Below are 72,089 nucleotides of genomic sequence, written 5' to 3'. Positions count from 1 at the left end.
TATTTAACCAGGAAAGAAATTAATTAACTCAAAAAAAAAAAATCTTTGTCGTTTTTGTAGGAAATAGCAGTTCCACTGTGAAAAAAACAAACAAAAAAAATAATAAAAACACAAGTGTTTCTCCTGCTCCTTGAGATTCTGTTTATGTGTGTGGACCAACCTGTAACACAGTCACAGTAAAGCACAGGCCCTGGAGTACGATCACAGTGAAAAGAAAGTGAGATGAGACACAAGTGTGGGCTCCACATACACAACAACACCCTTCCCTTCCCATTCCATCCTCCTCCTCCTCCTCCTCCTCCCCCCATTTTCCTAACATATAAAAGTTAACATGGCAGAACACCAACTGCACCTCCTCTCACTCTCTGAACTGACTCAGTGCAGATTGCATAAGGGGACATTAAGTTTAAGGGCCTTCTAATTCCTGCTGGGATGACAGTGGCCCTCAGGGTGGTGGGGGGGGGGGGGGGGGGACACCCAGAGAGCTGGTGACCCAAGCACTGCCATCATAGTGGACATAATGAGGGTTAAAGAGATGGTCATAGATGAGGAAAAGCTCATCAAACAGACAGAGGAGTGAGAGAGAGAGAGAGAGAGAGAGAGAGAGAGAGAGAGAGAGAGAGAGAGAGAGAGAGAGAGAGAGAGAGGTTGATTAATCAACCAACCCCAAACACCTCTCCTTTTCTTCTTCTTTTTCTTCCTCCCTGATGTGTATTTATAAGCTCATTATACCATCCTGTTATAACGGCCCAATAAAGGCTAACAGACCTCGACAGCACAGGCAGTTTGAAGAGTCCACTAAGAGCCACACAATCTCACAGTAGTAATAATAACAGTAGTAAGACGTCTGCTGTGTCAGCTGCAGCTTTACGGACGCAGGTCTATATGTAATATATACACGCACAGAGACCGAGTGGTTAAAATGTGACATTTTCATGTCAAATAAAGAGGGTGTGTATCTGAATCTTTGAAAATATAAATTCCAAAAGTCATTCTTATTGGCTTATATGTGAACAATAATGCAGGCAAGACTAAATATTCATTAAAAATGAATATATAACGATAAAAAAGAAGCATAGGGTGAAAGACTGACACTAATATTTGTGAATTACTTTCCCTTTACTAAACCCAGCAAGTTTTCACTTGAATGAAGCAGGCAAGAGGAAGTGTTGTGAATCATTATTTCATTTTACAAGATGATGTTGCCTTAAATTCATTTTCTCTCACTCTATCCTCTTCAGGAGGCTCACGGGGCAGCTGGAGCCACAGGTGACCACAGGTCACTGTAGTCCTTCACAGGACAACCATTCACTCTCACATTCACACCTACATTCATTAACCTCTGCATGTTTTTGGACTGTGTAAGTTTTTTTGTTTCAACGTATTATTCAAACGTGCATTCATTTAAATCCAGGACTTGGCTGCGAGAAAAGAATAATTTAAAAAAAGATGGCGGGGATTGTAGAAAAAGTGCTTGGCTGTGATTCTTACCAGCTTGTGTGCAGTCTAGGTGAGATCCTGCGCTGTGAGGGCGCAATGGGGCAGATTTGACGTAGCACCTGCACCAGCAGAGGTCATCGACTGTTAACATATCAAGAGGTCAAAGTTGAAAGGTTAATAGCTCCTCTGCTCGTGTGGGCGCTAGGCCAGTGGAGATGGTGTGGGGGGGTGATGATGAGGAGGAGGAGGAGGAGGGTTTGCACTGAACACCAATGTAAACTACTATTTTTTGAATGTAAAAACCTGGCTGAGTCTATTGTACTGAAGGGGATCAGCAGCAATGCAACATAACAACAGGTTGACTCTGCATTAATCGACGTACCATTGAGTCTCGTGTGTCTGTTTGCTCGCACGCGGAGAAATGTCTGCAACAAACAGAGAAAGAACATCAACAACTTCCACATTTATCATCCAATGATTTAATTTTATTAATACAACAGCGAGGGAAACAGCTCGATGTGTCACAGTAAGTGTTAATTATTTCTTATTTACTGCTATGACGCCATAATTATCTGAGCTACGGAATAAAGAGAATGACTTTTTCCCCATAATCTGCTGATCACTCCATTGTGGAAATGCTATGTTGCTAATTTTTTTTGCAGTTGTAAGGAAATAGAAACTCTCAACTCCGGTGGAAATACAGTTATATTTAAAACCACGTATACTAACTTGAAATCTGTAACTCCTAATAATTTGATGAAGCTTTCCCATCATTTTTAAACTTACCTGGTATCGGTCAGAATGAGTGTGCTCGGCCGGTCGAGGAGGTGAAGTGGGAGAACTTCCTTCACGCTTTATGTGCAGAGAAAGAGCAACAGACTGGAGACCAAAAAAAAAAAAGAAGGTGTCAAAGGCAATTGATAAGAGGACGTTACACCTAACTGAAACTCATAACTGATGACATCACGTGTGTTTACCTTTGGGGTTTTTATAAGGAGGTCATGCTGCGCTGGAGTGTCACCGCTGGGGAGAGAGAGGCAAATAACACAGAGGACGACGCGTTAAACAAGCGTGGAGATGAGAAGGTAACACGCGTGGCGTGCACTCACGCACACGGATCAACGACACCATCTTGTTAAGCGATAGCGGCAAACACAACGTGATCTTTAAAAATGTCATCTCATAAATAACCTCTGCTTTTATCTCTGTCTAAATGTGTGTCGGGGATTGTGCGTAACCTCATTTCACTCTTTCTCACTATGCACAGGTACTGTAACACACACACACACACACACACACACACACACACACACACACACACACACACACACACACACACACACACACACACACACACACACACACACACACACACACACACACACACACACACACACACACACACACACACAGTGTCCCCGTGGGCCAAGTTCAATTTGAAACCATTACTGTCCACGGAGCGGTCGTTAAGTAGATTTGGAGTGTAATGTCTTTATTGGAGGAATCATTCTTCTGGTCTAAGCAGCAGGTAATGTGTGTGTGTGTGTGTGTGTGTGTGTGTGTGTGCACCCATCTCATCCTTGCATGTTTTACTGTGTGTTTTTACTTATATTTGCTTCCTCTTCAGGACCTTATTCTGGCATAAACCCTGACCCTTTCAGAACCAGCATGGAGACCAAAACCCGGTCCTTATTTCTGGTGAGTTAGTTAAGTTGAGGGTTGTGATTTGGTTTGGTATTAACTGGTTGTGGTTAAGGTTAGGAATAATTCTTTGTTTAGGCTGTCCAAATGAATAGAAGGCAATGCAGTGTCCTCAGAAGAATAGCTGTGTCGGTCTGTGCATGTGTGTGTGTGTGTGTGTCTGTGCATGTGTGTGTGTGCAGGGCTTAAAGCAGCCATTAGTGGGACATTATCTGCTCAGTGTATGATTTGTTGTCTTGAAGCCTGAGGCTGTAATATGAAATATGTAGGGAACAATGAAGCAGCTTGTAAACACTGCTCACAGGTGACAGAGAAGATGAGAGATACCTCTTGGGGCAGATTTAAGGGGGGAGGGGGAAAAATGTCAACATTAATTGTGCGAAAGATAAAGAGAATAGAAAGTGTGCGATAGATCACTGGCAGATAGATGGTAGAAGTTAGAGAAAAATAGATGTATGTGGATTAGGGCTTCAATTAATCAACTATTAATTGATTACTAAATTAATTATCAACTATTTTGATAATTGATTATTCCATTTTGGATGGTCTGATTTTTCAGCTTCTTAAATGTGAATATTTTCTGGGTTAATGCTCCTTCTGCCAAATAAATCATTGCAACTGAATACGTTTGGTTCGTGGACATTTGAGAACACTGATCAACATTTTCTGACATTTTACGGATGACGAAAATGAAAAATGACACATATCTCACAGTGTTAATGGAATGGAATAAAATTATGAGCATTACCTGATTTGTAGATGGGCAACTTTGGTAAGTTCCTGCTCCATGTGATCTTGCAGCTCACCCGGTCGCAGTATGGTGTGGCAGACCGGACACATGGGGGCCTGAGCGTCGTAGAGAGCCTTCACCCTGCCTGGATGGAGGAAGAATGACAATGAAGAAGTAGGTGTTAAGGGAAACTGTGTCGTGAGTTTCATGTAGAACAAAAACACAGAAATAAACAGGATGTCTTTTACAGTGAACTGTAAAACTGACTGTACTGTACTACTAAAATGAATCTATGAGTGTGTTTCTGAGTATTTAGGACACTGTACATCAACAACTGAAGCAGAATACTTGAGTAAAATTATAGAGCTGAAACAATGAATCGATTATTAATCGATTACTAAATGAATCGTCAACTATTCTGATAATCGATTAACCGGTTTGAAGCTTTTTCCATTATTAAAACAAGATTTCTGATTGTTTTAGCTTCTTAAATGTGAATATTTTCTTTGTTTCTTTGCTCCATATTACAAAGAAATCATTAAAACTGGATACTTTTGGTTTGTGGACAAAACGAGACATTTCCAGGTTTGACAAACACTGATCAACGTATTTTAACAAACAATTAATCGACAGATTAATCGATTACGAAAATAATCGTTAGTTGCAGCTCTATAAAACTACTTTTTGCTACTGTCCTCACGTGCTGTTGCGTGTGTGTGTGTAGTACTAGTAACTCATGTAGTAAAATAAGGTTACACACACACACACACACACACACACACACACAGACAGTGCTATGCTCCCCTCGTGTCAGTGTGTTGACATCATAGGCTGTCAACAGGAACATTACCCAGGAGGGCCACTCGGCCCATTGGGCCCCACTGATGGATTACTGCCATAAGCAGCCAGCTGGGAGCCCAAGGAGCTCTACTATATCAAGATTTTACCTAGTAGATGAGGTGATTTACTCCTGAAAGCCATCAATCACATGGAGAGAGGTGTGGAGCAAGATGCACCTAATTTCCCATCAACGCACAGTCAAGGGAAAACAGATGACAGTGCTTGCAATCACAATTCAACACAGATTGGTGTACAGTATTTCTGACCACTCGGTGTGGAGCACAGTGCACTGAACTACCTTGAGGACCTTATTACTCAAGAGCTAAGACTTTCGTCCCAGCTTCTCTCCAAATGTCCAGTGACACGATGAGCTCGTCTGTCGGCAAATGCCGTCCCCTGACATCAGTTGAGCTATGAGCAACCATAATGAGGAACCAAATAGGACAAAATGGCTTCTAAATAAAACATGGAGAGGAAAATAGAAAGTGGAGTCAGGTGTCCTTGGGAGAGTGACAGCTCTACCCCCCACACTCTCTCGCCTTTTTTGCATCCCCTTGTGGAAGCCTAAATGACTTTTCCCGACACGCATCGAGCGTTCCTGGGCTTTCGGTGCTTTGCCGCCTGGAACATGCAGGCATCAGTAAACAATGAAATCTCTGGGCTGAAATTGAATTTATAACCACATTACCTGCATAGATAACGTCTCTGAATGGCGCCGCGATAAGAGCAATGGGATTTGATTTTCAGGTGTTTTATTGGTCCACTTTTTGGATAAGTCCCCCCCCTGCTTTTCGGACTACAGCCTCGTCGCCAACTCTCACCTCCGCTTCGCGCACACATCAGATTTTAATGGTGTGGTAGCGTGCGTATGTGTGGATGTATGGATGAGTGTGTTGTGCGTGCCTGCATTCTTCTGCTGAGGGCTGTCTCGGTGCTTGTGCTGCTCGCTTATAAGTGACAGTTGCTGGTTCATGACCACCTTTTTACACGTCTCCATCCCCCCCTCCTGCCATCCACCCTCACCCACATAAACCCTGTCAGTATCAGTCAGCCTCAGCCCTTTTTCACCCTGGGGGGTCTCAGACACACAAGAGGGGGCTGTAAAATCTGCCTCTGGGGCTTGTTAACTGTTAGCTCACTACGGCAACTGGCTTGGATGGATTGGCCCTCTCACACCAGGCTGTGCTGAGTCTGACTGCTCCATCGCTCAATGGATTCACTGTGTCTCTGTCTCTGATTGTTTCCTTTTTCTGTCTTTATGTCTTGCCAGTCGAGGACATCCTTTCCTGACTGCCTAGCCTTTGGCCGGCTGCCATTCGCCCTTTCCCCACTCGGCATGATGACTTTATTTGACTATGTTCAAGAGTGTAATGGATAACTTTTAAATATAAACAAACGACTATTACATTCAAACCATTTTCAAGTGACTTCATAAATGCTTCTCGCACCCATTTACACATTTACACTGCTGCTCTACACACAGGAACGCTCCCTCTGTCATATTTTCAGATGACCGGTGCAACATACACTAAAATGTTAAATCGTTTCTGTACAAGAAGAGCAAACAGAGACAGAATAATAACATCATCCACAACAAGAAGGCTATATGTATATGTATTCCTATTTTGTGTTCACTTCAAACTAGCTTTATGTCCAACTTTGGACTGGCATGGACGGTAAACACACTTTAATACAAGTACAGATACACCACCTTTTGGTAGTTTGGGGTCACTTAGAAATGTTCTTATTTTTGAAGGAAAAGCACTTTTTTTGAATATATGAATATATATGAATATAACTAAATGAATCAGAAATACACTCTATACATTGTTAATGTGGTAAATGACTATTTAACTGCAAACATCTGTTTTTTAATGGAATATGTACATAGGTGTATAGAGGCCCATTTCCAGTGTTCTAATTGTACATTGTGTTTGCTAATCATGTTAGAAGGCTATTGGATGATTAGAAAACCCTTGAAACCCTTGTGCAATTATGTGCTAGCACAGCTGAAAATAGTTTTGATGGTTATTTGACGAAAGCAAAGTTTGAAGCAAAATTATTGTCCTTTATTACGCCATTTTTATATTATAGTTTGAATAGAAATCATTATTTCTAATCTTGTCAATATCTTGACTATATTTTCTATTCATTTTGCAACTCTTTTGATGAATAAAAGTGTGAATTTTAATGGTAAATACCCAAAAATTGTATAGGTGATCCACTTTTGAACGGTAGTGTAGATAGATATAGATATTGAACATGAAGCCTCCTTGTGGATTTGAAGAGAACACTCCCCTGTGGAAAGTGACCCATCAAAACAACTGTGAAAAGCCTCTGCCCCATCCCCATCCCCGCTATCATGAGCATCATGAGACTGTGAAGTTTATCTTTTGAAACAAAACATATTGCTATCCTCTCGCATGACTGACGGTGAAATTTAATTTCTGTTGTTCTGCATCAAGACGTGGATTGTGACTGTCCTCCTGGGTTAGGTTCAGTACATACCACGGAAAAACAGAGAGATCAGAATCACGCTGACAAATCCTCAAAGCACTGAGTCCCCCAGAGGGCCTGGGTAATGGCCGATGCCAGCGCCCATATGACGGCTGCCAGTTCTGCTGATGCAGGCGCAGCAGAGACGCCTAACGTGACCTTTAGTGAATGCCACATCACATCAGGCCTGGATGTCACCCACTGACATTATGCTGGGGCATGAAAAGGCTGTTCTGCAGGGGAGACATTGTAACGAATGTCCCCCCAGTGACAAACCTGTGGACGTGGTTATAATTCTGATTGACATAAAGGGGAGCGGACTGCTTTGAATAGCAAGGGACATACGTACAAGCAAGTATCCAGTATAGGATGTGAAGTTGAGGTTGGAGCAGCGGGGTCTGGGTTTTTTTTTTATGTCTTTGTTGGCGATAAAGTGCTGAGACAACTCACTCCAACTGGCATCATTATCCCAATCATCAAACAATTCTCTAAGCACAACAGAAATCCACCTATTAAGCCATAATAGGCACACTCTATATAACCAGTAGGCGTACAGAGATTGGCGCGAGGAGTAAAAGTAACGCTTGGCAGCGAACTCAGCAGTGGTGGGTTGTCTAGGCAGGTCTTTGGCACAATTACAGAGAAGATGGAGGGCTATAAAAGCCATTGGCTCCCGCCACACCTGTACCCCACCCTACTTCCCGGCCTGCTTCCTATTTAAAAGCATCATATGCAGGATATTAGTCAGGGTTTTTTGCCGTCTGTGAGGTACAGCTAACCTCTGAAGCAAAGGGGGGAGAGGGGGGGAAAGTATGCAGGCCGCCGTTTGTTTTTTATTGGGGAAATAATGGCCTATTGAGACGTTGGGTATTTAATGAGCAACATAATAGGGCCTGTAGTAACACATCTGCTATGCGCGGAGTCATTTCCTCAGCTTTCAAAGGCTGCTGCTTCAGCCTTTTAAACAGCAAGTCCAGTTGCTTTTGAGTTAGTTCTTCTAGATATCTGCTTTTTATTAATTGCAGAATTGCTACACCGGTAACAAATGAAAGACAAATGTGCTGCGGGGCGCCGCGGTCAATCCTAACTACATTCGAACAGCCAATGTTGGTCCAACTCCTCTCCTCGCCTGACCTCAGATCTCTCACTGTCCAATGTAATTTCAGCATCCTTCAAAAATATCCCTCCCTACTCTGCAATCAATTGTGTTTAATGTATTAAAGACACTCACCACAACCACCACAACCTTTGGCCCTTGGACAAATCAATGCCTCGTTAGACCACTAATGATCATTCATTGACTAATAAGATCTGTATCAACCTCTTGTAGAACATTGATTGGCCTTTGGCCTCTGTGCATTACGTGGACAGCGGCAGACAGCAGCTGTGAGTCCTGGGGAGTCCGATGATGAAAACGCTCCTGGTGGGAATGGACAGGAATCCTAAACCCAAATAGACTCATTCTGAAGCACCTCAGGCCAAAGCCTGCTTCTTCTGCTCCACAGATCAATGGGCATAACCTCTCTGACCACAAGTCAATCAGTGCACAAACCCCCAATTTCTCTCCTTCTCCTGCTTGCTCTTTCTGTCTCTCATCTTCTCCATTAGTCACTACAATTGTTCCATCAGGTGCGGGCGTGGCTCGGCATGTATGTGTCCAATCATCTTGTTGATGGAGAGCGGACTGTGTGTAGCTGTGCGACAGTGTCCCTGTGACCATATCTCCCTTCTCGAGGCCTGGGGGCAAAGATCGAAACCCTGCCTCCACTCTTCTCCTACCAATCAATCTGACCCTCATTGAGATGCATGGCTCAATGATCTTTGATAGTGACTTACAGATTAGAGAGAGGGAGTGGAAGTTGTGGGCAAAGTTAGGACTGTCCTTGGGTATTTGCACTGATATGAGGCTACTTACTCGTCACCTCACAGGAAAAACATCTTCGATTCACCCCATTATAGATACGTTAGACAGGATCCTACTCTTTCAGCATTTGTTGTTCTGGGTTTGTGCGACAAACGAACTGATTATCAGCTCTGAACTGACCACAGGAAAACAAGAAGTGAGATAAGGAAAATATTATTTGTCCCTATAAGAGTCCAGAAGATAGATAGATAGATAGATAGATAGATAGATAGATAGATAGATAGATAGATAGATAGATAGATAGATAGATAGATAGATAGATAGATAGATAGATAGATAGATAGATCAAATCATGAAACATAAATCCACGGACATACTGATACATATGATAATAAACGACTGTGATACCACGAACAAACCAATGAAACTTTCAACTTTCGACATCAGGGAGCTTATTGCTCAGAGCGGCAAAATGCCAAATCCAGTCTGTGACATTGGTTTGCTGACTGGTGTCTGTCAAACTCAGAGCAGTGAGTCTGGAAGAAGAAGAAGAAGAAGAAGAAGAAGAAGAAGAAGAAGAAGAAGAAGAAGAAGAAGAAGAAGAAGTCTCTGACAGACAGCGGACAGTGATACACAATTGTTCACCAGTGTTCTGTCGCTCAGTCTGAACTCACAGGACAGGACGGATGAAACGTTCAAAGATCAACACTGTCACAATGCATCGCGCTGTCAGACCGTGAACCTGTCTCAGGTAATCAAGTCCAATATTTAAAAAAAAAAAAAAAAAAAAAAAATTCAACATAACTCAATTTTTACCAAATGGCACAGGATGTGTGGGTTTAATCTTAACACTTGGACTTGTCAACAAACTGTACAAGTGAAAACCTGCTGTGTGAGTTACATATGTTTTTTGTGTGAGTTAAAGCAAACGTGTATATAATAGGCTGCAAATTCAAATGGATGTCATAATCATCTGTGGGTGTGTGTGTGTCTGAAAGGGAAAGAGAGAGAGAGTGAAAGAGACATCAAGAGACTAATAGATCACAATGGCTCATTAGAGGGTAATTAGATTGGCTCCAAAAATACACATCACTATTACCTGGACCACTGGTTAATACACTTTAATACTCAGTGTCTCTCAGTCGCTCTGTGACTCTCTCTCTCTCTCTCATTATTTCATTGTCTCCTGACTCTCCTCTCATCACTTCTATCTCCATTTTCTTTCCCCCCCTCACTCTTCCTCTCAATTAGTGCTTAATAAGGGGAAAATGAGCAGATCGCTCTGTTGCTTGCATTACTTTTCTAAATTGTTTAATCACGTCAGGACTCAAAAAACAACTACAAAAAGTCCCGAGGCCGTTTCTTCCCACGGCATGATGTGTCCATACAGGAAAATTCTGTGTACTGAATTTCTCCAAATTCTAAGACAGTGGTTTCTCACTCCTGGTCCTGAGGAGCCACTGTCCTGCATGATTTAGATGTTTCCCTGCTCCAACACACCTGATTCAAATAAATGGTTGTTATCAGTCTTCAGCAGAGCTTAGTGACGAGCCGACCATGTGAATCAGGTGTGTTTGAGCAGGGAAACACTAAAACATGCAGGACAGTGGTTCCCCAGGACCAGGAGTGAGAAACAGCTAAAGGTATGAGCTGCCAAATTATCTCAGAAAGTATTGTTCTGTTTATCAGTACTTTCTCTAATCCAGAGTTGTGAAAAGGCATTTTTCAGTTTCATTTGAAGCTTCTTAATTTATTTTGGCTGTATCCATTATGGCACAGGGGCAGCTATATATATAGCAATTAACTTGTATTTACATGTGTGTATGGATTTGGGGGGAAAAATGGCTCGTGGGCTATTGCAACAAGAAATGTATCCTGAAAACTTGGTTTAAGGCAGGGATTCTCACACCTAGTTTTAGGTGTTTCCCTGCTCCATCACACCTGATTCAAATAAATGGCTGTTATCAGGCTTCAGCAGAGCTTAGTGACGAGCCGACCATGTGCATCAGGTGTGTTTGAGCAGGGAAACACTTAAAAACATGCAAGACCAGGAGTGAAAAACCCTGTTCGAAGTGAAACGAAAAGCACAAAGAGAACACGCCTGAAGCGACTGCGGTGCCAACACTGACACGTTAAAGAGAGAAAAAATTAAAAACCCTGACACTCAGTGGCAGCAAAGTGAGCGAACACACCCACAGTCAGATAATAGTTTTTTCAGTGAGCTAAAACATCGACTTTACTTTGTTCTTTCTGCTGCTTTCAGATGCACGAGGCACAGTGTGTGAAAATCCAGACGAGGTTCCCAGATGGTGGAGAGAGGTTTAAGGTAAGTTTATTGGTGTAGTTACAGTTACAGTATGGAGCAACAAAGGCGCTGAACATAAGTGCTTTGATTATGACTCAACATGAGTAGCAAAACACATATACGCGCATGCATACTCTTCACCACATTCGTTCTTATGTGTATAACAATGTTCGGGTTTGTGTTGCCCTGACTACGTCATTGAAAACCTGATTTACACGAGGAGGAGGCTGACATGTCTTTCACATCACGGTGGCCTCGAGTAATAGCTATAAAAACAAGCAGTGCTTCGACCTGATCGGTGAGACAATACTGAAGTAGACATGGTATCACTCCTTACATCTGTCCCGCAGGAGCTGGTGTTTCCTTTCAGTTTGTGATTTAGTCAAATCAAATCAATGACATTTGTATAGTGTAAAATCACAACATACATTATGTCGACTGCCTTTACATAGTAAGGCAAAAACCTTATAGAGCACACATGGGCAACATAGCCCTGGGGCCCTATGTTGTATAACTAGTTTTATCTGGCCCGTGACTTCCTTGCAGGTTACCTCAAGTTGCAAATACAGAACAAACATGTCACTTTACTTTTACTTCACTTTAATAAAAAAATAATAAATATTTAAATAAATAAAAAAGCCACATATATTTATTTTGTGAGGTCACACGGCACAGCTAAAAAAATAAAAAAGTTTTTTTAAAACCATCTTTACTTTTAAACTGTAAACGCTGTGCATGTTTGTATAACGTTGGGTTTAATGATTTAACACTTTATTTGTGCCCCCCCCTTTGCCTGCTTCATTTATGTCAGTGAGTAAGAACTTGGAGAGTTTAACAGGAAAAACTAATTTGCCTCGGCTGCATGTGCCATTGTTGTCAGGGGTAAAGCAGCATGTTTGGACTTTTAAAAATATAGAAATCTATTTGTGATGGAGAAATGGCTACAGATGAATTTACTTCTCTGTTCTGAGATTATATGTATGTACTGCACTTCACTCCAACAATCCTTTCTCTCGATGTGTTAAGCAGTTGCAGTAGCAGGTACACAATTGACTACATTAGCTGTATCCAAACAGTCAAGGCTTCATCTGTCTCCTTCAGGAGTGAAGCCGACAGGGCCAGAGTCGGCCCGCTCGCTTGGAGGAGACAGAAGTCGCAGGCGCTGTGAGAAATGAGACGGTCGAGCACACACAACTCACCAATTTCCCCTTTTTCTTCTCTTAATAAATTCCTGCAGGCTGAACACCCGAAAGGTTAAATGCCGGCCTCCACAGTTTAAAGTCCTGACTCACACAGTTCTTCCTGCCCCTCGAAGCCTGACTACTGGTTTAATTCCTATATGCTGTATAGCTTATGGCAATAATAGTCGTTTTAGTTCTTGATTTTTTTTTAGTCAGTTCTAGTTCTGTGATTGTTTATTAGTATTATTTATTTAACGTAATACTGGCGGAAATGCAGATGCCTCAATGCAGACGTCAGCGTGTGATGTATCTGAGGTTTGAGACACACATGGACATATACGATCACCTAGTCTCCCAATTCCATAAGTAAATGTTACTCACCTGGAATATGAGTTACAAACAGACATCCAGAGTTCTATATAGCATTTAATTAAAATGTCTACATAAATAACTGTTGATGCTGTTGTGCATTCACAAACATTATATGGAAAGGAGCAACAAACATCATTGCTTACTAATAATATATATATATATTATTTATAAAAGTTCAAGCAGAATGAACAAAGCGAGTTCTTATTAACAAATAAAATTGCATGATATAAGCACTGCATGGTTTGCCCAGAGAAATTAAGAAAAGCACAATCAAAATGTGTGTTTTTCTTTTTTTGATTAGTTAATACACACACACTCACATCTTAATCCAAAACTTCAGAAATTAAGTAAGAAATTAGGGTTAGTCTGAGCAGGTCTTCAAGAGAACTACACGGTCTTGTGTTCACATCATACAAATGTCCTACACTCTTAGAAATAAGGGTTCCAAAAGGGTCCTTCTACAAGGGCTGAGGTTCTACCTGGAACCATTTGCTTCTGAAAAACCCTTTCCCAAAGAAATGGTTTTTCAAGGGTTCTTGGTAACACTAATGTGGTTCCAGTAAGAACCATTTTGATCCAGAGAACCCTTTAAAACCCCTTTCCTGAATAAAGAATTTTAAAAGGGTTCTTGATGGAACCTTTATAAAAAGGTTCTACCTGGAGCCAAAAAGGGTTCTCCTATGAGGACAAGCCGAAGAACCATATATGGTTCTACTTAGCACTTTTATTTCTAAGAGTAAGTAACACAGGTGTTCAAACACACCTACAAACTGCTTTCCTCATCACACACCTGTCCCACATATAATTAGTGCAGTCATTAGTGAGCAGCCACACACACACACACACACACACACACACACACACACACACACACACACACACACACACACACACACACACAGAACTGTCAGTACAGACTTCAAACTAAATCACCGCCAGTCACCACTTGTTGACATTTTCAGACGCTAAACTCCACAGCCTCCCTGCTTTCAGCATCATCAGCTGGTATTATTGTTATTATCACAGATTAAATCTTCCACCAGCTTTCCTCCAGATAACATCTGATACTGTCATAAACACAACACTAACTGCTGCTGGTACCACCTGGTGCTGTGTGATGATGCACCTGTGTTTGGGTTAGTCACACTTCCTAAAGGATGTTATTGTGTCTGCCCTGGAAGAGGAAACAATTACAGCAGATGATGATGGCTCTATCTTCAAATAGTGGAAAGATAGAGATGGCTGAACAGCTTTATATTCACTCACCCGCAAAAGGGATAAAGGAGCTTGAAAGGTTATTCCATTCTTTGAAGAGTAAAGAAAGCTTATTTTTAATATCTATTAAATGACGTCAATGATAAAAGAAATATAAATATTTTTGAGCAGATTAAGAGTAATGGGTGATACAAGAACAACAAAAAAAACGTTGTTTGTAAACTTTATTATAAGGGATCCAGTGTACAAGATAAATAACTAAACCAGCATGAAAAACATTATAATTTCACAATATAAACAATTACACTGCGGCCGTTGCATTTGGATTCAATTAGACTGTGCATGTGAACAAATTAATTTACTCTTTTTTGCATTACTGTTTAAAATGAAGGAAATGTCAGCGTTAAATACGGCTTTTACAGTTGTTGTTGTTTTTGTCCCTGCTGCCTGGTGCGTCTGGTATCCCGGCACCACACACACACACACACACACACACACACACACACACACACTCACACACACGTCTCGACAAATCCTGACGCCTTGTCGAGAAAAAGACACATTGAGCTTTAAAGTAACACTGAGTGGAGTGATGACCTTCCACAGCACACAGTGAACGTTCTTTTGTGGAAAGTTTAATTGTCTATGAGTGTGTGGAGTAAAAACGAAGGGTGTGAATTTGTCGGTCGTTTTATTGGTTTGTGTGTGAGAAAGAAGGACATTTGTAGAAATGTGTGTGTTTGTGTGTGTGTGTGTGTGCACATGATGTATACTGTATATCATTTGCACACATCGCTGTGTAGCCCCGGTGAGCGCAGCACAGTGTGATCCACGCCAATACGCCCCCCCCCCCCGCGATCCCACCCCTCCACCCCTCCACCACCATCCCTCCTTGTCAGCAAACACAGGAGAACAAAGAATCCAGTGGCAGCGCCAGCGGGTATAGATCTTCTCCTCTGTGTTCACACTCAGTGGGGTCACACAGGAGCCGCTCACAGTTCAATCTCCTCTACTTGACTGACCAGGAGCTTTGAGCTGCTGCTAATGAGAGTGGACGCTCTCCAGTCTGCGGGACAGCGAGCCAGAGCCCACCCAGAGCAACGGCGTCTAAACGTCCGAAGGGAGCAGCTTTTTCCAACTGGCATTTAAGTCCAAACTAATTTAAGTCCCACATATCATTGTCCACTTATTGCCATGGTTTGCACTATTACTGTTACTGAGTGTTTATGAATTCTGTTGTGTGCGACTATATGTTCACTGTGTATTTTCTATTTTCTCTGACTGTCTCTGTCTATGATTGTTTACACTGGGAGAACCTGGACTCGTATGGAATGACATTTCAGTCTGAAGTGTAAAAGATAGGTTGGTAACACTTTAGATTAGGAAACATATATAAACCATTAACTAGGTGCTTACTAACATGCATATAAGTAGCATACTAGCCCTTATCAGTAAATATTAAGCACTTATTAACACCTTATGTAGGAAAATTCATGTCTTATAGAGGTAGAATAAGGTTATGTAGAATAAGGTTTTAATACAAGCTTAATGATTATTAATAAAGGGCTAGTATGCTACTTATATATGTTACACTGTAAGAAACGATTCTGTGGTGATGTAGATTTGAATTAATGTATCAGGTAAAATATATTCAATATAATTGTGTTTTTGGTTTTGAAGCAAATATTTAATTACATTTCAAATAAAAATATTTGGAATAAAATCCACCCATTGTAGTTAAATAAAATATAAGCATTGTGTTTGCTTAATCCCAAAAAAACTGAATATTGAGTGAATTCAAATTAATGTAATCAGGCAAATTTTAATTGAGAAGCACTTCCTGTCAAAGTGTGCATTTTTTGAATGCAGCAGGCTATCATTTAGCCACAAGACATTTGAGGAGCATAGACAGTGAATGTTCATCTACTTCGACATTGCTCAAAGGTAAGAACTTATTTTATTATCACCTGGCTTGTAAGAAGAACGCATGAAGGCTATATTACAATATAAAATGAGCTATCACAGAAAAAGAGACTCAGCAGCAACATAAAGTTGGCTTCTGTTGCCAAGGCTTTATGTTAATGTACATCAGTAGGCCTAGTGTGATTTTGTTGCGCTATAATATGAACACTGCATTATACATTTAGGAAGAATTCATGTATTGAAGTCAAACTTATTTTGAAGGATGCGGCTTAGCATTCCGCTATCATGGTTGCTATCTTGCTTCCTACGTCACTTGCGTGTTGATATATCCTCAGTATGTTTTTATAAAATGACGTAAATAAGTACATTGGGTTTAATGTTAAGGTTAGACACATTAACATAAAGAGATATATTGGGAGTTATCGCTGAAAGAGCATCTTATATTTCGGACGGCACTTGACGCACTTCCGTTAGCTTTACTTCCTGTGTGGGGCTCGTTTTCCCGGGCAGCTAACGTAAGTACTCTCTGTTGTTTCGCTGTTGTGTTGCAACTTGCAAATGTGAAGGCAACTTACCTAAACACACGTGAAGTAAGTTTATCAACAGTGTTACGTTTTAGAGCCGCAATTATATTTATTTTCATGCTTAAATCTGTTAATTTTAGTGTGGTAATGTCCGGTCCACAGCACTAAACGTTAGCAGGGGGGAGGAGGGGAGGCCTAACACGGCACAGATTTTTTCAATTTTCAATTTTTCAATTTCAGTCCATGAACGTTTTAGACTGGAAAATATATTATATTAATCATAGATTAAAATCACGTTATGTTGACATTGGTGTTTATATTTGTGTTGGGGAAATTTCATTTCAATAAAATGCTTTCAGTTTTCACATGGGTATGATTATCATCTGCAGAAATTTGAAGCTGAAAAGCACTTCTCATATCTAAAACTTTGTGTTTTCCTTAGGTGCAGCCAAATGAGATGGCAGTGTAAAGTCTTTGGATTCAGAGCGACAACAAGGGGTGATCTTCTGCAGCATTACAGACTACAGCACAGCAACTTCTGGCTTGAAAATGAGACTGTTGTTGCAGTTTACATGTTGTGCTATGTTCAGCTTCTACAGAGCTAGCGATTTGCACATTTGAAAGTGCTGCTATGTTTGTAAGTTAGCACTGATTTGGACACTTATCCCACTAATGTCAATGCCATTTCTATTGTGGTTAGTTCTAAATGTGTTTAACTCCATACAAATAGTTTTGGTACATGCACTTCTGGAGAATTTTTCTTTAAGATCATTATTAATCCAATTTAGTAGCTTTGTGAGGTGCGCAAGCATGGAAATACATCATCACTGTGTAAAATGTAATTTATTTTTGTTTTTACAAAAAAGTTTGGAGTCAGTATTCTGTCCTATTCAAATTTCTGGTTTGAAATAGGACAGAATAGGACAGCTGTTAATTGTTAATAAACATGTTATTTGAGTATTTGTTTAGTTCTGTATTTTCTGGGAAATATTTTTTTTATATTTAATTGATTGGATTGAATACATTCAAATTAATGCACAGATAAATGTAGTTGATTATTAATCAATTATATATCATTAATATGTAGAATTAAATAAATTTTTATTAGTACAATTTACACATTATCTTTTTCAAATCAACTCAACATGTTTGTTTAGATTTTAATTAATTCTGTACTGTTTTCTATTCAGATCTACTCATATTAAATGGGTAACTATTAAGGGTCTAATTTAATTAAAATTTACTCAATACCAAACATTGTGAAATTTAATTAATAATATTGCTTGTAATCTGTTGCCTCATTTTTATTGAGTAGATATGGTGTATCTTTTCTTACAGTGTAGTATATGGTGAATATGTGTTCCTTCATCTAAAGTGTTACCAAAAGGTTACACTATTTGTTACAACTGTACACTATTTGTTAAATCACTCTATAGACTGAAGGCTACTAAACAAATGCACTATTGAGCTTCATGATTATACTAAATGATTTGACAATTTATAGGGTTTGAGTAAAATCCATTCAACCGAATGTATAACTTTATTTTTATTTTTAAGGGGAGTTAAATTAATTATATAAAGTAACGTGTTTTCTGTGTTGTTTTATTGGAAGATTATTATTATAGCAGCATTTTGGTTATATAAAAGAAGAAAAAAAAATCTTCCAATTAAACTTTCTTTGGTTTCACGGGACAACTTGCTCTGAGCTCTAACCATGGCAGCCATCTGTCAGTGTCACACGAGTAAAATCTTTGACTTTTCTTATATGAACCTCAGATGCAGTAATGCAGTCACTCGATGTGCTACAATGGCATCATTTGCATCGGAACAATCCACAGCATGTATCCCATAATCATTCAGTGATTGATTTGTAATTGCACTAACAGGGTCACAGCCGAGACAATGGGATGTGTGAAGGAGGCTCTCTGCTCTTACTCAGCCTCATGGACTCATACAGTGAGCCTGCCGAGCTCTGCCTGTGTGGTCTATGGGGACAATTAGCACAATCTCCATACTAATAGTAGCCTGTAATGGACACTGCTGAGCCTGGCAGCCACTGTGTGTGCGTGTGTGTGTGTGTGTGTGTTTGTGTGTGTGTGTGTGTGTGTGTTTGAATATAAATGTCTTTGAGGAAATGTTTGCATATGCGCATATCTTTGAGTGTGCCTTCGAATGTGTGTGTGTGTGCACCGACTTCCTGTTTATGCACTTATGTGTCCACCACTGTGAGTGTGCGAGTGCTATAGTATAGCCTGCATTTTACTGAGGTTACCCCACTCCCATTCCCCAACCTCCAAACACTTTGCTCGCGGCTCTAACCCTGATCCACAGCCACTCATTAGCACCATAATAAAGAGTTGAGACGACACGTAAAAGGTTATATACTACAGGACTGCTGTTTTCCTACCAATTATCAGGCCTGTGATTTATTGCTCAGACCCAGTACTATTCTCTGAGGAGAATTGGGGGAGTGTTTACACCCCTACACAGCGAGGTGAGAGGTCAGTCCTGACAAACTTTGACCTTTAAGGCAGGGGTGGACTGGCGCTGATGGGAGTTTGGCGAACAGCCGACGCGGGACTGAAAGGGACTAAATCAATCAAAGGGTCTTTAGAATGCATGTGTAAGTAATCTGTCACATGCACATGGTCCGAGAACCTAACAAATATTAACTTTCTTTCTAAGGATGTGTCTCTGCTTGGAGTGAATTTTTACCCTCCACATTTTTAAGTGTCTGAATTATGGGATAAACACGTGTGACTTGCTGTAACATATCCCCACAGCGACAGAGACAATGCAGTCTCCTAAAGGTGTTTACGACTTTTATTCCAAATTTTTAAAAAAAAAGAAGAAAACACGTTATCGATAATGGTGACAATTCCTGTCTACAAAGCTGCTGAATGATGACACGACATCATGCATTTGGGAACTGACGCGATCAGCGAGCTCTTCCACGGTTGCAACAGGCACAAGTGAAGCGCTGTAATGAGGTCTGTGAGTGACACCGGGCAAACTTGTGTATACAAAACACACATGCACATGTCGTATATTATATGCATTTGTTTTTGTTTTTTTTATCCGCACTTGCAGGATCGGTGTGGTCTCGCTGTGTCTCTTTCCCCTGCTCCTCTGTGGCATGTGTTTAACCCTAACATTTGGCCTTTGTGCCCTCTCTATCTGCCTGACTGATTTGTTAGACTCTGGGGATGAGAACGGAGGATGTGAGTTTGTGCACACGCATGCATGTGAGCATGCACATGTGTGTGTGTGTGTGTGTGTGTGTGTGTGTGTGTGTGTGTGTGTGTGTGTGTGTGTGTGTGTGTGTGTGTGTGTGTGTGTGCGCATGTGTACCACTTCTTACACATGTGCAATTCTACACAAAATGCCCCCTCTGCCTTTTACCTTGGGCTGAGCACACACACACACACACACACAATAACCAGGTCTTTGATGTGAGATCAGAGGCAGCTGTGATGCAGGTCGATCAGGTGCACACAGAGAAGTGAAGAGAAGTAGAAAAGGGGAAAAACTGAGAGCAGGAAAGAAGGAAAGATGGCCTCTGTGAAAGCAAAGTTGTTGTTTTAACAACCTTAAGCCCTGCACTCATACTCTCTCTCTCTCTTCTTTCTCTGCACAGAAGCTGTTTCGTGTGGGCTGATCATACTAGGAGATGGTGGCAGATACAAGAAGTGTTATGACTCATGCTTCAGCTGAACAATCTGTTGACCGTCTAACAGGTGCTGTTGGTCACTGCACACACACACGCACGCACACACACACACTGATCTCCCACTACTACTGTAAAAGCCTGTGCCAGACTTATAGAAATCCTGTCTGTCTCTGACAAGCCGTGTGGTCCATACGCTGCGAGTTTTGACTGTGTCTGCGTGGAAGCTGTAACACGCCAATATATATGTATATATATATATATATATATATGTATATATATATATATGTATATATATATATATATATATACATATATATATATGTATACACACAAAATGCACTCCCAATGCACAAACACAGAGACCACACAGACAATCACACTACATGGGGAAAAAGCTTCCACATTCTCTCCGCAGCCCTCGTAAGATGAAGGGGAAGGAGCTAAAAAGCAGAGAAGTTTCCCCTCCTGCCAGGATGAAAGCTTCTTTTACTTGGGAGAACATTAGGAGAACAAACTACCATCACAACAGGAGGGGGAACTGTCAACCGCGGCATGTTCTCACATCAAACACACGGCCGCCATTAATATTGTAATGCTTCCTCCTCGAATGTTTGAAATCAAGGCAGCCGGTGTGGTCAGTTTGGAGAGAGCGCGGGCTGCAGATGCTGACTTTTTCTGCATGATATGGCTTTGTGGAAACACCACTGAACAACACTGCAGCTGCAGTTTGTGTTGCAGTGAGGCAAAAAAAAAAAAATCAACCGGATCAAAGAGTTGTACAAACCAGATTTCAGCACTCTTAACTTTCCTTTTCTGTCTGTATATAGGCAACCAAAACCATTCAGCCATTATTTTATTTAACTCTATTTTCGTTGTACAATCTGCACCCTCTTATTACCCAATTATTTCAGATGACTTTCTACAGTATTATATAGTATTAAATATATATTAATGTTCAACATATTAAAGCACAAAATCACAGCAACAAAGACATGTTATGCGTGACGGTTGATGTGTAGAGGGCACACGCAAGTGTGCCCTGATAAGTTGTATTCATCCTGGGAATAATAGTGGACAGCAGATACTATATGTGTATGCATGAGCATCGAGTGGTTGCTATTGATCTCCTGTGGTCTGCCAGTGGGATGTAAACACTGTGTCTTTCAACAGGAAGCCCCACTCAATACGAGCAGCCGTCAGCGTGCTGCTTCACAGAAAACACGCATCGCAGATGTCCACACGGTTCTCAAATCAACACACACACACACACACAGCGAGTGTGTATGTGTGTGTGTGGTAGACGACGCCTGTGTGCACGATATAGCTCACAAACTTATACAGTATGCACAAATAAATGTAGGTCTTTATAATCATTTTGACTTTTTTCTGTTCTGTGTTTTCATTTGGAAAAAAAGATTAAATTAAAACTGGCCGAGCAAACAACATTGGTGTACACCACACTAACTATTGGTAATTTTTAATATACTATACCTACTATACCTATAACTATAACTACTTTACAATAAAAGTTTAATGTGAAGTAGAAGATCTAACTCAAGTAGTATATAACTCAAATATATTTATTAAATCTAAATCTTTGAGGTTGACACTTTAATTCCTGAAAACTGAGAATTAATTGACAATATATATATAAAAAAGAATACTAATAAAAACAAAAAATAATAATATCTATGTAAACCCTAACCCATGCACACAAAGCTTGTAAGCCATGTCAGGAACAACCCATCAAACTTCACCGCACAGATAATCCGTGAGACAGATCTAAGATTAATCTATGTAATATTGATTCTGTCCGTGCGCTGCACTAGTCCGCTAACAACCCATGAATAACCGACCGTGGGGAACACTTACACACAGAGCACATCTGGCAGGGAGGCAGGAAGTGTGTGTGTGTGTGTGTGTGTGTGTGTGTGTGTGTGTGTGTGTGTGTGTTATGCTCAAATGTTTGTCCTCTGTTAACTTCATGCAGGATTTCTGTTCACTGAGTGAGAGACGTCCTCAACAACCTGAGGCATGGATTGTGTCGAGGTGGGGAGTTTGTTTAACACCTGATCAGATACAATACTTGCCGATACAATACTTGCTGAGTGGACTGTGTATTTCAGCTTTCACAGGACAAATAAATAGTAATCACATTAATTGTGCATGTGCAGTATATACTGCAGCTGAAATCTGACTGAATTTGAATTTTAAGATTACATCTCAAGATGAAAAATAAGCAAGAACCTATTCTTTTTTTTAACAGTTCTACGCCCATGTGTCACAACAAAGGCCACACTTGTGACAACACGTGTGCGCGTGTAATTTAATTGTGAGCGGCAAACACTAATGAAATGTTGACCCCCATCTTCAAACCCAGATGTGTGCTCTGAAACAGTTGTCTTTGCTTTGCCTCGCCTCTTTTTAAGGCACTAAGAAAAGAAGTTATAAATATTGTAGGAGAAATGTCTGAACTGTCAGACGGACACGGGCTGAATCTGTTTTATTCGGCCCTCATTGTTCTTTTTGTCCACTGTGCAGTGTATATACAGTCTTCACTTCTCTGACAGCCACATTCAGGAATCCCACATGTTACAAGTATCACAACTCTCCACACATCTGACTCCAGTTATCACAGCTCTCCCTCAGCTTTGCCACCACAGTAAAGATACAGAAACACACACACCCACACCATATACTGTCAGTGTCTGGCCATGTTGTGCGTTTTTTTTTTTTTGCCACTCCACTCCTCCAGTTCCCAAACTTGTGTGTTTTTCTGGTAAAGAGCCATTTTAGTTCCAGCTCAGGCCTGCGGCGGAAAGCATCTCCCCAAGGTAAATAAGCATGACTCGCTCCAGTGAAGACTTCTGCCCTTTGAAAGTGAGCATGGGCTGTTTGAACAGCTGTCAGAGCACACCGTGCATCTCAGACCTTCCCTGATAAAACAGAAGCAAGTCTTGGAGGGAAAGTCAACAGAGGGAAAAACACTGAATGGACAGAAGGTGACATCCACTGGAGGTGGACGGTGCACTATACCTGGTCTACTTGGTCATCTTTGCACAGAACTACAGAATGTGCGGTAAAATAAATGACCTGGGCAGCTACAGTGCAATTTCCAAGAAATATACCTCACATCAATACACTGGTGGGAAGACTGCGACACTCATGGGACTTAAAAGTTAAAAAGTATGAAAGTATGATTTTATGGTCTAGGTTATAGTTCATTGAGAATTTGCATTGCCATCGCCTCTGCAGTGGAGACGCTCTCACAACCCAAAGAAGATTTCAAGCTTAACATTTCAGACTTTTGGTCCTGAAGTGACTGTCTGTTACCCAGTCAAGAGGAACAAGTGTATGTCAGACTTAGAAAAGTGCTGGGAGCTCAATTGCATTAAAGCTCTTAGTTTGCCTGAGCTCCAATCTAATTGGATAAAGCTGCAAAAGCAGCTTCCAATGTTCTCAAATTCATTTTTTCTCATTTTTTTTGGGGGGGGGGGGGATGTTCTATTCCACCCCGTCTTTTGTCCTTGTCAACATTCCCCAAATGAGATTCCCAAAATCAGGAGGTGAGGGGTGCACGCATGCACGAGTGCACAGAGCAAACATTGTCAGACAGACACACCTCTCACACCAGCATGCTGGCTGCCATCGCTTCCTTTTCCGTCCTTATTAAAATTCCATATTGAGATTCCTTCCTGCCACTCCGCCTCCCTGGCCCTGTCACTCAGCCACCAACCAGCGACAAAATCAGCAAGTTTCAACAAAGACACACACATATGCATAGAGACACACACGCGGCACACAATCCAAACTTTTCTTAAGACAACTCGTCCCTGCTTCCATCCTTTATGTGTGGGATGAAAGTTTCCTTTAGGTGATATGTGTGAGAGCATGTATCAGCGTCTCCCCCCCCCCGCCTTTGCCCCTCTCTCCGTCTCTGCCCCCCCTCCCGTTCACATTGTCATTATTTTCGATGGTATCCCCCTCTGATCTGCCGAGCCTTTGGGTGCTCTCTCTCTATCTTTGTCTGGTCCCTTTCATCTGTCAGGCGCTCCCCTTGGCGACCGCCACTGAGGAGGTTTGATTTCCCATCATGCCTAGCATTGCATCCCTGACTCCGGCTCCCTCTCTCCCTCCCCTCTCTCCCTCTGAGGCGAGTGTTGTGCCCTCGCATTGTTGGGCAATTATCCCCAGGAGTAATGAGGAGCGTCTCTTCCTCCACAGTGCACTGACTGACACCTCTCCCACTCATTTGTCAACAAATCAGACGGCTGGTGTGGGCGGCCATATTGAGCTGAGGGTTGTCGTTGGGATGCTCAGGCTGAGGCGCATCGTCACGTCTCCCCCTCTCTCTCTCTCTCTCTCTCTCTCTCCCTCTCTCTTTTTCTCTATCCTCCTCCATCCCTTCCTCTCTATCTCTGCCACCTCGTTATCTCTGACAGGGTGTCATTCGTTCCAACTCTTACTCCTCCTGTGTCAAGCCTCCATATTCTGCAATGTATTTGTGTTGCTCAACTGCCAAGAAAAAGTCTGACTTCCAAAAGGCCTAATGGTCATATGTGGCTAATGATCACTAAGCTGAATAAGTGACACTGTTCAATTTATCTTTGTCAAAGTCAGTCACAGCCAGTCACTGTAAACACTTAGTCCAGCAAGGCGATAAAGAGCAGAGAGCAAAAGGGAAAATATTGTCAGATACATCTTTACTCATATGGGCTCTTTCAATTTGTCACTTTTAGCCAATGTAGCTCTGTGTGTGTGTGTGTGGGGGGGGGGGGGTGTAAATCTCATCTGCAAGGTCTTACATGCTCAGTTAAATTCACAGCATCTTTTAAAGATGTGAGATAAGTGACTTGTTGTGAGCGTTGTAAGATTTACAGGGTTCATAGTAAACATGTTTTCTGTGAGTTAAGTCATTACTCACTGTGCTCCTTGCGCTCCTCTGGGCTAGACGATGCCTCTCCGTCAGAGAGCAGGCCTGACATGGAGAACAGCTTCCTCCCTGAGTCCTCCACAGCTTTGAGGGAGCCCCCCAACGAGCCAAAGTCAAACTCCTTCCCCTCGACCTCTGGGAAGCAGCTTTTCAGCCTCTTGGCCGGGGTGAACGCTGACTGATAACCGGCCGACTCTCTCTCCTCTTGTGGGGATGAGAAAGGTCGGAAGGCTCCCACCCCGCTGTGGTTGAGCATACCGAGGGTGGAGCAGTCCAGGTTTGGGGGAGTGAACTGGGGGTGCAGGTGGAGCAGGGAGGCTGGGAAGTCTCGGGAGGGAAAGGTGCCTGACATGGGTCCTTGGCGCTGATACATGGAGGTGAATGTGTAGGAGGCAGAGGGGAAGGAGAGGTGGAGGTCCTTCTCCAAGGAAGCAGGGACGCCGAAGGGCCTAGGTGCCTGGCAGGGGACGGAGGCATCTCGGCTGGCCTCGGCAGTGGATGCAAGGACCATCAGGGCAGGGGAGGCCAGTGGAGTTGGCAGGTAGGAGGGGCTGTCCATCTTGAAGGGGCGGTGGAGGTCCATTCACCTCCCTGTGAGTGGTCCTGAGGAGAGACAGAGAGAGAGAGGAGAGAGGTGAGGTGGAGCACAAACCACTGCTGAACCACAACACACAGAAAAACAAAAGGCATTTTATTTAGATGACAAACAAAAGGCAATTCTTTTTTTTGATTGATTATAATATTTTTTCATAATAATTTCATCTGCTTTAGGAAGAATTTTTTCTAAGGATTTTATTTTTTAATTTTAATAAAAAAAATCTCTTTGCTGTATGAAACCTTTTTTGTATGAGGCATTTTTTATTACAATTACAGTTTTGGGCTGGAGGGTGGAGGACGCTAGAGTTTCTGTAAATAATTACAATGGAATCTATTGTCATTAACAAACACATGGGGCTGAAGTATGAGCAGTTAGATTTAGAAAAAACACAATACACTACAATTTCTCCTATTTCATTCAAATATAGTATACATAAATATTTTTTTCATTTGATGTTAAATTGGCAATGACATTGGTTATGCAGCAAACGCAAAATGTAACAAACACAAAGTTCACCACAAAAACAGCCAATACAAAATAACCGTGAATTGTACATCATGTTGATTTTGCCCACTAAAATAAAAGTTTTTAAATAGAATAAACATCTGTGGTTAAAAGTTTCTCATTATGTCTTTTTTAAAATGTAAAAAACAGCTCCAAGTGTAACATGGTTTCTTTAAAATAACAAGTTACATGTTAAACCAGCTATACCAATCAAAAAAACACAATGTCACAATTGTGATATTTAATTGATATAGTAGTGGCTCCATTTGCTATGTCACACCACAAACACAATTAAAGCAGTTAATACATTACACATTACAGTCACATTGTAATCCTTTAATTTGACCTTAATTAGAATAAATTAATCCACAAAGTCCGAAAAACAATACTCACATTTCAAGAAAAAAACTTTTAAAAGTTTCATGAGACTGATAAAGATGACAATAAAAGTTTACGCATCAACTTTTTCCCTCAATAAATAATTAAAATGTTTTTTTTTTTGGTTTTTTTTTAATAATGTACCCATACTTTGACACTGAGACCTTTAACACACGTCAAAAGGCGCACGAGGGTTAAAAGATTTGACTTTTTCATACTGAAAAGTACTAGAAATTAAATTTTCTCTCACTTTTACGCGCGTCAGCAGGTTCCAAGTTTCTCACTCCAAAACAAAAACCACCACGAATTATCTCTCTCTCATCCACGCGCACACAAACAAACACAGACAAACAAGACAAACAGACAAACAGGCAAATCACCAATTAAATCAATTAAAAGAGGCGCCGTCAGAAACGCCGGTACTTACCGCGATGAAGTAACTCTGAGCGAGATTTAATTCGCCGTCAAGCAAAAAAAAAAAACTCTCTTCCAACTTAATTTCAAGACGCGGCACTTTCTCTTTCGTAGAAGCGCGCAGGACATAGAGGAAAGAGAGAGAGAACAGAGAGACGAGCAGCTGCTGAGAGCGTCCGCTTTTCTCTTCTTCACAACTCCAGATGTTGCGCGTGTTGGAGGTTTGAGTCACAGCTGAGGTTTTGCTGAATGTTGAAGTGAAGGACTGGCAGTGTTCGTGGGTATCAGTGAGTGGACCCGCTCTCCCTCTGTTGGTCTCTCCTATCCTTCTTGCGCTCCTGTGACACCCCCTCTCCTCTCCTCTCCTCCCCTCTCCTCCCTCCCTCCTTCTTTCCCACAACTGCTCTCCACCCCTGAGACTCTGTCTGCGATGGACTCATTCAATCCCTTGCCCTCGGTAAAGAGTGAAATTGAGTCAAAAGAAAAACACAGTGTTTAGTTTTTGCTGGAGGAAAAAACACAAGGAAAAACCTTGTGGCTTGTAGGAGTGGATCATTAGAGCGTCCCCATAATACAGAATTTAAAAGAAAATCTGTATGCCTGATTAAAAACTAAAGCTTGTATATTTCCAATTTGGTTCACAGCGATCATATTTATAATAATTTCCCCTGTAACAACACATTTGCAGTGAAGTAACCCTAAAAGAGCCATGATTCTATTTCTAATTTTGGATCAGTAATATACACTCTGAATTAGTTGTAACAATATTTCTCTCTTTTAGCATTACTTGAACACTATTTCATTAGTTTATAAATAAAACAGTTTTTTTAGAGCATATTTATATCTTTTGATGTTACTTTATGACTAAAATAGTTCAATTTAACACTATTCCTTCCCACAGTGTATTTGGTCCTAATCAGAACTGGTGCTAAAATGACTTTTTCAGAGTTATCACTGTAAATGTTGCTGTATATGGATCTTTGCTCCAGTTCATGTCTGGGACAGTACATGTCAGACTTGTGACAGGACTCTACATTAAGACGTTTCACCATGACTCAAAAAAAAAAAAAAAAAAAGAAGTCTAAATTCATGTTAACCCACTCAAGTCATCACTTTCTGTGAGTGGGAGTCACTGCTTTGTTGCTGTGAATGGCAGGTGATGGAGTTGTCCTCTCCTCCGTGGCTCCAGAGTGTCCGTCCATGCTTGTGTGACTGACACGTGGAAACATTCCCTTTTGATGAGACACAATGCAAACCAGTGGTGTTATTTGTCACAGATAATCTGCTTTCAACTCCAACACATTACACGCAGTGTAATATCAACATTATTCATATCTGATTTCCAGCACATTGTCAGAAAGCACAGCTCAGAGCGCCACAAATCAGCCCAAATCACTCTTAATTTGTTTTTATCGGTATTGGGATTGCTTAAAGAGTTTTTGAAATAATGTAATTGAAATAATTCCTTATTCCCCGGAGCCAATCCAGAGGCTTTACACTGCTAATCTAATGTGACACGCAATTTCCGTCTCTCAGACGATTGCTTCCCCTCAGGTCCCTGTCTTTAATGAACAGCCATTTGGCTGTGAGCCTGTGTGTGAGCCTGTGTGTGTGCATGTGTGTGTGTGTGCGCGCAATCTGGGAGCGAGAGAGTCCCGAGATAGGAAATGAGTGAAATGGGAATACTAGAGCAAAGAAGAAGTAGACAAGGATGGGGCTTGTGGGGAGACATCGCCTGAAATCAGTGGGCACTAACTCTCAGCCTGAGAACAGGTGGAATAATTGGGATATTAAACAATAAATATCCACGTCTTATCTGTCACCTGTCACCTGTCCCTCACATTCCCAGAAATGGAGCCTTCTACATGGGCCGCTTCCTCTCACACCTGAAGACAAGTGCTTGGTGAAGAGGAAGAGGGACAAACAGCAGATAAAGACCTTTAAATGGACACACAAACCAGAGTCCCAACTCACTTTCTCACTGTTCTGCCCTTCAGCCAATATGGAGGTGTGTTATACGCATCTTTTTTATGACAAGGCAAGGTCATTACTGCGCTGGAGCACCATGTCGCTCACATGTTGTTTTGTGACACACACACAGACACACACACTCGGAGGTTTGCACAGCTATTGACTTCGGCCACAGTAATGACTTCTATTCATTTGGACAACCTAAAGCATTATCCCTAACCTTAACTATAACCAGTTAGTGCCAAACCCTAACCTTAACAAATCTTACACCCTAAACTTAACCAGTTAACCATCCATGAGGACTACGGGTCCTGACAAGGTCAGTGTTTATGCCAAAAAAAAAGGTCCTAAGGAGGTAGTGAATACAATCACACACACACACACACACACACACACACACACGCACATCAATAATTAAAAGTAATCTTTAGGTTGACAGCTCTTTTGGGAAACCGCTTCACCATTATTTTACCAAAAATATCCTAATTTGCCACCTTATCAGTGAACACAACACTACATCATTTCTACCCTGTTCCTCCAATTTGCCATGCAGTGTGCTTGTGGCTGTGGGTGCTGTATAGTGGATGATGGGTGTGTGTGTGTGTGTGTGTGTGTGTGTGTGTGTGTGTGTGTGTGTGTGTGTGTGTGTGTGTGTGTGTGTGTGTGTGTGTGTGTGTGTGTGTGTGTGTCCTGCAGCCCAGTGAAGTGTTAATGATGTCCCCGCTGCCTCAGCCAGGTTATGGCACAGGGGCCGTGAGCCGCCCAGGGTAAACTGCATGGCTCCCAGAATAAATTGCCACCCGGAGCCACGTATGCTGGTCAGCCAGCCAATTACAGGCGTACTCACTCAGCTGAGGATGATGGGATGTGATGTTAATTGTATGTGTTCATTTTCTGACAGGAGGTGAGTCAGTAAGCTGTCTTTTTGACTGCCGTACTCAAACATTCACTCGCAGAGCGTAGCATGTTGCGGTTTATGCTTTCCTTTGGTTCCGCTTATGTGCCGTATTTAGATTTTTGCATTAAACACGGTACAGCTTAGTTTCTGTAATGTGCAATTCAGACAAATGAAATCAACGTGATAAGAGTTCTCCACTTCCTTTATTACGATGCCAGAGGTCACATGTGGAGTCTTTTAGTAAACAGTCATGCTTTATTTTGCAATCTCCCCGATTCCCAGTTCTTATTGTGGGTGCTTGGAGTAAACTAAGTTACTGCTGTAATCATTTCCACAGACCAATTAGTGATAATTAGCTTTTGATGCGAGACTCACAATCTCCAGTTATGATAGACTGCAAAATGAATATAATCTTCCTTTATTTGAAAAGCAAGAGAGAGAAAAAAATATTCAATTGAAAGCAACTGCTAGTAAAACTAAAGAGAGAGAGTTTACAGGACGAGGGCAAAGCCCAGCAGGATCTCCACGGCGGCAGATGAAGAGTCCTCAGTTCTCTGGAGTTAGTCGTAGTTGTGCGGTGGAGTGCTCCACTCGCCCCAGTATATCAACATAGAGACTGTGTGGTAGCAGTGCTATGGAGAGAGAGGTTAGCTACTATATTAACATAGGGAGAGACAGTGCCAGTGAAGAGCAGTCTGCCAAAGACTGAGCAGTGGAAGTGAGACAGAGAGAGAGGCCATCGACCAGACAGCAACAAGATGGAGTGGAGAGGAACGTGTGCAAGATGAGCTGTCGAACATGTTACAATCTGTGTGTGTGTGTGTGTGTGTGTGTGTGTGTGTGTGTGTGTGTGTGTGTGTGTGTGTGTGTGTGTGTGCGTGTGTGCGTGTTTGCGTGTGTCACAGCTCCCCAAAGCATCCAGTGAGCGTGAATGTGAGGAGGAATACAGAGAGGTGCATTATGGTCTCCATCATTGATTGCTTCCTCCCAAGGGGGGCTGGTGACTGACCCCCACCACAGACACACACACGCGCACGTATCAGCATTCTCCATGTTTTCACTTTCACTGCGCAGTTTGTATAAACTCAACTGTGTGAAATTTACATTTCCTGAGTTTACTGTTTGTAAGAACACTATGGGTGTAAGATGTTTTACAAGAGCCAACTATTCAATTGGGTGAGAATATATTATTTTCCATAACTTTAGGAAAAAGTCATTTTTCACTTTCTGACTCCTCTCTATTATGGCCTTCAACTGTGAACTCAACTTTTCATCCAGAAGATGGAAAAATGTCTGTAGTTTCAACAGCAGGACACTTATCATAGTGGGCAAACCTTTATGTGCGAGCTGATCACTTCATACGACATTGTGTCAGAGCATGTGTGTGCACGACCTCAGACTGTACAGATGTAAACAGAAACAGAGTTTACACAAACTATGTTATTAAGGTAACACCACCCACACAAATGAGTGAGAAGTGGCAAAGATAGTGGGTCCTCAAAGGTACAAAAAGCAAGTGACAAATGACATGCTGCAGTGTAAATATAGTAGCTACTATTTCCTATTGGTCTTAACGCTTTTATTATTTTAATGTCCTGTTGGTTTTAAGTTGGTCTTAGTGTTTTCTTGTGTTGTTTTTATGTCTAACTGTACAGCACTTTGGTCAACTTTGTTGTTTTTAAATGTGCTTTATAAATACATTTGGATTCGATTGGAAAAATGCAAACAACATTTTTTTACACAAAATAACTGTACTTAATAGTAGGAGAAGAGCAGTATGTGAAAGTGAAATTCAAGGGATTGGGCAATATGCAATATTGTGGTTTTTTTTACAGTGTTTTTACAATTATCAGTGTTACACTCTGTTGTAACCTTTTTACCTTTTTAACTATTGCACTGATAATTTCATTGTTCAATGTACAATGTAGATTCTATGTCATGTCTTACAATTCACTGTTGTCTTTTCATGAGACAATTGTTAGAATGATGAGAGTTACCTTCCTTATCCTATGACCCTACCGTATCTTTGAAAGACAGGTAGAGATGTAAAGATGGGCAGGAAAACCGTACACCAATTTTTTTTTTTATACTTCTGCTTACCTCCATCCTAAATCTTTAGTCTTATGTAGTCATGAGTCGAACAATAAAAGAGCAGTGACAGCCTGTGTCCTCAGCCCGACGCAAACACTTCAGCATGCACACATACACACCTAAACAAAACACTGCCCAGCACCAAACATCACACCCTTTTCCCCTCTCCTCGCTCCCTCACCCATCCGGGGCCCACGTTCTTGCTCCTCTCTCACTGCCATGAGGCTGACACTAATGTGACACTCTGGAAAATAATTACCAACAAACGCACTGCTGACTGCAAACAGCTCGCTCCCCTCAGTGGACTGTCACTAGTCATTAGTCTGAATCCTGGGAGAGGACAGGGCCACAGAGCGGGGGGCGGGGGGTGAGGAGAGGGCTATACCATGTGTAGAAGGAGGAAATTAAAGTAAGGCGGAAGGGAGACCTGACAGGTGCAACACAAATAATCTGCTTAGCAGTTGTAAAACATGTAAAACAGTGTTGTGAGCTTGCATGCGTAGGTGTGTTGACTTCTCTTGGGCCAGTCTTCATCGTTGGCCCCCTCTGGTGGTTTACATGATATTGACTGTGGTACAGAGGTAACACCTGGCCCTTTGTCCAGGAACCAATATGCTGATAGTGCTACTGTGTTAGCACAATATTGGTTTCCCTAGTATGGGAAGTGCCCCTCTGATTCCCTCTTATAAGCAACTCAGTTGAGGGATTTAAAGTAGACGAGGAGGTGGAGTGTGTGGCTGGAGAGGACACAGAGCTCTGTGGTCCAGGTAATCAAAGACATAAAAAAAGAAAGGGTGCTTAGCCTGAAAACTGTTCAAAGTGGCAGCAATTCCAACACAATTATCCAAATGCCACAGGGTACATCAATTCTTTGGACACCAGCCCCCCCTCCTGAAGACTATTATTTCACTTGCCTTGGGGTGCAGCCGCGCCGGTGAGAGATTAACATTTTTTAGAGCTCCCACAATAGCCAATATTAAAATGTCTGAATACATCTGCGTGGCTATTTTGATTGGTAACTTAACCCCTGACTCCTCAGCAAAAAAAGGCCTGTTCTCTGAGCTACTGTCAGCGGGCAGGAGTCTAATTCATGTATGATTCAGGATAATGAGCCGTTAATAGGTCCTGTGTGCGTGTGTGTGTTTGAGAGAGTGTGTGAATATATGTATGTATGAGGAGCAAATTACAGTGTAATAGCGAGAAGAAAAGGAGGGCACTTGTGGAGAGGGGGGGGGGTTCTTATTGTTCAATAAAAGGAGGCTGCAAGGTTTAATCTGCGAGCGAGAAACTCTTTCCTTTGTTTAAATACACAGCTCTCATTTCATTGATGACCAGCTTCCACATACAGTGACTCTCGGCCAATGTGATTGAAACAAGTGTTCGTGCTTCTCACTCTCAAGTCGAGAGAGCGTGAGACAGGGAGTTAGAGAGAGAGAGAGAGAGAGAGGGTGAAAAGTGTTTCTGTCTGTGTGTCATCCTGCCAATGGCTTTATCCAGCCTTATCCTGAACCATGAAACCATAGTGCATGACACCCTTCTATGCTCTGCACAGATATGGCTATTCACTGTTAGCACAGAGATTTGACAAGCCAGGCTGCTCTAACTCAACAGCCTGGGTCAAATGGATGACTGTCACCATCTTTTTTTTTTTATCTTTCTCTCTTCCTCTCTCCCTCTCTCTCTGTGCACCCTCCTTTTACTCTACACTTGCTGCCAATGCTTGTTCAAATTGACTAATTCACCCAGCTACAAAAGAATAAATGAAAGAGAGAGCTCTGGGGGATAATATTTGCAGAGGGAAAGATCTGGTTGGCTGGGAAATGGACAGGTGAACACATCCATCTGCAATTAACAAGGCTCTGCAATTCACAAACATTTGGATGATCTTCAGAAGCATAAACGTGTTAAATGTAAACATATTCAACAATTATACAATACAAACTCATGGAATTGCAGCAGAGTGAGCAGCTAGTATTGAAAATTCCAAACTTTACCAAACATAAAAAGCCTCGGTGCCCCTCTCAAAAACATCTGGACCAGAGGAGAAAAAATAACAGGGTCTGCAGTGGAGATACATTTACATATAGACAACCTACTTCCACACACTCATGCCATGTTTTGAAATGGGATTGCAGTAACCACTGCCACGCTAAAGGTCACTGTTGTACATATTTTACATATGTCACCTTTAAACATAAGGACCCATAATCGTTTGCTCTAATTTCTGAAAGTAGTACAGGGCTTTTTAAAGCTATAAGTACCCCATGATATATAACATGTGACTGAAACTATTCATTTTTCCGTGGTGGTGGTTTGTTCATCATTCAAATCCATGCCGAGCAAATTATGTTCTCCGTTTCCCTTGTCTTCCCCGCCTCTGCTGTGGTGTGTCACCTCTGTGTATGTCTATCCACCTCTAAGCCCCATGAGGCCCTTGCAGGCAGCCTGTGGTTTTGTGTGTGTCAAAATCCTAATCACACACACACACACACACACACACACACACACACACACACACACACACACACACACACACACACACACACACACAAAGAGAGAGAGAGACAGAAACACACACTTGTGCACACACAGTCTATCGGTGTTCAGTCAGGTAAAGGTCTCTCAGTCGTGCTCTGTGAGTGGCCTCTACTCAAACAGATCAATAGACACTGGCACGTCCCTCCACCAACCAAGAGAAAACAATTAAAAGCCATCGATCCTATGCCAGGCTCCTCCATGAATATGCATGTGTCCTTGACCTTCCCTTGGAGAGGAGAAGAGAGCGACAGACACACTGATAGACAAGTGCAAAGAGCTCCTTTTTCCCTCTCAGTAGTCACATTAACTGGTTTCTGATTTCCCTTTGTGTGGCCTTGTGTTGCTCTTCTATGCTCCACAAATCCACTTGCATCAAATCTCGCACTTGCCTCTCAAGCTCAAACCGGGGCACATCGTCGCATTAAGGCCTGTGAAACCAGTTGCTCTTTTATAAGCCTGTTTGAGGCACACGTTGCTCTTTTCCCGAGCTGCGTCGCATACAGAGATCAAGTGGTCCCACAACAACTGTCCCCTCTAGCTATCCCGCTGCAGCTGCCTCTTTCCCCTCTTTTCTAATTACAGATGTGTGACATGCACATGGGCACGTCTCCGTGTTAGCACATCACTGTGCCTGTCCTGACACATCCTGTGGTCACAACAGTCGGGGGCTGCAGGGGACAGCCCTGTCCTGTCCCCCGTCACCGGGGATTAGCATTAGCATGCTAAAAGGACGCCCAGGGGAGCTGTGCTAAGGGTCAGGGTGACAACTGTCAACAGCCTGCTTTAATTAGCTGAGCCTGGTAATCAAGGAGCTAGTGTGTCGAGGGGCTGACTCTTTATTCAAAATTATGTTTATCAAGAACATATTGTGCAAAACTGTTTGCACAATCAATGTAATCAGTTGAATTGGTGGCAACATGATACAAGCGTGACAGGTGTCCCACATGACTGTTCTACATCCTCTGATCAGTCATTCATCATCGAACCCCATTCCCCTTGACCTTGTCCTTTTTTGTGATTGTTTTAATATTGTACATCACCATGTGTGAGTGCTGGCGTGTCACACTTGCCAGCTCCTAACCTGACAGTATCAAGACGGTGTTGTCACAGGCCCGGAGACGAGGTGAGAAGCAGAGTGTGTGAGAGGTAGAGTGTATCGTCAGTCAGACAGTGCATTATCCAGCTGTTCTGTGGCTGTCTACCTTTTTCTGTGGTGGGGTAATGGGAGTGTCACACACTAGTAGACAGTTGGAGTCTCACTGTTCAGCTGAGAGGCCACATCCATATACACTGCCTGCTAACTGACTGCCAACGCTGCCGAGGCTGTCCTGTCTGTCCCACAATGACTGTCAGCAGCTGGCTGGCGTGACTGTCAGCGGCTGGTCACAAAGCATTTACCTGCTGACAGAATTGCAATTAGTCGAGGGAATGTTGTTACTGGGAGAAAGAAAAAGAGAGACAGAGGGGAACCAGAGAGGAAGGAGGCAGGATGGACAGGTATAGGAAGAAACTGAAGGAAAGGGTGGATGGGTAGAGAGTGAGAGGTGGGTAGATAAAGAGGATGGTTTTGGGAAGACGTGGGGGTGGGAAGACATGTGGAGACAGCAGTGATGGAGAGTGAGAGGTGAGTAGATAGAGGGAGGTAAAAGAGGAATGTGAGCATAGACAAGTTTGATCTCCGAATACTGTGTGTATGTTTGTGTCATAACAGGGGAACTTCATAAATAAATCAAATCAAATTAATTGTATTTGTGTAGCACAAAGTCACAAAACATAGCTTTCTTTCAAGGGCTTTACAATCTATACTTGATACGATATCCTCTTGGTTCCAGTAGGAAAGAAAGAAAGAAAGAAAGTGTTTTTTTCAGCACCATGGACAGTTCTATATGTCTTTTCCCAAAATGGAACACATCCTCTTTTTCCTGACACGAACGATGCACACGGCAACAAAACACACTGCAAGCTTGAACTAAACCTTTGTCATTCTGGTTTCTCTCAACCTCTGGATCTCATCACCATCCACTAATGACCTCTCTCCCTTTCTCTGCGAGCTAGTAACGCTCCCCTCCCACTGTTCATTCCCCTTCTCTCTCCATTGTACGCACTCTTGGCGTGTGTGCTCTCTGCTTGATAAGAGAGTGGCAGGGGCTCCTCCCTGACCCCTAAGGGAGAGACGGAGCATGACCGAAACCGTAGTCCCAAACCAAACACCAAGTGGAAATTGGTCTATGGGATAGGATCAATAGTGAATTAGCCAGTGCACTGGTTCTATGGAAGCTTGCTCAGCTCTGATCTGATGATCCATACTAAAAGGCCATGAGTGGATACTTGAGACAAGTGCAGAGGCAAAGAGGACTTAGTGGTTGTAATGGGGGCATCCACTATCCAGTGGTGACCTACTCAAATTGAAGTATCTCCTACAGAAACTTTGTGCGTTGAGGACCATGAATATCATCAGTTTTTGAAGTGACTTGAATGCTTACATCATGACATTGTCTGTCTGTGGTGAAACAGAGAAATCTTTTTGGTGCAGCATTTTGTCTGTGGGGGTAGTCTTTGATAGGTTTTCTGACATGGTTGTGTCCACAGGTGTGTTGTGTCACCTGGCACCGGTGACATGCTTCCTGTGGTGCAGCCACGAGAGATTTTCTAAACCAACCCCAATGCCTGCCCTGGTCCCTAAGGTGTGACTGTGTGCGTTTGACCGTGTGTGAAGGTGCATGTGTGTCTGTCTGGTGATTAATGAGCGGCAAGTCCTGATGGATTGTCCTGATCACAGAAGGGACACCACGTTGAGGAGACACACACACACACACACAAACACACACACACACACACACAATAAGTGGGTAGAGGTAGCAGTTCAACACCCACACACATTCACATACATGCCATGTCAGGCTTTGTGCCAACATCTATCAGACTCATCATTGATTTGCATCCTGCACCATTTCTTTTTAAGGCTCTATTTAATAAATTTAACAGATGATGTCCTGTGAATACATAATCATATGTTGTATATCATGTGTTGAGAAGAGTGGATTATTGTCTTTTGGGGGTGATGATATGTGATGTTGTGTATGATATGAAGTTAGTGTGTGTGATGTGTGACACCCAGTGATGCTTTTACACAAATTCAATTCCCAATGCATGAAGTCAATTAAATTGAATTGAATACATATACAGATACATTATATACAGTGTATATGTTCTCACATTGTCAACTCACTCCTTCACACAGTTAATCTCCATCAGTCCATTGAATGAGGAAAAAGAGCCTAACATGTCTCACACACACACCTGCACCTGGCCAAGCTGACAGAGCAGAGATGTTTTCAGAGTGATCATGTGACCTAAATGGGCAGGCACCATCACCACCACCTCCTTTCTCTTGTGATGTGGGGCATAAAATGAAAGGATTATTTTTGTTTAAGAGCAACTGAGACACAGAAAACAATAGAACACCCAGCACCAAGCAGGTAGTTGCAAGAATGTGACGCCCAGGCTGTCTCTCTGCCTGGTAAAGTGGGTGTTATTGGGCCCGACTCCCCTTTTGTGATGCTTACCGTCTGACTGAGTTCCAAAGGTGATTTACATTGTGAGAGTAGGGCTTAGTGGGGTCTAGTGAATCACATTTGGTAGATCCCATTTTGCAACACAAACACATGCAAAAGTGTGGACACACGCACGCACGCACGCACACACACATACATATTCTCCCCCCAAGCAAGTCTGATAAGGTTGTCTTATCAGAGAAGAAAGGGGAGGGGGGAAGAAGCAGGGTTGCTGTGTGATAATGGCTTTCACCAAATCCCTCCTCTGTCACAGATTAAAATGCCTGCTTGGAGAGCATTAGCAATCTTTCTTTTCATCTGTCTCCTCTTTTTTCTCTCTCTCTCCCCACTGTCAGATAGTGCCATCGGATTTCTGGGCCAATCTATTGTCACAGGCCTGCCACGCATACAAGGAGAAGTCAACCTCAATCTGATAGGCCATTGTCTTATTCTCCCCATCGCTGATTCCTGCTCATGGTATTGATCGCAATGCTGTCCCCCCTCACATCTCATCACATTGCTCTGTGTGTGTGTGTGGGGGGGGAGAGAGTGTGTTTTTATATGTGTGTTTGTGCCTGTGTCAGTCAGTCAGATGGAAGATGTGGTCAGTGTCCCATTTGAAGAATCTTCCCCCCCATTGGGAGAAAGTGCGCAAATTAGAACTCTTTTCTGTAATTGCACAGATCTATAGGTGGCGCGGGATCACCACGCTGGAACACTGTGGAATTGAACCCACTGGACTCCCACTTAATCAGGTCACTCCAGGTACAAGAGATCACAGAAGTGGAGAGAAGAAGAAGCCACTTGAAGCTGACAGCATGCACCTCAGACACCGACACGGAAACCACCACCCCCACCTCCACCACCTTCACCTCCTCCTTCTCCTCCTCGTCACTCTCGCGCCTCCTCCACCATGCCTCACAGGCCCGTCTGTCACCCCTCTATAATTATGAGGAGTGAGAGTAATGTGTTTCAGTATGAATAGGATTGTCGGCCTGATTGTGATGTATAGGCTTTCATTACCATGTCCAGGCCTGTGCCCTTCGCCATGTAGGAAATCCTATTTAGGCCCTAATTTGGGAGCCTCCCCGACCGTCCCGCCTGATAGCAATCACACACAGTAATTGTGTGCTGGGGCAACTGACAAGAGTGGAAGCTCAGACATGGAGAGAGGGAAAGAAGGAAGGATAGGAGGAGGAGGGAGGAAGAGGTCCTGACAATGATATATCTGCATAGTTTGGTTTTTATTACTAAAGCCATCCTCTGCAGAATATGTACGTTTTTTTGTGTACGTCTGATTATTTTAAGGTTTTTTTTTTTGTTTTTTGTTTTTTGAATGACAATAATTTAGCCACACAGTTAAAGTAAAACTGGAGAATTTCTTTTGCAGGATTTGATGTAATTTTATAATAAGCAATTGAGCTTCCCTCGTTCCCCTCTCTCATTCGACTTCAGCAATGCTACATAGCTAATTGGGAGGCGAGATCATGCTAACTCAATAATTTTGATTTATGAGATAATCTCCACTGGATATCACACGTTCTCGCTGATTTGACAAGAACATGTAACCAGCCCTCGAGCAATAAATATTTGTACATTTTCCATGTCTTCGTTGTTAACTTTTTTAATATTTCATTAGTTACTTTCTAGCTGGAGAGATTCTGTGCACCAACATTTATGTAGATCTGTCTCCACTTATAGATAATGAATGTCTAATTGACTCATTTAAATACTGTTTGCCTGCAGGAGAGCCTTTGCATTAAATGTTTGATTGCCCTCATATTAACTGTCATTAATCCCCTCTGCTCTTAATAAGGACTTTATGAGGCTTTCTTAAAACTTCTCAGCTACCTCACTATTCCCTTTGCATAATTAAGTAGCATATTCAAAAATATGGAAATGAAGGAGCTGTGAAAGATTTGACTAATGGTCCTTGTGCCACACAATTCTAATTATAAGCAAACCTTTGCATTTTCTGTTCTGCATCGGGTCATAGTTCATTATCCCGGGTCAGTGTGGGTCGATACAGTTAACTCTTTTGTCTAATGTCTAACTCCAGACCACTTTTCACAACCACACACAGGATTTCATCAATGTAAAGAAGCTCCACAAAAGAAAAACGCTGCTGTGTTTGCTGACATGAGAAGTACGGCACATTCGAGCAGTGTGGTGTCTTTTAAAGGAAGATGTACAACACAGAGGGAACTTTTGACAGCCATTACAGACTGTCACTGCGCCAGAGTGGGTGAGAGAAGTTTGTACTTGTCTGTGTTTATAGCTTAACTGATCCTCTTATTCCTGCTACTCCTCCAGTGTCTCTGCTCTGCCCTAATCTCTCTGGGGGTCTTACTGGCCCAGGATGACAAATGGGAAGGGGAGGCCAGCCAAGCGTGGGCTCTGTGGAGAGGCTCAGGTCGGGGGGCCTCGCTAAGCCCCCTCAGCTCTGCCCTGGATCATCTGTGACATGGCCTGCACTAACCCCCAGGAGCCGCGACGCCACAAACACCACACACAAACTCAGGTATGTACACAGTTACACAAAACCACAAATATATAGCTCCATAGCATCCACACAAAAGAGGAAATACGCCTCTGATCAGATTGATTCATCTCATGGACGCTCTATAGCTACCTCACATTTGAGTGCACCATACACCTACAACACTTCTCAGCCGCTTCAACAATCCAGGGCAGGTATGTGAGTGTCAGCTCAGACCTATTGTCAACAGATAAAAAACCTAGCCAGCTCTATTTTAGTATACACAGTCCGGCTCAATAAGAGCATGTACTAAATGGCTGCAATGTAATGAGTGGCTGTGTGGCTGCTCAGAGCTGTGACACTGACAGCGCATGAGAATGTAAGGCGTTGAAGCTTCCTTCTCTTCCCCCTTCTCTCACTCGCTCCGTGCTCCTCTGCGCCCCACTGCCTCTCAGCCACGGGATCAGCTGCAGGCGCTAATGAAACGTCAGTCAGGTAATTGAGGCTCTGGTGGTGGCAGGCCAGCCAGGCAAGCAGTCAGCGTGTGTGGGTGATGACACCAGGACGCTAGCAGCTACAGGATCCCTGCAACCCCCTATGGAGCATCACAGGAACTGCTCCAGGACCCAGTGGGTTGGAAAAGATTGCATTTATACTGACAATTCCCCATGTCGCCCTTTTTGTGTTAGGAAAATGTTTGAGTGATGAGTTTGCAAGGTGTGTCCTGTGAGTTGAGTAGTCAACTCAAGCAAAGATTATTAACTAGCTGGTGAACGCTGGTGTTGGTGAGGACAATCTGCCAGCAGCCAGAGTGATGGAGTCAGAGGTTAAAATCCTTTGTTATTACACCCCAGAGTGATGTTACCATCCTTGCCATCCACTGACCTGCTCAGCACCCCTAGTGAGTTATGGGTAATGTTTAATTCCCTCGCCGTGACAGCTGTGGATCCGCATGGTAAATTGGATTTTTTTCACTCTTTTTGTTAGAATTGCGCTTGGGCAGGTAAAGAGAGAGAGAGAGAGAGAGAGAGAGAGAGAGAGAGAGAGAGAGAGAGAGAGAGAGAGAGAGAGAGAGACGTTCACAGTTTGGCGAGGCAGCTCTACCACATATCCGAGGCTTCTCTATCTCCCACTGACCAATCAAATCAAAGTGGTTTGTTTCTGAGAGGTTGATGGTGTGAGGCTGACCTGTCCAGCCTGGTCTTGTCAACATGCAATTACTGTACTGACCTAAGCAGGCCACCGTCTAACAGGGTCACTGCTAATCTCAGTGTGTCCCTCTGTTCATCGTGCAAACACAAGAGAGAACATTGTCAGGTAAAGACTGAGTTCTGTACAAAGACATACATGCATGTGCTGTATTTTTACCTTCATGCAGTTTAATTTCTGTATCCTTGACCTTCATTATATACTTTGTGTGGTATTGTTCCTATTAAACTTTAGTTTGGTCCAAAAATGGTCTGCATGGATCAAATTATTCAATTAAATGGTCCGTGTCTCGTCCAAACTCAGCGTGTATCAGAAAAGTACTACTCCTCAAATTACTTTTTCTCCTGGATCACTACCAGCCGTGTTCCTTCCCTTCAAGGTAGGACACCTTGAAAGACAACAACACCTGACCGAGGAGATGTTCCAGAGAGCAGCACAGTGCTGGGGAATAGGAAGTCTAGATTTAGTCCCACACTCTCTGCTCTACTCCACTCCACTCTCCTCTACCTCCCCGGGGCTTTAATGTGGAGAGTGGACAGTGGGGTTAATGCCTAGCTGTAAGCACTGCTTAGCACCAGTGATTGGGTCTCTCTTGTAGCAAGCTTTCCCCCACTAGCAAAAGAATCCAGTGGAAATGACTTCCACTGTCCAGCCCTGTGGGCATTCCTGATTTCCCTACCTTCGGTTTCAACTCCCCTGCTCTTTGTTGCAGCTCGCTGTCCCAGAGGACACAGGTGAATTTGATGTGGAACAATGATTAAAAGTTTTCTCCCTCAAGGTGACCTTAATGCTGGGAGAGGTGAAAGTCAAAGTGAGAAACATGGAGATGAGAGAGGGTCGTGGAGGCGGATCTCTTCTTTAGACCTTTGTTATGGTCCATGTAGAAAGCACTCAATCCAGAGCCTGGGAAGGACCCAGTCTTTGCACTGCTTTTGCAACATGGCCGCCTCTTTTCCTTACAGTAATCAGTGACTGTGTGTGACATGATGGGTATAAAGCGCTGTGCCACAGAACGGAGGCATTGACAATCTAATCATTGTCACATCAGCGATTACCTCAAGGTGTGATGTATTTGAAGAAGACTCTATCACATCTGCTATTACCTGCCTCTTTCTGCCTTGTGTCCCTCAGTACACACACACATCCCTTCCCTTAACTGTGTGTTCAATCACCAACACCAGCTTCGGCTGTTGGCGCAGCCAGGCGACCCCTCGACAGTGACGTATGCCAGCGATTAGCCGGGATACAGTTCAATTATGATAAACAGCCAGTGCACCTCTTAGGTTGTGATTAAAGCCTCAGCCTGGCCTTGATAAAGAGATCCCATCTCAATGCCATCACAACCACATTATAAGACACTCTGCCGTGGTGTTCTGCTTCATGCTTTTCACATCAGTGTTGCAGAACGTACACTGTGGCCCGGATGAAGCTCCTGGCAGATGGATGTAGATGGTGGCTCCTGGGGGTCTTTTTCATTCACACATGGCTAGTGATGCATCACCGCCAACCCATTTTCAATTTAGACGACTATTTATTAATAACCTCCACCTTCTTGAAACCTATCTTACAAGATACCTGCCATATAACTTAAGACTGGCTTAGATACAGAGAGAGATAGAGAGAGAGAGAGAAACTCCAGTTTTGATAAATGGATGAGCGGTGATGAAAAGAAGATATCGGAGGAGCATGAAAGGAGAGAGGGGGACGAGAGCACAGCATTAATCCTACACCAGGCTGGTAAAGAGGGAGCGAGAATGAGAGACAGAGAGCATGGGGAGAGAGAGAGAGAGAGAGAGGGGAGGAGGAAGCGAAAGAAAGATAGCCTCTCGGCTGTGTTCTGTCAAGGGAGAAATTACACATTTACGGAGGTTTTTTCAAGCAACGACGGGTTCCATAGATCAAACCACTGGATTTATGAGCCAATTTTCAACATGAAATATAGACACAGAGAATCCATTTTACCCATGTTTACTTGCCTTCTCTCACTCTTTTTCCTTCTCTCAATCAAACAGCGTATAGTGGGCGAATGAGCTCACTCCTATAACCTTAGCAGTGCTCATTTGGGCTGATAATAATGATGTTTTGATTGTGGAGATGCTGCTTTCAGTGGCTGCTATTGTGCGGTTCACCTGATAGGAAGTTAGGAAGTTAGGAACCTGCTGAAGTTGGAGAGGATCAAGACTAAAATAAAGATGAGGGAGATTAGTTGAGTCGAGCTCTCCTGTCTTCATATAGGACCTCTGCGTCTCAGCCAGCTCAGGAAATCTTCAATGCACAGAATTTTTTTTCAGACCGACTCTCTGAGTTCTGCACATTGACTTCATTAGATCTCATGGCTTGTTTTTTTTTTAGCTCTGATGTGCACTGTCAACCTGATATAACCCTGTCTTCTTTTATAAATCATGTGAAGTCAACTGAGTTCAACAAACATGTAAACATTACCAAAAAAAGTGTTAAGTGTAATTTAGCAAATCATCTGAGTACACATTCAAAATTATGGAACAAACTTGCAAAAATTATATAATTCTGTTTTGATGTGTCCTTATTCATCATGTTGTAACGATCAATTATTTTATTTATATATATAAAAGAATATAACTTATAAAAAGACTGAAATATATTAGTAAGCAGATTGTGGAACCTGAAATCTTTTAATATCAATATACACCTTTATCTATTCAGATATATAAATATTATAAACATTGTGTCCTGATAACATAACCTCTGCTTTATTCAAAATTTGCATACAAATGAATGTATAAGTAGGCTAAACTCTATAACTGACACGCAATTAGCAATATTATGGGAACAGGACCTAATGAAGTTTCATTGGCTGAGCCAAACGGAGAATGATTAATGCTTAATTATCATATTAATGAAGTCATTAGTCGTCACTTAACTTAAATGACAGGTAAGACAAGAATGTCGTGATCCTACAATTTCCTCAGTAAATGTGTATTCAGCACTAATTGCCTCCAAGTTAAGATCTTATCTGAGAAAGGGCTTGCAACGTAAAAAGGGATAATCACCGTGGAACAAAGACGCACAAAACAAAGCGGGAAAACAAGTCAGTGAGGTTTATTGAATCATTGACGAAAGCATATTCAAGGTCATCTGAGGACAAACGAAACAAAATCAGCCTCACGAGTCTGACATAAAACACAGGCAGTAGATAGAAATGGCCTCTCTTTCCTTGGTGGAGATGGAGCCAATTCTGCAGACTACAACAAAAACACATTTCCAGTAAACACTAAGGCGTGATTAGGCTACAAAAACCCCTCAGATGGGTCAAATGAGCATTGAGGGTGGAGGTCCTCCCACTCACATAGTCTCTTCTTTCATTCCAATTCATTTCAATTACCCCGTTACTCCCACCTTCTTGCCCATGTCCTGATTAGCTCAGCCTGGCAATTTACAGTTGATTTTGCCTCATCTATGGCCGAGCAATGGTGGAGGCAGGAAGACGAGCAGTAATGGAATGAAATGTCACTCAGTTGTTGCCTTTGTCACAAAAATGCTGGCCAATCCAGATGGGGACAGGGGTGGAGAGGTCTCGTTTAGAAGGTGAAAAGTTGTGTGTGAGTGTGTGCTGTGTGTGTGTAGCCAGTGGTGCTTTTACATGAATAAACAACTGTGGAACCTCTGCTTCTCCACTGTGACTAGACAATCTCCACTATGCACCAGCTGGTGCTCTCTTCTTCATCATGGCTTCTTCATCTTCTTCACCGACGATGAGCTGGAAGCAGATTCTCTCCGTTTGCGCTGCAATGAGAAGTACAAGATCGCGTGAGTGTGTACTGAAGCAGGACCGTTTTTGTAGTTCCAACGTCTGCATGTATCCAAACCACTGCCCATTGTCGTGAAAATATTGAACACCTAATACAGCAAAAATGATTTGGATTTGTACGGAATTCTTACATGACATTAGAAAAGAAAACCTAATTAATAATTGTATTCGTACGACTGAAGCCTGACTTTTAAAATGCATGTAAACAGGTTCTACACCCAATTAATGTGATTGGGAGTCAAATAACTACTGCATGTATACCTTCAGTTGGACCAGAGTCTGACTCAAGCTGGCCTGGGTGCTCTGCACATACACCAGAGTTCCCACCCCTGGTAAATAATTAAAAACGTTCATGATGGGAAGACTCAGAGTCCAAGCATAAACTGAAAACTGCTTGATACAAACAAGCTGAAAACTAAGCACGGAACATTTCTGACTGAAAAATTATGAAGTGAAAAAAGAGAAAACATCCCATATCAGCTACAAACTAACAGTGCCCATATACCTTTTTTGCCTGTTAATTACCAAAATCATTTAAAAAAGACATAATTTGTAATGTTTCATCAAACTTCAAATACGGGATAAATTATAAACCACTAAACATGTTTAACCCTTTCTATAGTTTTAGTGATTCTGACACTAAACTGCAGAGAACAACTCTCCTGCAGAGAACCAACATGGCTTCATGTGACTATAGTGGTAATGTCTAGCCTGTCCTCTGTTAATAAACCTGCTTATAACTCACATTATTTGTGAAATGTACATGTCATATATTACCAATTAAATAAACTTGTATGTTATACATTAGATAGTGTTCCTTCCCCACATAATGGAGATGGTTTTGTCAATGGTGCTGAGCTGGTGCAGACTTACTGAGTTAGGGGTTAGTGGTGCTCCTACAACATCAATGATCTGCTCCTTGGCTTCCACTTTGATGTCATCTACACAGGGCCAGTTCTGAAGATCACCCCCTGGGGTGGATGTTGCAGTGCTGTTGGCGGTGTTGAGCTCACTGCCTTGTGGTACGGCGAGTAGTCCTGCCCCTGCAGTTCCACACCCGGCTCCACTGCCAGCCTTCAGGAGAGCCTCGTAGCGGTGACGCAGCATCTGTTGCTCATATTCACAATTGCTGTGGGCCTGCTTCAGCTCGTAGAGCAGAACCAGGTCACTACGTAACTCGTTGAACATCTGTACGATTTCTTCTGTCGGCATGGGGTTGAGATCTAAACACACAGAGGTGAAGATGATTAACACATACATTGTGTGTTATGATATATTACAGAAAAAAAGTCCCTTTTCTAGCATGACTGACAACTTTTAAAATGTTAAACTTTTGCATATTAGAAGATGGTAATTCACACTCACCCACTCCTTGCTCTACGAGAATCTGCTCAATGGCCTTGATCTTCTTCTGGCCAACAGAGCTTGGCAGTTTCATCTGCATTGCACACACACACAGAGACACACAGAGTGAGATACACACGCGTCAACACATTCAAGTGTGTAATTTCAGGTGCTGGAGATATGGAGATATTAGAATAAACAGCTCCACCTCAGGGTTTTTAATTCCTATGAAATGCACTTCAGTGAGCCAGATCAAAATGTCTTTATCCACTGAACTCTGTCTGACTGATTAGCTGGAGGGGCACTCCACTTCTTTAGCAGTGCTAATGTATTTTCCATAGAGAGCGGCAGCTCCTCATCAGTCTTGAAGATGAATAAGAGTTCCCTTGCTAGATCTTACAGATATGAGATCATCACTAACAGAATTAATCATCACAGTGCTAATGAGAGATGGCTAGCTGAAGTCAGACGTTTTGGTTTCTCACATACATCAACTGCAGGTTAAAGCTTTGCTAAAATTTGTTTTGATATTGAGAGTGGTTCAATCTAATTTTACTTTAGTTGATTTTCGAAAAAAAGGTCAACAATCCAAGCATTTTAAAAGTTTGATTACCCTAGCTTCCATTTCATTGTTTTGAATTAGTATTATAGGTTCCACACTAGTGTGAGACAGCCAAACAGTCCTGTGTGTAAAATACTATTTTTAACACCTAAGTAGGATCTACATATACTCACCCTCTGACTGCGCAGCGTAACTCCGGCTGATTTGAAATCGGGAAACTTGATGCCTGCCGTCTCTGGAACAGCCTGAAGGAAAATAAATGAACAATAAGAATAATAACCAAAACTAGAGAAGGCCATTTCTCAAGACATTGCTGTGGGGTTGCTGCCTTCTGTCTGAGCTGAAGCCGCTCTGACATGCTGCACTGAATTGATATGAATGAGGAGCTGAAATGATGAATTCAAGTTTCTACTTCAACATCTGAATGTTTCAAAAGAAGTTGAAAATGTGTGAAAACAATCTTAATATGTATACTGGGGCTGTCTCTGTCAAGACTTCACTGTCCTACTACACAGAGGACGACAAGATGGAGCACAACTATACCTGAAATCACCTCATATAGTGGCCGTGTCGCTTTAAGAGCACCGTCGGTGAAGAGTTGACATGCTGTGACAACGTACGGTGTCACTCTGTGACTGGCGTTGTGCTGTGACTACGACTGATCTCCACTACAACTCAACTGACTTTTGCTTGCTAACTACTGTGACTATCGAGTGTGGGGGTTTTTGTGATCAAGAGTGGGAGATCAGTTTATATTGAGCTCTGTGGAGAAGCTGGATTGTCTCATTCCAATTCATTTTAATGAGAAATTGGAATTGTCTTTGAATGAAATGTAATATTTCAGAAAGTATGAAATATTCAAAAAATCTGAAAAGATTGAAAAATGTGAGCTGGAAATGTGTAAATTTGAATGAAATCTCAAAATTAATTTTAATAGGGAGACAAGAGCAACAAAATTAAATGTAATACCGGTTTTTCAGTTTCTCTTTTCTGTGGGAGTTTCTTCTTGGACACCCTCTTTTCAGCCCGCCGTAACTCTGTGGTTGTGTCAGCTGCTTTAATGAGTTTCTGCAGATCCTGAGCCTTCTTCTCCCGCTCCTTCTTTCTTGTTTCAATCTTCCTTAGCTCCTGAATTAGGTATTCCTCTTCTGCCACCTGCAGGAAAAAATGGAGAGGTGCAGACTTATTATTTAAAAGGGTTGGAAAACAATTTGAAGGTTTGATAAATATTTTGAGCATTTACTTTCTTTCACAAAAAGCACAACTGCATTAGTAGTTGCAGTTTTATTTAGCTTATGAAACAACCGAGGGAGATGCCAAATCAAAAGACAACAGTACTAACTTGTTCAGGTGTACGATTAAAAAGCTTCTCCAGTTGTTCTTTACGGCGTCTTTCATGGACGGCATCAAAGATGTAGATCTTGGGCTCTGTCCCTGAAGCTGCGCGGACCTTTGTCAGCTTACCACAAATATTGTAATACCTTTCTTTAAGGTCCTCCACTGAACGTTTCTAAAATAAAAATAAAAAACATGTAAGAAATATACATTCACGTTAAGTTACAGGGAGTTACGTAAAAGAAAATGTGGGTACTGTGGGTCAGTAACAGTGATTACTCTGTATTGCTGGTGGTCGTAGCGGTCATGAACAACTACGAAACGCAGGTCAAAGCGCTTGCACAGGTCAAACAGATGGTCTGTCTCTGCTTTAGTCCAACCATCGTCATGGAGATGCAACTGATACTCCTGCTCTGAATACACTGGTACCTGTACTGTCTATGAAAGCAGGCAGACGAAAAGACTGAATCAGGACAAGTAGTTCAAATAAATTAATAAACCATACCTGGAAGAGAGGACATGATAGGGGATGGGCAGCTTTAAGAACACATTCATTATTTGTGATTAAACTGAAAAGAAGAACCTAGACAGCCCTACCTTATTGAAACGGGCAAAAGGGTAGTCCTTGCCCTCCTCTGCCACACGTCTCCAGTGGTGGAAGATGGCCCCATCCCTGCGAGCGGGATTAGAAAAGGGCATCCATTTCCAGGGACGCACCTTTTTACAGCCCAACTTGGCTTTTACTGTCCTGTAGCCCTGAGTAGTATCACTCGGCAACAGAGGGGGTGCATCTCTGAGGGACAACAGGAAACACATGTTGTCGTTAATATGATAATTTATTAAGAATCTGTTTTGTTCACACAAAAAAGGACAACAGATCAGAGAGCTGAATGCAGTATATAGAAATACAGTATAATAACTTATTATCACTCCTCAAAACTGGTATCACATGGTGCAGAAGAGACGAACGACTAGTAAGCTACTTTGGTGATACTCAAACATCAGCGTTTCAAACCTCAGTAACAACAATTCAAGATAAACCTCTTATTTAAAAAATGTCATACTTCTTATCCGAGTACAGCAGAGCATAGACCTCTCTGTGCATTCCCTCCGGTCTCTTGAAGGTCAGTGTTTCTGTCGACTTCTTCGATTTTTTCTGAAAATGTGATGGAGAAATACAATATTTTAAATCATTCATTTGAGACACTGTCAAGTACACAATATGTATTAGGATAATTACTGGTGACAGGTCTGAATTATCTTCAGTGTTATTGTTTTGGGTGATCAATAGATGCAGAAATGATACGTATGCTATCTGAAGTGCCTTGGTGTGTAGTACCAGCAGTAATAGATACATTGTATCATTTATTAATAGTATGTTGTCATTATTGTCATTTGGTCTCATTATTCAGAGCTGTACATTGAACAGATATGCAATACAAATTGTGAAATTTAAAATATATTCAATTGCATATAGCCTATACTTGTTAGCCTCTTTTCAGTCATATATCAGTGTAGCATGACTAACTGCGATTCACCAAGTTAACTTATCTAAGTTACCAATCAAACAGTTATGTTTTGAGTCATGTTTTGACCAGTGTGGACAGAGTGACATGCATCACTGAGGGTATTTCCAGATTGTTTCTCACCTTGTCTGAGTTGATGAGGTCTTTCTTGCTGATGGGTCCATCATTATCTCCACCGGTCAATTCCAATATATCCCTTACATCAGCGCCTGTAGTCATTATGACTATGTTGTGAGCTAACGCTTCTCTTCAGAATGTCAAACGTAAATAGTCATTCAGTCACTTCATTCATTTACTAGCGCTCGTACAATGCAATCCTGTCAGCTAAATACGCTTCTATGTGGAGGCTAACGCTAACAACATCATTTCTAATCTACGCTAAACTGATCAGAGCCGAAAACCGGCGAAACGCGATTATAAGAGGTTTATTTCTTAATATTTTTGCGAACGTTTCTACTCTACGTGAAAGCTAAAGAGAAACTTAATGAGGAATAATAAAAAAGCTATTGTTTAGGAAGGAGAGCTAGACGAGTAGCCAGCAGCAACCGGGAGAGCCGATACTGCTTCCGGTACCGCTACCGTCGCTGCTGGGACTCGACTGAGCTACTAAAATATTCACTGTCGCCCCCACGTGGTCTGGCGATGAACTGATGGACGTGTGAGTCACCAAAATGTGTAATCTAAGTATAACAATCTGGAAAAAAATGTCCTGAATCGGATGAATTTTTTGAAGGTTGAAAATGCAGGAGACAACAAAACTGAAATACAACAAACATCCTTCAAACAAACAAAGCAACAAACAATGCTCAAACCCTCTAAAACAAAATGTGTTGAAGTGAAATAAACATGACTCAAACATAAATTAACTTCCTACAACTTTACCCCGTGTAACTTCATAGTGTACCACATGTAAAAAAAATATAAATAAACAAATACATAAATAAAAGAGCAAATAAGCAAACAACCTATTTGTTTGCTTTCATTTCTATAGTCAATTATGAACACATTATGTAGATTTACAGTTTTTGAGTATCAGCCTGTATAACACATATTGATAGAAAATTAATCAGTTTAATTAAATTATCTTAAAAAACTCAAAATACTTCAAAAACTCAATAAAGTAAAGTAATAAACTGCAACAACAGCATGGAGGTGCTGCAACTCCTCAGTAGGTGGCGGTAATGCTCCATTTGCTTGAAATCCGCCATCAAAGTAAAAGAAGAAGAATTCCGCTGCCTTTGATCTTCCCAGCATTCTTTGGGGGTAGACTCGAAGCCTCTCACCGCCATTTTCAGTAGCTGGTGTCGCAGGAGTGGTCGCTGAAGTCTATCAACTAGCTGCGCTATCTGTTCTCGATTTATCTCGATTTCGTTATTATTTGCGATAGATTTTTTTTTAAGACGGTCAAACTAGTGAAAGAAGATGTCCAACGAACAGGGCGAAAACGCGACTGAGAAAGTAGGCCAGCAGCCGGCGCAGCAGCAGCAGCAGCAGCAGCCGCCGCCTCAGCAGCAACAGCAGCAGCAGCAGGGGTAAGTCCATTCATCCAGATTCCTTTGTTGACTCTTAGGAACTCGTCTACAGTTATGATATATACACGAGGAATACGTTTTATCTGCTCATATATGTTGAGAATCGTTCAGTCAAGTGCGTCCCATTAAAATGCTTTATTCAAAACAATTTCACTACAAAGTGTTACATTTCGTCTGTTATGGCGCGTGCTCTAGGCCGTGTTTTTTCTAAGCTAATCGGCCCATGTGGTCATTGTACGTGGACCGATCGCTAAGTTAGGTAATAGGTCAGCTCTTCTAAAAATGTGGCTTTAGCGATTTAAACAGTTACAATATGTTATATTAATGTAAAATCGTAAGTCCAACTACGCTCTCAGAGCGGCCTTGCCACACCACATTAACCTAATCGTCCGATTAGCTAGCATGCATTACAGAGTAGCAAATGTGTCGGTACTTTAATCGTCATATATTTATTCATCACTCACTTATTTGGAACCCATTTAGCTTCCACTTAGGAATCAGTTACTCTCTCTGGGGTCCTTGAATAAAGCGTTGCATAAGAACAGCTGTAGTTCGTGGTAAATGTAGAGCATACAATACACATTTCTTAAAATATATGCTCAAATAACAAGTGAACAGTAGAGGAAATAAACGCAGCACTTAATGACCGATTTTTCGTTAAGTAGCTCGGTAGTATGAGGTCCGAATAGGGCCTTCTATCATCTCCTACCACGGTCCAGTTGAGAAGTCCAAAGTGATTATGGGCGCATTATTAGCAATACCAGTCCACAACAATTTTACAGTAAGAAAAGTGTCTCATTAATTTCCAGTTGTGGTGATTTCTCACCAGGAAATTGCTGTGTGTTTTCTTGTATTCTTGGAGCCCTAAGTTGCGCATATAACATATTTAATTTCTAGCGTAATTTTAAATGACTTGTCAAAATTGGCCTCATTTTTACTTTTCAGATTGACATTAGAGTAGACTAAAGACATTAGTGTTATGCTTCAGTGCAAGACTTTTTTTGTAGCTTTTACAAATTATGTCATCTAAAATCACAATCTCATTCTTAAGGATTGTTATTCCAACGTTAATCTGTGTTAATTTATATATTTTCACAGGGAAATCAATGGGAAAATCAAGCATGAGCCTAATGTCAGCAGGAAAGAGAGGCCCCAGAAGAGAGGTGGAGCTGGACGCTACGAACCCTATGGAAATGTGAACAAGCGATACCGCGTGTTTGTCAGCAACATCCCATATGATGTGAAATGGCAAGCCCTCAAGGACCTGATGAAAGAGAAAGGTAAGGTGTCTGGAAAATCGCTAGACACAGTCTGCTGTGGACATGGTTAAATGAACCAGGGTCATTTTGTTTGACCACTGCAGTTTTGAAGGACCGTGAAGACCTTTTTTTTGCACAAACTTTTAGGTGTACAATGTTGTTTGTGGGAGTTTTTGGAAACAAGGAATGAGGTCTTTTACTCGTTTGTCAAAGGAATTGCTGCAGACTTGCACATGTGCTGAGAACCTGGGTGTTTGTCAGAACATCTATTTGTTCTTGCGACTATTACAACCTTTTGTGGTTTTTGTGAAGTGAAAGAAAGTTGGTGCACTAATGTGAAAGTCTCGTGGCCATGAATCATAAGGGGCATACTGGGATGTGTTTCTCAAGAAATGCTTGAACAAATATGCGCTACTTTGCTGTAGTGTAATTATTTTTGCCCTGAAACAAGGAACCAGTTGTTCCCAGTTACATGTCAACAAACCGTAAGACCTCTGCGCTTTCATAACTTGGTCAGAATTTTTGACACAGTTCAAAAGAAATCACTTGTTATGCAGCATCTATGAATTTAAAGGGTATTAACTTTTACGTTTTTTCTTAAAGGTACAAAATGGATCTAATGCTTTGTTATTCATGAGAAAGTAGCTGTTTTAAGGGTTATTGGAAAGCATTTGATGAGTCATAAGCAATGCACCAAACTGGCATTTTCTCCTGTTAAAGCATGTGTCAAGATGGGTAAAATCCTTTTTCAGAAGGAGTGCTTGGTATTTGTTGTATGACAACTGACTGTAGTTAAATTGCATTTTCTTTTTTAGGTATGACCTTGACAAGCAAACGTTTTCTCAGCAGATCTCCATGTTGTGCCAAACACAGCTATGCGTTGGGGATTTCTTGGGGTACAGGTCTACAAAATGAAGCAACTTCTTTAGCACTGTCCTTGTATTTACAGGTTCTGGTTCGTGATATGTTTTGTTTTAACAAACAAATCTCAAATCAAGTGTGGCTGTGACCAACACTGAATCAAAATTATTATATTGTGCATCCTAAAATGGGTGAAGTTTCTGTCCCTTATGAAATAAATATTATGGTTAGCATTCTCAATGTAGGTTTCAGCTCAGCTGATGGCAAATATCAGTGCATTAGTTTGATGTTCAAATTGTGACATTTGACACAGTATGTGCAGGTTTGCAGTGACATGGGTTGAGGCACTGAAGGGGTTTTGACGAGTTGAAATTCATTGGTTAAATATTGAAGGTGGTGTGCACTGCATTATATTCAAATGGGAATGCTGATGGCGATTTCAGTAGTTGTTGTCCTCGGTCTATTGCTTTTGGTGCCTCAGGAGAATTCCAACAAGGACAGGCTAAGAAGTCTATTTTTTGTCAAAACAAACTAAGCTTGCTTTTTGTCGACCTGTACCATATTGTGCTGCTGCGGTGTTGGGGGAATGCTCAGGACTGACAGTCTGAGCTCACTGTCAACGGCCGCCCTACTTGTGTTTCTGCTCTAAACCACAAATGTTCTCTCGGCTTCTCTCCCCTTGGTGTGTGTCGTCTCTGGAATCTGATTTGTAGTGGGTGAGGTAACGTACGTGGAACACTTAATGGACGCAGAAGGCAAATCGAGGGTAAGTGCAAATACATACAAATAAAAAAAAAATCACCAATAAAGACAAACCTGTGTTTGTCAGCTTTGGTTTTATTTTCATTGTTGGAAACTGTTCAGACTCAGAAACCTGGTGGAGTGGAGTGTGTGAAATGGTGACATGCCAGAGGCATGTTTCATTGGTGTCGTCTGTGGCACCGCCTTGAGGCCATCCAGAGTTGATGCTAGTATATCAGGTCTTCAGCTTTCTTTGTAGACAATCATGTGGGATTGCAGTAGTTGACAATGTCCCTTTTGGTTGCTGGATTTGCTTCTTATGAACTTAAGTCTGCAAGTGGTTGTTGCAAGGCTTTAGATGGTTGTTAAATATAACTCATTCTGTAGAACTGCTTTAATGGAAAAGACACCTCCAGTACCTCAGTAGTTGGGATTCCTATTCCACTATGGATTTTCTGCCCTTTGGATGTTGGAAAAATACTCTTTATATTCTTCAGACTTGACTGCATTGTGTAAGAGAATGGGGAAAAATGTTGAGACTTTAATAATGTAACTTTGGAGCACGGGGCTGTGGCCAAGGCCATAGGCTTGTGTGGTGTTGAACTCTTGTGCATGAAATTCTCATTTTGGTTAGATTGTGTAACAATTTAACATCTATTATAACTGTTGCTTTTACTAATTTGTACTGTTCTTTACATCTTTTGGTGTGGACCACTCTGATTGCTTCAATCAACAAAGGGTTGTGCGTAAGTATTCTTACTTGATTCATCATTCTTTACTTGACATACACATTCATGTACCAGTGTTCATTCAGGACTGCTAATTAAAAAGTAAAGAGTTGGATTCTTCTTAGTGAAAATTCATATAAATAAATGGGTATTTATTTATATTAATGTTTCCATTTTGGTCATAGTGCCCAGCACTAATTGTTCCTATTGTTTGTCAGTGTTGTTGAGTTTAGGACTGAAGAGCTCATGAAGAAAGCAGTGGAGAAGGTTAACAAGCACAATCTTAATGGACGGCCCCTGAAAGTGAAGGAGGTAGGCTATGACAACAAAAAACGTTATATTATAAATGTATAAACTTTTCTCTTCAGACCAATGTGTGACGTATCATATTATCATGTGCTGTGTTAGGACCCTGATGGCGTGATATGTCAGAGGGAAATCAACAAGTCTCAAGGTGGAGGCCCTCAAGGAGGACATGGCGGGATGGGCGGAATGGGGGGAATGGACCGTATGAATAACATGAACAACATGAACAACATGAATAACATGAACAACATGAACAACATGGAGCGAATGGGGCCCGGACCAAATGGCCCCATGGTCAACATTCCTCCCAGCCTGATGAACAACCCCAACATCCCTAATGAAGTCATCCATGGTCTCCAGGCTGGCAGAATTGGCAGCACTATCTTTGTTGTCAATGTAAGATTTCTACATTTATGTTAAATGTACAGTATTTGAAGCTTTAACTGAAAAAACAAATCGGATTAATTGATATCAGAAGTTATAAATAATTGTCAATTGGTCAAATAATGAATTTAATTATAAATTGGTCAAATAATAAGGTTGTCGTAGATAAAATATCTTGACAAATAAATGTAGAGAGCATTTTCTGTATAGGTGAACTAACGGCCTAGCCTGGTTATCAGCTTCAGTTGTCGATATACTTATAAAAAGGTTTTTGTATCAAACTTATGTGTGACTTTGCTTTTGCATTAACCCTTTAACTTGTTCTTTGTCATTTAGCTTGATTACAAAGTGGGCTGGAAGAAGCTGAAAGAGGTGTTCAGCATGGCTGGTGTGGTGGTGAGAGCTGATATTCTGGAGGACAAGGAAGGGAAGAGCCGAGGCATGGGCACAGTGACATTCGAAATGCCTATTGAAGCAGTCCAAGCTGTCTGTATCCTTTTTCAAAACATGTTGACTTATAAGGATAACATGTAATGTTCATTAGGTAAAGCTACATTGTTTCCAGGTGCCTCTGGTTTAATTTCCTTAACAGACTTGCAGCTATGCTCAATGGACAACTGCTGTTCAACAGGGTCATGCACGTCAAGCTGGTATGTCGCCTGAACCTTTCTTTATATCAAATTGTATCTGAGGGGCGTTGACAGATTTTTTTTAAATTAATTTTTTGTATTGGAGGGGCGTTGACTGATTTATTTATTTACCCCCCAGGATGAGAAGTCCCTGCCCAAAGATTTTGGACAACCTGATAGAGCTTCTGCTCTTCCACGTAAGTTTACTGTGTATTCCTCACTTGGATTACCAGTTAAATGGGCAGTTCACTGTAAATGAATATGCTTTAGCCAAGTAAATGTTACTGTTATGCTTAACATACAAAGGGGCTCTGTGACACAAGAATGTTAATTTCACAGTGGTTTCCTTGATACTCGAGTTGGAAATGCTGTGAATAAATGTATTCATTCACAACATTTTTATATTGTAAGTATTTTTCTTCCAGGTGGTCTGAGTGGCGTTGGTATGGGTCTGGGGCCCAATGGCCAGCCTATTGATGCTACCCAACTTAACAGAGGTGGTGGTGGTGGAGGAGGAGGAGGAATGGGCAACATGGGACCTGGTGGTAAATATGACTCATTGTTTTTATTATTTTAAAAAGGGAGAGTGAATTGAAGAAGCTCATCATCATTCCTCTGACTTGTAGGAATGGATGGAATGGGCTTTGGCAACAACATGGGAGGCCGTATGGGAGGTGGTACGTACCAAAACTTTAACGACTTCAAACTACATATCTTAAAATGCTCTGAGCAATTTCCCCACATTAATAGCATCTTACTCCCTCAGTTAATTTGGGAAACATTTGCCTTAATTTTATTTCTGTCACACACTTCTAACAGTGACTATCTGCAAAATTACGTTCTGTTCCTTGTTACAGGAATGGACAACTTTGGAGGAATGAACAACATGGAACGTTTTGGTTCTTCAGGAATGGGCAGAATGAATGGTAAGAAGATATTTGAACTGTGCTACGCACACCAAAGCAAACGTGGATTTACTTGCACGTTTGCTGGGCATTTCTAATGGTTTAATCTCTTGCATTGTCAGAGATGGACCGTGGAATTGGTGGTGCTTTTGACAGGGAGTTTGGGCGAAATGAAATGGGAATGTCTCGCAATAATTTTGGGGACTCCTTTGAAAGAGGAATGGGTTCGTATTTTCAGGATTTTGCTTGAAGCTCCCATAAGTCCTGCGATAAGCCTCTTAAGATAAAACCCTTGTTTTTGCTTAGACGGTTAATAAAGTTTCTGTATTTTACTTTGCCCTTGCAGGAAACTCCATGGGTATGGACCGCATGAACTCTGGAATGGACCGACTGGGAAGTAACATGGAGCGCATGTCAGGAATGGACCGCATGGGCATGGACAGGATGGAACGTGGGTCTGACCTGGACAGGCTGGGTTCTGGGTTTGATCGAATGGGTTCAGGTATGGACCGGCTGGGGCCCAGTATGGACAGGCTAGGACCTAGCCTGGACCGTATGAGCTCCAACATGGACCGCCTTGGCCCCTCAGGGTTTGATCGCTTGGGTCCGTCTGGTGTCGATCGCATGGGATCTGGCCTTGACTTTGGCTCCCCAATGAATATGGAGCGCATGGGCAATACTGGCGCTGACAGAATGGCCGGCAGCTTCGACCGCATGGGCTCCAGTGGAGGACTGGATCGCTTCCCCACAGGTGGCCTTGACCGCATGAGCTCTGGCATGGAACGGATGGGATCTGGAGGAGTTGGTGGTGGCCAATTTGATCGCTCTGCTGACCTGGATCGTGGCTTTGGTGGTAATTCCTTTGGAGGAGCTGGAGCTGGAGGTGCTGGAACTGGGGGTGGCAATGTCAGAAAGGGTTGCCAAATCTTTGTCAGAAATGTAAGTCTAGTATAATTGTGCAGATATCAGACCACAATTTTCTGACTTGTAATTTTAATAAACATTCTCAATGTTGTTCTAGCTGCCATTTGACTTCACCTGGAAGATGCTGAAAGACACATTCAATACATGTGGTAAGTGTTTTTTTTAGTTGTGTGAGTATAAAATAAACAATCATGATGTTTACTTGTTAACATGCATATGACTTCTAACACCTCTGCAGGCATGGTCCAGTATGCAGATATTAAGATGGAGAATGGCAAGTCCAAGGGTTGTGGTGTTGTCCGCTTCGACAACCCTGAAACTGCTGAGCGCGCCTGCCGCACGATGAATGGCTACCGGCTGAATGGAAGGGAGATTGATGTTAGAATTGATAGGAATGCATAAATGATGTGCCTGAGTTACATGTGGCATTTCATTTAGTCTATCATTGTCCAAACACTCTTTTGATCTGAATCACCCCTCGGCAAATATTAATACACTTTTTGCTACCTGTTTAGATATGTGTAACTGCAAATGTTATTTTAGTTGGTAATTTGTATCAGTGAAAGTGTTTTGTTTTAGTTGTCTGAAATTTTCATATTTTTTTTAGAGACCAATCTTTTAATTTTTTTCTGTCATGGTTCATCTGTCATTGCCTTTGTTGTATAAGGTGTTTTGATAAATAAATCTGAACATTTGAAATTCTGTGTGGAGAAATAACTCAGTCGTTCATAAAACTTTGAGACCATTCAATAGTAGCTGCATTAATTGTAGCTGTAATCTTGGGGTACACGAACCTTTGGCGGTGTCACGTGACTCTGAATATCCTCCCTTTGCGAACATGGTAAGTCATCAGCGGAAGGAGTGGGAACATTCAAAATGGCGGCCCCCTTATGTCTGTCCTATCAGGTAAGCACTGGAAGCGTTTTGTGTTGAATTATTGTTCCTGAAACACTGCGTAACATTGTAACGAGACGTCCATCTGCATCATAAAAAAATATGTTTAAACACAGGCGAAGAATATCACGTACTCGCCTTACAGGGTGCAAAAGTGGCGTAAGCTAACCGAGTTAGCTCTTTCGATGTGTTATTGAATTGGTGTTTGGATTTTGTATCTCAACATCGTATAATTAAAGTTTTGCCAAGTACAAACTCGGCTTTGGCAACTACCTATTTCGGAAATGTATTTCCCAAAAAAATACACATTTATAATACAAATCGCTTTCATCCATATGACATTTTGAGAAGTGTATACAATGCTCGGGTGAACGCATTTTGGCCTTTTCTTGGCAGGAGTGCTTCATTCCCTTACTTGAATGTGTGTGTCTCTTTCCAGAGCTGTGTGGGGAGAGGCTTGGTGTCGTTCCCTTCCTCTTACCTACGCCTTCGGTACAGATCCAATGTCTTCAGGATACGAGGATTCCTCACATGTTCTTCAAAGGTACGAACACTAGATGGGACTGCAGACAGACTATACTTTGAGCTTCTTCTTTCTGCACTATCTGTCTGTCCTGGAAGAGGATTCCCTCTGTGGCTCTTCCTGAGGTTTCTCAGTTTCCCCTTGTACAAGGGTTTTTGTGGAGTTTTACCTCACTTGATGTGAGGGACTAAGGATTGAGGGTGTCACTTGTTGTACAGACTAAAGCCCTTTTTGTGACAAATTGTATTTGTGATGTTAATTTTAATTCTGATAACTGTCAATAAATCTTGTTGCAATTTGTTATTGAAAGTTATAACTATAGTTCCTTTACGTGTTATTATCCTATGATTGAGCACATTCATTCTCAACTAGAGGGAAGATCCCAAACATTGATGTAAAATATTTTCGTAAAATAATCAATTTCTCAGGGCAGCATGGAAAAGTATGGAATTTAATTTGATCATTGGGCTTTGTTCTACCCTTGCAAGAGGCAACATTTTAGCGGTGCGGCTAGCATTTATTTTCGTGATCAATGAATCTGTCGATTATTTTCTCGATTAATCGTTTGGTCCATAAAATGTCAGAGAAAATGTTAAACGTTGAGCAGTGTTTGTCAAACCTGGAAATTATGATGTTCTGGAATGTCTTGTTTTGTCCACAAAACCAAAGTGATTCAGTTTTAATGATTTCTTTGTTATGTGGAGCAAAGAAAATATTCACATTTGAGAAGAGAAAACAATCAGAAATCTAAAAAAGCTTCAAACCAAAATAATAAATAATTGTTTCAGCTCTACAAAATTTCCATCCCTTCCAATTCTCAATTTTTTCATACTTTCCTGTTTTCGGAGCTTTAAAAGAAATGTACAGAAAGTGACCTAATGTGGATGTAGCCCAAGTTTGAGTGAACTGTGCCTGGCATGCTTTGAATAAGTTTATGTTAATATGATGTTTCTGTTTCAGACCACCCAGGTGCATCGGTTACCCCCTCTGCAAGTGAGGTATTTGTCAGGGGAGCGAGGTGGTGGCAGAAAAGGTTTTCTCGGGGAATTCTTGGACAATTTGAAGCAAGAACTAAACAAGAATAAGGAAATGAAAGACAACATTAAGAAGTTTCGGGAAGAGGCAAAAAAGCTGGAGGAGTCGGACGCATTGAAACAAGCTAGAAGGAAATATGTTAGTAGAAGTCCACACTTTAGAATCAAAATTGTAGCATGTTCTGCTAAATAAGTTAAAGGGTATCCGCTGTTGTCTTTCAACCAATTTCCTCTCATAATACACAGCAAACTATAGAGTCTGAAACAGCGAAAACATCTGAGATTCTAAAGAAGAAGTTGGGAAACATCTCTGAGACGGTTAAAGAGGTAAGTAGGGTTTATGTCAGACACAACCTCCTCCTTGATGCCACAGAATAGATGCACAACTCTGTCCTGTGTGTTTGTGCACAGGGGCTGGAAGAGGTCAGTCGGACAGAAATTGGCAAGAAAATCAAGGAAGGAATAGAGGAAGCAGCCAAAACAGCTAAGACCTCAGCAGACTCGGTCTCAAAGAGTGGAGAGATTTTGGGGAAGACCAGTGCGTTTAAAGCAATATCTCAGGTATGGAGTTTTGAAGATACTGCCATTAGGCAAAATTAAATTTATTTTGTTGTGTCCAAATGGAAATAAGTATGTACACATGGAAAATAAATCTCAGCCCTGTTATGTAAAGCATTGTGTACAAAAATATAATTTCAAGACTGGTGATGAATTATAAGTAATAAAGGTGACAGTGACTGTAACTCAGGGTTATAACAAATTGTTGTCCTGAAAATGATAAATCTGTGATGATGGATCACATTGTATGATGCTCCTGTCCTATCCAACCTGGGCCTTGTCAACACCCATCTCTCCCCCTGCCTTTTCCGTTTATCTCTACTATCAATATGAAAATAGAGCAGGAAGGCATAAGCACAATTTTATCTTATACATGAAGTGCCAACCCTTGTCTACTACTTGTTAATTAAATTTCAGGGCATGGAGAGTGTAAAGAAAGAGATTGGTGACCTTGGTCACACTGGCCCTTATCGGCCTCCTGCCAGACTCCATAAGAGAAGTGAGTTTTCATCCAAGGGTCAAGGAGACGACAACAAGGTCTTCGAAGCCAACGAGTACGTGAGTGCCCTCTGTTTTGCCCTGATCTTTAGAGACTAACGACTCTCTGGGTCGCTAGTACCACCTACATAGATATAATCATTGTCTCTGGACTCGCACCTGGTCAGCTAACAACTTAAATGCCTAAAATCAGACCTGCTAGTAATACTGTTAGAGATGAGCAAGTGTCTGCTCTGCAGTGTTCTTCAGTTTGCACAATTTTGAATAAGAAATGAATGCAGACCCGTATCCAACCTCATTAAGTACATTTATTTTAGTGAGGGATGTGAAAACCTTCTTCACCTCATACATGCAAATGAGTATTTTCAACCAATAAATATTCAGGTATGCGGTCAGCTCTAGGTTTGACTCCGGGGAGAGGACGCCCCTGCCTTGCATAGTCCAGTGGGCTGCACCATTTAAATAACCAAACGTTACTCATTAGAGCTGAAACTAACGATTATTTTTGTAATCGATTTATCTGTCAATTATTTTCTCTAGTAATTGTTTGGTAAAATGTTAAAAGACGTTGATCAGTGTTTGTCAAACCTGGAAATTAATATGGTCTTGAATGTCTTGTTTTGTCCACTAACCAAAATGATTCAGTTTTAATGATTTCTTTGTTATGTGGAGCAAAGAAACAAAGAAAATATTCACATTTAAGAAGCTAAAACAATCAGAAATCTTGCTGCTATAATAAAAAAAACTTCAAGCCGATTAATCGATTATCAAAATAGTTGATGATTGATTCAGTAATCAATTAATAATCTATTGATAGTTTCAGCTCTAATACTCATGATTGGGCATGGGACACAAGCTCAGACTTGATCACCCTGTAGCTGGCCACCTTCGATGAAGGTGTCTAGTGTTGAGAGGCCGAAACACCCCCTGATTCAAAGGTGCACTACTGATTTTTTTGTCCCAAATTGACATCCTTCCCATGGCTGAGATACAGCTCCACACCACTCTCAACATCAAGGCAAACCTCATTTCACTACCATCTATTGGCACAACGGACAATTACTATCGTGTCCCGTGGTCCATGAATCTTTATATTCATATACTCTGAAAATCTCATACTATTGCAATCCTACCTGCTGTTTACAGATTAATATGGTTAAGTATGACGAGTAACCTGCGTGCAGAACGTCACTAGTTTGTGATCAAAACCTCCCCCTCTCTGTTTTTCAGGGAAGCTATGGGTGTTGTGCTCCACAAGGACTCAAAATGGTACCAACAGTGGAAGGACTTCAAAGACAACAATGCTGTCTTTAACAGTAAGTAACTCACCGCATTGTCTCGGCATCCTTTGAATGTGCATTTACAACAAACTTTTAATTTAACTGCTGATGTGCATTATGGGTTATAAGTCAACCAGAATGAAATATGATGCTTTAATTGTTCATGTTTGTGTTAAAGTGTCACTAACTGAGACATGAACCCTTCTGTTTATTTGCAGAGTGGGCAAAAAGTTGCCCTTTATGATAGCACCAGTTACACAGTTTGCAAAGATTCTGGAGAAACGACCTCACCCTGCATGTGGTCTACTGTTGTTGGGGATTACACAGCTCTGGTCAGATTAATTAAAATATAGAACATATGTCTTATATTGGATGGAGACCAGTTTACATACTCTCAAGTGTTATATTAGCTGCACTGATGCTGTAAGCACCAATTAGTAGATGTTGCTAGAATTTGGGCTTCCAGCAAATGGGTGACTTAATAGATATTATTCACATTAGATAGGAAAACAACATTGGTGATGAGTAATAATTTGATTGTTAAAAAAATTGCTCAAAGTCAACATATTTTATCATTAGCACTGTTACCACTTTCGCCCTCAAACTTGAAATGGCAGAAAATGCAAGAACTGGAAATGTATGGCTTCCTTCACTGATTACCTCACTCTTATCGCCGCAGGATACTTTGAGATGAAGATGAAGTACGATGAGAGCGACAATGCCTTTATCAGAGCATCACGTGCTGTCACTGACAAGATGACCGACCTTATAGGTGAGAGACTTCAGTCTGATAATTAATAACACCAAGAAGTCAAATCAAAAGAAAGGTTTAACAAAGAAAATGTGTGTCTGGTGCATATAAATTAAAAATGTTTACGTTATCTATGGTGCGTGATGTGGGGCAACAATGCTAGCCATTGCTACACTGTGTAACCCGCTGATATTTTGCAGTTTAACGATATTACTGCATATTACTGCGTTTAAGACAGGTTTATTTTAACCCATTAAGGCCTGAATCACCTGGATAAAATGCCTGTCAAACCTATGGGTGATTTCAGAAAGGACCTCTAAAACCTGAGGTTCAATGCCTACTAAATAATTGATTTCTGAGGATTTATGTTTAAACCATACGTCTCCTGTCCACATGTGCATAGGTGGACTATTTTCAAAGACGGAGATGTCCGAAGTCCTTACAGAGATTTTGAAGGTGGATCCTTCCTTTGACAAAGATTTCTTCCTCAAGCAGTGTGAAAGAGATATCATTCCTAATATACTGGAGGTACGTTTTTTACTGCACCCAATATTAAAACTAGGTTCTCAGTGGTCAAACCAGTTTCACTTGCGAGATTTTGTTCACCCATGTACCCATGCACTACTTATTTTCATGCCTTTTGTATTTTGTTACAGTTGAGAAGGAGAACACGCCTTCACAAATGTATCTGCAGTACTGTGTGTGTGATACGGTGTCGGTGTGTGTTTACAAATGTGAAACAAATGTGTCTTCACGCAGGCAATGATCAGAGGAGAGCTGGAGGTTCTGAAGGATTGGTGTTATGAAGCGGTATGATCTTTCTTACCTTCTGACTCTGAGCTTGAAGATATTAAAAAAAAAACTACTACTGGTCATAACTTAATCTCACCTTTCTCTCCTTCACTGGGCGTGTAGACATACAGTCAGCTGGCACACCCGCTACAACAAGCCAAGGCCATGGGACTTCAGTTCCACTCCAAGATCCTGGACATTGACAATGTTGATGTAAGTTGTAGTTGAGTACACTACATTTTTGTGAGCAGATTTATAATGAAAAATTGTATGTCTTAATTTCCTTTTTATTGACATGAAGGCTGCTTTGTTTTTCCACAGGAGAATAGCAACAACTTTTTTGTGCACAGTTTTGCTTTGATTTTAAGTTTGTTGTTCTGCGGGGACAACGGTTGACAATATGAAAAATCCAAGTATAGTCCTGCAACCAAGTCTGAAAAAAGCATTGACACATGAACTCATTGGCTGCCAATTACGTCTGATGAAAGAATAGAGTCTACTCTTTCTTTTGGTAGTTTCGGTGTTTACGATCATAGAACACACTGTTTTGTGGGTCTTGGAAAATCAGTCAAAATCCTGTAAAACCTTTGGCAGTTCTGTGCTGAAAATGGCAGGCAGCCATTGAATTAAAGTAAAAAGCATCGTCTTTTGTTGTCTTTTAACCTTGCTGTATGTTTGATGGGCTGTTAGTGTTTTGGGCGTCTTTATCAATTCCAACTTTGAAATGTGTTAAAAGTCATTAAACCACAATGAGCAGTGTTTTAATATTATATCATATGTGTTTGTTTATGTAATATGTGTCTTCTCCAGTTGGCCATGGGGAAAATCATGGACCAGGGTCCGGTATTGGTTATCACCTTCCAGGCTCAGTTAGTCATGGTGATCCGAAACACCAAAGGAGAAGTTGTAGAGGGAGATCCTGTGAGTAAAATGCAAAGACAAACAAAAATACTGCTCGCTCTGATATAAATGTAAAAGTAAAGTTGTTTGTTCAGTTTGCTTATCTGTGTTGGCTTATACCAGTAATAGAAAGCTTTGCATGCTGTAGTAACAAAGCACCTGGGGAATGTTATAAGACACTGTAGCCAGTTCTTACTGTTTGGGCATGCCGTCATTTATTTTCACCCAGGGTCCAGACTACAGCTTTATGGGCTGTAAAGCAGCCATGATGCCCACTCAGGGCTCCTCAGGGACACCTGTAATTGGTAAAAAAATGTCCACTCAGTACCGCACAGTTGGCACCTGCTCAGTGTTCAAAGTAAAAGACTATTTCCAGAGGATTAATGGTGGGCAAACTGTACTTTAGAGTGTTGTCTGGGAAGTCTGGACATTAATAATAGATAGACCTTGAACTAAGCATCTTTTTTTATGATGTTGGATTAGTCACATATTTTTTTTTTTGGTAATAAATGGAACATTTTCTCGTCTATAAAACACAACATGGCTCAGATCCGGCTAACTATAAAGTGGATGTTAATATTTGGTTGCTGCTTTTGAAAAATGACCTGCTCTACAAGAGCTGATTAAGAGCATTTCAAATAAATGAATCCATCTGTTTTTGTTTCTCAAGGAGAAAGTGCTCAGGATGATGTATGTGTGGGCTCTTTGTCGAGACCAGGAGGAGCTTAACCCGTATGCTGCCTGGAGACTACTTGACATGTCGGCATCTAGCACCGAACAAATCCTCTAAGACTCTTTGATGTGCTAAAGACGCACACACTCACCCGGGAAGAAAACGTACTGTACCTGAACGGGCCTCAGCGCTGGCTGGGATGAGTGAGAGAGGAAGAAGGTGTGAAAAAGAGGGACATACTGGTGGGACATGGGCTCACGTATGACAGGAACATTGTAGAAAGATGCTGCTTAACACTTGGTGTTTCAATGTATCTTGTCGTACTGCACTGGCACATTAGTGTCTTTGAATGCTTGACTCTATTCCTCTGGACCACACCTAGGGGGCGGTAGACTCAAAGAATTAAAAAAACAACATGATCTGTGCTGGTTGAAAGGCCTGCCCGGCTTTCCATTTATTGACTCTGGGTGGTGCAGAACAATTGTGGGATGAATGAAGTTATTCAACTTGCATTCAGTTCTTTCATTTTGAGCACAAGAGATGAAAATGTAGAAATAGATGGAGTAAACGTGTACCCAACCTCTTCCATGGCCCTCTGTTTAATCAGTCCCACTGAGACATTGTTATCTTGGTGATCCACAGTGTTGTGGCCAATCATTCCTCTCCTCAAACCTTGTTTATATGATAATTGCCCATTGCAGCTGTTGAACTGTAAAAAAAAAGGCTATATTTATTAGGGGAAAAAAACACAAAAGTGCCCCATTTTTTTCAACACTGGCAGATAAAAAAAAAAAAATAATAAAAAAATAAAACCCTATCAAAATATTTTTGCCTCTAAATGGTTGAGCTTGCCTTCAGATCTGAATGATGTTATGTGAGCCCATCTCGGACTGTTGCTAATTATTTATTTTAATTAAATTCTCAAATGGCTTTTCTGTGTTTCAGTCACATTTTCTTCGGGAAGAGGGCTGCTATGTACGAGTGAGTGTTTACAGCTACATTTCCACGAGCCTCAACACAATATATTTTATATTGTTCATTCTAGTCCAAGGCAGATGCCAAAGTAATTCAGTTTTTCTGATCTGTTACAAGGCCTTCATTTTCTCTCAGTTTACCACTGACTTCATCTCATCAACATGGTTATTTTGTTATGCCTCCACACTGGTGGTAATGTTTTGTGTTCCCTGTCCCTCTGTCTGTCTCTGTGATATCTCAAGAATATCGTAAGGGCTTTTCTTTGATGAACCGATGATATTTTTATTGTGAAATGTCAAGGTCACTGTGACCTACAAAGCACACATTTCTTATCATGAACATGACAACCTCTCCAGAATGCGTTGAGAAATCCTTCCAAAAACACCAGAGCCATATGGCCTACCAGTCCCAAGCCAAACCTCGTCTTTTGGACATTTTCAGCCTGTGTGACACTTTCTTCCAGGGTGATATGTGGTAGTATTTGTCATGGTCAGCTTATGTTTGAGAAAAGCCTGAGTATGCTGTGTGGGCGTACAGTATATCCATGTACTGTATCTCACTGGAACATGTTTAACATTAATGTGAACTATGCAAAGCTATGCAGGTTTAACATTACACCTCATTACACATCCTGGTTTGTAAGTATGTCTTCCCTAATTAGTTGCAGACAATAGTTACTTAGACAAATGTCAGAATGTAAATCTTACGCACTTGTTTTCCTTTTTTTCATTTGGCCCAGTTCTACTGAGATGTCCACCTTACTGTGAAATGTGTGAACTGCTATCAGCCTGATATAAATAATACAAGCAATGCCTACTTGTTTTAACCTATATTCTCTTTGTTTTCTCTTTCAGGAATGAACTTTAATGTCCCAGCCACTGTGGCTTTGTTAAGTGAAAGGTGAATAGAATTGGGTAGAGGATGCAAAGGAAAGGGTGTGATTACGCTAGATGTTGCAGCTTAGTAGAGATGGAGTGATTCAGAGCAGCAGTCATTGTCATGTGAATTTGAAGAGACCTGAACAACAGGATTGATTGCAGCGGCCTTGGTTGAGAGGGTAGAGGGTAGCTTTAAAAGAAAGTCATGGTTGCTTGTTGTTTCTGTCTGCATAGTGTACCGCGTGTTTGTCTCTACAGGAGGACCAGCGGGTCCTCAGTTCCTACGTTGTCCTGGATGATGGATCCTCTCTTACGCTGAGCTGTGCTGAGGTTGCATCTCCCCAATGTAGCAGTCATTGCTCATGATGCAACCCCGCAACACACGCCGTTCTACACACGGCTATATTCAGAGGAGCCATCCAGGATGAATTCACTGCAGGGGCTGATGGTCACATGGATCCTGCTGCCAGACTGACCACGAGAGGATTTGACACGCTTGTGAGTTTGCGCCACAGGCTTTTACACTGATTTAAATACCCCCAAAGCAGTCTCAGCGGTGAGCTCCTTTAAATTAGATTTTTGAAAGTAATCCATCACACTAAACATTTAGTACAGTTATGCTTTAAATTTGCCTAGCTGTGTACTCTACAGAAGAAACATTTCTTAGTAATGCTTATATAAATCGTTGTATGATGGATAAGTAATCACTGTAACAAGCTAGAATACTTTTAAGTGTCCATAAAATACTACTATTTTTCTTTTTATTAGGCTACTTTAATGTAAAATCTATTTTATTTGGCCTTTATTTATACAGATGGTCTCATTGAGGCATGAGGTCTCATTTTTAAGAGAGACCTGTTTATATTAAGTGTTTGTGTCGATGGTGTTGGTGCATATTTAAAATGTCACTTGACAAATTAAATCTCTGCAATCACAAATCTATAACCTCAATTTGTATGTGAAGAGTGCTTAAAGTCCTCAATACTTTTACTTTTAATGCTGTGTTTAATGTTTAATAAAGGTTTGGATAAAGTGCTTGAAAATGCTCTCACTAATGACGATTCCATTAACAACAAATAGCTTGACTGAATTCTTAGCTTAGGAGGAGTGTCAAGAAGTGTCAAAATGAAAACTTCCTGGACATTGCTTGTGTGTGTGACCGTGACTATTTTATAACATGTTTTTTTTTTGTTTTTTTTAATGTTTACTGATAATATCCCATCTCGGTAACACTACAAGTATAATAAGTACGCACTATTAGCATTAGTTAAGCATTAATAAATATTGAATTCATAATTTATAAACGCATGAATGCTCATTAGTGTGTAGATTATAAACACAGTTATCAATGCTTTACTCATCCCATCAGCTGAGGATTTTCAAATTTACAGTGTCCAAATCGCTGCTGTACTCAAGCAGCCAATCAGCATCCACCTCCAACAAACCAGCTCTTTGATCAACTTACAAAGGACTGCTCTCTCACCTCTCTGTGTCCAGCAGTCGCTCAGTCCATGCCAACATTTCAGCACATGAGTAACACATTTAGAACTGTGTTTATAAACTACATATTAATGAGCATTCATGCGTTATAAATGATGAATTCAATATTTATTAGTGATTAACTCATGCTAATAGTGGGTACTTATTATAAAGTGTTATCAATAACTATTTTTGTTCATGTATTCAGATAACTTTGCAACTTTGTTACTTTTACCTTGAAAGTGCTTGAGATGTGCTTGAATTTGACATTGGCAAAACCCTGTGTAAGGTTATGGATTGGAAAGTTGTTGCTAACGCTGTAATGTATATGTTAATTTGAGCCAAACTTTAACCTTTAGATTCATTTTAATACCAAATTGCTTTGACTTTACTGACCTTGCCTTAAAACGCTTTGAACAAATCCCCCTTTGAGGCTTTGTAACAGATTTTTACTGAGGATGTTTGGCACCTATACAAGACCACATACATTCACACATACCACTAACACACTCATAAACACAGTATTTAGGTCGGACATCCACCTTTGAGTAGCTAACAGTGTAATGCAAACTTGACATATGAGATATCTTGCTCCAAGTCCCAAATACAAGTCACTGACTTGTAAAGCAAAAAAAGAAAATCTATCAGTCATGCAGCTGGCTGACCAGGGGCTGCTCTCACATGTGTGTCAGTTTTAAGACACACACACACACTGAAGTGGTGCGAGGTCAAGTCCCAAGGAAGTGGGGCAGAAGTGTCACATAGACTCTCTGACTTGACGGGTGAATGCTGACATCCCACTGTGGCCTGGGATTCAGGTTGGCAGCCGCAGCAGGACTAACAAGCAGGGTGACGGGAGCTTAAAAAGGAAAACTCGCACAAAAGAAAAATCAGTGTAGACGATTTAAGTGAAATTATTTCCATTTGGCAAAAATGAAATATAAAATACTTAAACTGGTTGTTTTTTTTCCCTGCATTGTTGTATTTGCATTTATGTCAGGAGTGGGTCGTCTCTACAGACGCTGCCATCTTGGACCAACTGAACACCTTTGGAGCTTCAATGATAACTGAATGCAACCATATGTTCTCCTACGTGCCTGGAAGGGAAAGAGTGAGGTGAGAGGATATTTAGCTGCGACCTGCAACGTTTATATTATTTTACCAGAACAATAGGAATGGTCAAACAGTACAATATTATTCCAGATGTATTCAATCAGAGTGAACATAATGGTAATGCAAGGGCATATATTATGACCCGTGAAGGCTCCCTGTTGCTATTAAAGTAACTGACTTCAATCTTAGCTGATGGCGACGATTACCATAACCGTTTTATATTATGGTTAAAGAATGAAGGCTGCATTATTCTATAACCATAACATATATTCATCTACAGTGTCTACCGCAGATGGAAATTTCCCAACATATGCCAAGTGTTTCTCGTCTGTCAGACATTCTTTTATTTAACATCCTCCCCATTTCCTTTCTTCGCTGTCATCTGATGCCCCATTAACTATGCTGTCCTTGAGCTCCCCTGGCACACTATGTCCTTAAGGAAAATTTAACCATCATTGTCATTTTCCCTAGTCCTTACATCTAATTATCTTTTATAAATAGATTTGCTGTTGAGGCAAAACTTTGCATATTAACAATACGACATACCCCCTGTATTTTATCATATAAAATAGCAAGATAGTGGCATACGGCAATGCAGTTCTTACTCGTCTGTGTCACACAAAAGGCTGTTAGATATTTTCAGATGAGCGTAATGTAACATGACATTGTCCTTTCTTGATGTGGAATCCAGCGTTGACACTAGAGCAGTCTTCTGATGTGCCCAAAAGCTCCGTGGCACATGGGAAACGCTCTGCATTTTGAAAAGAACTAAAAAAAAAAAGGATTGTCGGTGTGTGTAAGAATGTATGGGTGCTCATACCTGACCCAGATTAATTGGGTCACTGTGCCAACATGCCAGTCCATGGGCACACTCTCACATTCATGCAGGTTTTCAGACAAAAGTGTAAAGAAAAGCTGGGAGTGTGTGCCAGAAAAAACTGAGGATGCAAGATGGTTGTTTTTTTTAAAAAGCTGTTTGAACAGGATGTGGACCCTTCCCCTCGCGTACAGTGCTGAAGGTGATAAGGTGCAAGTGTTATTCCTTTGTTAATCCATGTATTTCTTTTTTTATGTCTTCCTGTTTCCAAAT

General features: G+C 41.4%; 4 protein-coding genes across 4 annotated transcripts in view; 2 read left to right on the top strand and 2 right to left on the bottom strand.

Moving 5' to 3' along the window:
* The window catches only part of rnf220b (ring finger protein 220b), a gene marked incomplete at both ends in the record, with an annotated part of 30,457 nt that extends 4,680 nt beyond the window's left edge, over window positions 1–25,777 (bottom strand). The window contains 6 exons of the mRNA XM_083887830.1: window positions 1,492–1,581; window positions 1,823–1,865; window positions 2,227–2,319; window positions 2,418–2,463; window positions 3,890–4,012; window positions 25,182–25,777. Coding sequence (XP_083743956.1) covers window positions 1,492–1,581; window positions 1,823–1,865; window positions 2,227–2,319; window positions 2,418–2,463; window positions 3,890–4,012; window positions 25,182–25,777 — 991 coding nt within the window. The remainder of the gene's footprint in view (window positions 1–1,491; window positions 1,582–1,822; window positions 1,866–2,226; window positions 2,320–2,417; window positions 2,464–3,889; window positions 4,013–25,181) is intronic.
* A 19,240-nt stretch (window positions 25,778–45,017) lies between these two features.
* Window positions 45,018–50,854, bottom strand: dmap1 (DNA methyltransferase 1 associated protein 1). Its single transcript, XM_083888503.1, has 10 exons — window positions 50,506–50,854; window positions 49,921–50,012; window positions 49,454–49,649; window positions 49,136–49,294; window positions 48,864–49,031; window positions 48,491–48,676; window positions 47,695–47,766; window positions 46,981–47,053; window positions 46,489–46,838; window positions 45,018–45,590 (listed from the first exon to the last, which is right to left on the bottom strand). Exons 1-10 carry the CDS (start codon window positions 50,599–50,601, stop codon window positions 45,531–45,533), a joined length of 1,452 nt encoding a protein of 483 aa, XP_083744629.1. The 5' UTR covers window positions 50,602–50,854; the 3' UTR covers window positions 45,018–45,530.
* Window positions 50,855–51,657: 803 nt separating this feature from the next.
* Window positions 51,658–59,294, top strand: hnrnpm (heterogeneous nuclear ribonucleoprotein M). Its single transcript, XM_083887517.1, has 16 exons — window positions 51,658–51,914; window positions 53,013–53,194; window positions 54,748–54,800; window positions 55,514–55,521; window positions 55,722–55,815; window positions 55,912–56,205; window positions 56,530–56,683; window positions 56,794–56,843; window positions 56,962–57,019; window positions 57,248–57,367; window positions 57,449–57,499; window positions 57,680–57,748; window positions 57,850–57,951; window positions 58,074–58,666; window positions 58,749–58,800; window positions 58,890–59,294. Exons 1-16 carry the CDS (start codon window positions 51,805–51,807, stop codon window positions 59,051–59,053), a joined length of 2,154 nt encoding a protein of 717 aa, XP_083743643.1. The 5' UTR covers window positions 51,658–51,804; the 3' UTR covers window positions 59,054–59,294.
* Window positions 59,295–59,527: 233 nt separating this feature from the next.
* Window positions 59,528–66,696, top strand: timm44 (translocase of inner mitochondrial membrane 44 homolog (yeast); the record flags this gene model as incomplete). Its single annotated transcript, XM_083888167.1, has 13 exons — window positions 59,528–59,557; window positions 59,985–60,089; window positions 61,029–61,241; window positions 61,349–61,429; window positions 61,514–61,663; window positions 62,078–62,214; window positions 63,389–63,474; window positions 64,118–64,210; window positions 64,593–64,717; window positions 64,949–64,999; window positions 65,105–65,194; window positions 65,792–65,902; window positions 66,552–66,696. 13 exons carry the CDS (start codon window positions 59,528–59,530, stop codon window positions 66,669–66,671), a joined length of 1,392 nt encoding a protein of 463 aa, XP_083744293.1. The 3' UTR covers window positions 66,672–66,696.
* Window positions 66,697–72,089: the final 5,393 nt, after the last annotated feature.

This window comes from Microchirus variegatus (assembly GCF_963457635.1).
Source record: "Microchirus variegatus genome assembly, chromosome: 4".
NCBI lineage: Eukaryota > Metazoa > Chordata > Actinopteri > Pleuronectiformes > Soleidae > Microchirus > Microchirus variegatus.
The sequence above is the reverse complement of the archived record's forward strand: the minus strand, read 5'-3'. Positions and strand labels throughout refer to the sequence as shown.

Excerpts from the sequence above, each read along its gene's own strand:
- dmap1 (XM_083888503.1), bottom strand. The coding sequence starts at position 50,601 with ATGACTACAGGCGCTGATGTAAGGGATATATTGGAATTGACCGGTGGA. Across the intron at positions 49,032-49,135 it reads ACGACCACCAGCAATACAGA|AAACGTTCAGTGGAGGACCT; the intron begins GTAATCACTGTT and ends TTTTTATTTTAG. Across the intron at positions 45,591-46,488 it reads CACCACTAACCCCTAACTCA|CGCAAACGGAGAGAATCTGC; the intron begins GTAAGTCTGCAC and ends TTCTCATTGCAG.
- hnrnpm (XM_083887517.1), top strand. The coding sequence starts at position 51,805 with ATGTCCAACGAACAGGGCGAAAACGCGACTGAGAAAGTAGGCCAGCAG. Across the intron at positions 56,206-56,529 it reads GCACTATCTTTGTTGTCAAT|CTTGATTACAAAGTGGGCTG; the intron begins GTAAGATTTCTA and ends TTTGTCATTTAG. Across the intron at positions 58,801-58,889 it reads AGACACATTCAATACATGTG|GCATGGTCCAGTATGCAGAT; the intron begins GTAAGTGTTTTT and ends ACACCTCTGCAG.